At 45.7% G+C, this 67576-nt stretch overlaps 1 protein-coding gene across 1 annotated transcript; it reads left to right on the forward strand.

Moving 5' to 3' along the window:
* Positions 1–1018: 1018 nt before the first annotated feature.
* Positions 1019–34226, forward strand: CLIC4 (chloride intracellular channel 4). Its single transcript, XM_049820258.1, has 6 exons — positions 1019–1185; positions 20323–20432; positions 26127–26252; positions 27631–27737; positions 28992–29173; positions 29982–34226. Exons 1-6 carry the CDS (start codon positions 1114–1116, stop codon positions 30144–30146), a joined length of 762 nt encoding a protein of 253 aa, XP_049676215.1. The 5' UTR covers positions 1019–1113; the 3' UTR covers positions 30147–34226.
* Positions 34227–67576: the final 33350 nt, after the last annotated feature.

The raw sequence follows: 67576 nt of genomic DNA on the forward strand, positions 1-67576 counted from the left end.
TGGGAACGGCTCTGCCGAGACGTCCAGGTGCAGCTGAACTCAGACTATGAAAAACAGAGTCTGAGCTCCTGAAAAAAGGAAGGACTGGGAGCGAGGGCGGGTGCTGCCGAGGCATAAAAGCTGCTCTGTTCACAACGGCTTGGACTCCGCAGGCATGAAGTCGCATGGGGAAAATGTGATCGCAGGCTGCGTGCTGCCTTGTGCTATTTTGGTGAAAAGGCTGGAAAAAGGGCAAACTGTTTAATTTCATTCCGACGTTTCGCCTAATTCTCCTGCGCATTTTTCTGTCCAGCTCCTCAGTCCCTGACCTTAATAGCGAGGGAGAAACTGGGCTGGAAACACTCCTCCCTACTTCTCAAAATAGATTTTTTTTTTTTTTTTAATTTTCCCCCAGCCAGGAAAGAAGCTATTTCTGCTGCTCTGGCGCAGACGCCCGCCCTGTGGCTGGTCCCGCACCCCGGCGGTGCTTTGAGGGGGAAGTTCCTAGTTTTGAAGCTTTTTTCCCCCGCAGGCGAGGCAGGCTGCAGACACACACGATATACACACACACACGATATACTACACACACACGATATACTACACACACACGACCCCTTCCCTGGGCCTGGCAGCGCCCACAGGCCTGCGGCCTCCGCCAAGGCCGGGCCCAAGCAGGCCGCTCCCAGACGTTAGGTCATCGGGCACCGCACCAGCAACGGGGAGCGCCCGCCACCGGCCTCACCCCGGGGTGGGGGGTCCCCCAACGGCCCCGGGGGTATCCCCCGGCCCTGCCCGCCGCGACTCCCCCCTCCATCCCGCCTTTTCCCTCAGGCGGCACCGCACCCTGCGGCCCGCCATGGAAACCGTTGCCCACCCCCCCACCCCCGCGCCGCCTCAGCTCAGCCCCGGCCCCGCCCCTTTGACGTTGGCCCCGCCCTTTTTGACGCTGACCCCGCCCTTTTTGACGCTGGCCCCGCCCCTCCCGCCTCGCTCCCGGCCCCGGGCGGGCGGCTGGGGCCGCTGGGGCGGGGCCGGCGGCAGTCGCGCGCAGGGCGGGTGAGGCGAGCGGTGTGGCGTCGCCGTCCCGGGCTGGCAGCGGCGGGTGAGGGCGAGAGGCGGGCGGAGGTTTGAAGCATGGCGTTGTCCGTACCGGTCAACGGGTTGAAGGAGGGGGATAAAGAACCCGTCATCGAGCTCTTCGTCAAGGTAAAGGCGGAGGGGTGGTGGCCCGGCTCCGGCGCCGAGCGCGCCGCTCCCCGACCGTTGGTCGCCCCCTCCCCCAACCGCCGTTTTCCCGCCTTGAGGCGGGGGTGGAGGAGGGGGGGGGGGGGGGGCTCCAAGTTTTCCTCAGCGACTCGCTCGGGGCCGCTTCACCCCGGCGGACCGGGTCGGGGGGGGGACCGGGCACCCCCTTCCCCACCTACTGTCGGGGCTCCCTTCCTTTCTTCCCCCCCCCCCCCCGCCCCCTCCAAACTCCCTGAGGCCGGGGGCGAGGCGGGACGGCGGGTGTCTCCTCACGGCGGCTCCGGGCTCGGCTGTAGGCGACGCCTCGTCGTTCGGCTCGGTGCGGGGAGGCTGGGTACAAAAGGGCCCTTCGGTTGGGGAGGGTTTGAGGGTGGGTGTGTGTGTCCGGAGCGGGGAGGGAGTGCGGGGAACAGGGGGTGAGTCGGTGTGTACAGATGGAGGGAGTGTCGCTGCGAACCGCAAATAAGTCACTTTTGAAAAGTGTGCCCGCGTGCGTTTGCTGGAAAATTCTTTTCCCGAGAGCAAATGGTGCAGCTGGTGCATAGCAGGACTGTGGGCATGGGTAGCAGAGAGGAGTAACTTTGTGCACCGCAACGCGTTGCCCTCGCGATTCAGCGCCCTGCGTTGTGCGCCTAAGTGTGCGCATGAAGGTAGTAAAAATACGAGTTACTTTGCACTCAGTCCCTCACCTACGAAGTCTGCTTTTGTGTCAGAAAGCAAACATGTAAATGCATCACCAGTTTTTCTTCCGAACTAGAAGAATGAGCATGTGTTGTACTGCCCTTATCTGGCAGAGATAACATATGGTATCTCCACATGTTTTGCATTCATATATTGCAGTATGATGCAATATTTTGCATCCTCCGGGGCTCTAGTGATGCAGCATCTTAGTTTTACTTCATGTCAAAAATGCAGAGAGTAAATGGTGTTAATCTTTTCTTACTGTGCTTAAACTTACTTTGAAGAAAGCTTCTGTAGAAAAGTATTCTAATTCTTCAGATGAAGTTTTTTCTCTTGCAGTGAGAAAATAATGAAAAACCTTCATCTGGGATCTTGGGAATTGCTTAGTATAAAAGCCATGGTGACAAACACGAAAATTTCCAGCAGGCTAGGTAGAGCTTTGAAAATAAGTTATTAAAGATAGATTTTATTTCTTAAATGATACTCTAAAAATGTTGAATTTTTCCTGTTTCAGACTTTTTAGTGTTATCAAGAGGCAGTAATGGGACCCAGGGAAAGCATTGGAGTAGAGGATTCCAGACTTGATTTTAGTCAGAATATTTGGGCTCTTAGTGTAGAGGTTAGAACTTACTAGCACAGCAATTAAGTTACAGATTACTTTGAATTATTTGTAGCAGTACTACTTTAATATGACATGCCAATTTATCTTCATCTGACCTAACGTTTGTTGGCTGATTTTCCTTATTTTTTTATACAAATTCGAGCAAGTGATTGATGGCAGAAGGATTTGAGGGCAGGGGGAATAAGCTTTGTGGGTCTGTTCAAAAAGGATATTTTATGCACGAGGGGTAGCATGGAAGAGGGTGTAAAAACAGTTGTGAAAAGCATGTATTGATTGTGATTAAATTGCTGTTGGACCACTAAAGTTGTGAGACTATTTGAAAGGGGAAAAGCAGGGAATTTTTCTGTCCCCCTCAGCTGAAACTTCTTTATTGGCATGGATTTAAGGTTATATTTGGGTTTATCAGTGAGTAGTATCTCCCTCAAGGAAGCCTTTTCCCTGTGTTATGAATAACTGCTGCAAGCTGTGTACTGTCTCCCTTTAGGATAGAGTTCAGGTTAAAAAAGAAGTTATTGTCTGCCTTCATGATCTTCAGGTAAAGGTTATTTCCCTGTAAAATTCAGCAGAGGAAGAACACCCCCCACCGCAGCAGACAGACCAAAATAGTTGTTTCATCTGGGTGTTGCTGCCTGTCCTACACTTTATTGAAGCTGTTAAGTATTATTGGAAGGGTGTTTTTGTAAAGCTAATAAAACTCTTGTTTGTTACCTGTCTCATTAAAGTGGTCACTTCATAAAATGCAAGCAGAATATTTATGGTTATTCAAGAAAACTAATAGTGTCTGTCTAGAAGAGCACTAGATTTTGATTTAGTCATTCCCCCCCTTCCCCGCCCCCGTAAATGGGAAGGAAGCTCGGTGTCTGCTTTAGTCTCTTGCATAGTTTTCACCTGGTTATGGGTGCAATCTAGAAAAAGTCTGCAAGTTACTGAGTGAACGTTAGAGTATTTTGCAATGTAGCTAATCACTTTTCAAACGGTATATGGGGTCTTGGTTCTACCTGTGCACTGTTAGTCAGCAAAGCTCTTAAGGTAGAGGTAGTGGAGAGACTTCTTGACCAAAAAAGAAATCTCTGCCAAATGCCTGCGGCTGAAGGGCGGTAACTGTATGACCTGTGTACAAAGGATTGTAGCAGCCAGACTAAGATGAAACAAAGGTATGGATTAAAGCTTGAGAAACAAACCTGTGAAGCAGGAGAAACTGTTTGGCTTCATGCCCAAAATGTTGGGTTTGAATCTTATTAAATTGTGATCAGTAACAAAATAGGATGGGCACAGCGTGGGGAAGAGTGCACACATGGTTAGGTTTCAGTTATGAATAACTATATAGGGCTGTTTGTCACCAGCAAATTGCTTTGGTTTATTCAAGAAGACAGTGTATCAGTCTGCTGTAACTTGTATTTTCATAGTCTGCGATAAAAGTATGTGCGGAATTAGGATACTTGGGTAAGAAAATGTGTTGCAGTGCTGAAACTGAGGTGAATAATCTGTTTCTTGGTCTCAGATAATGAGTAGCTTCAGCAGCTTATTTGTTACAGTGCTGGTGGGCTGCCTGGGGTCTCTTTTAAACTAAGTGTAAATATTTTTCAAGTCTTTCCTCCGAGAGCTGATTAGGAGAATCTAGTGATGTATCTGATTTCGTTTAGTTTTCTCATATGTTCTTCACATGCTTTATTAATGAGGGAGGCCCACTTCCATTGTCCAACAGAATATTTTCATATGCCCTTGTGGCATTTCAGAGTAGTGAAGACTGTTGTAATGAACGTGCACGCAGAAACTCGAGTGTTGTGATCTGAATACAACTCGTATAAGCCACTTGTAATAGCTGCAATTTAGTTGATAGTGTGTGGATTTTTATTGTAAATAAAAAAGCGTGGTGGACTGACTTGGTCAAATAGAACCACTCATCTGTGCAAACCACAGTACAGAGCTTACAAAACTACTTGTGCAGTTTCTTTAAGACAGTGTACAAAGGAGATGGAGCTGCTCAAAGCTCAGCCCTTGAAGTTCTAGAGGGCAGTCGGTGATTGCATTCTTGTAATAGCAAGGTGAAGACACAGATGATCAACAAGTTTGGTGTTAAAGGAAAAAAAACAAACTCAACAAACAAGAAATTCATAGTTGTATATCTGCTGGCATGAGACAGGTTATAGTAGATGTAGGTAACTATTGAGGAAGGTGCTCTCTTCAACTGTGTAACATGTGTATACTTGCAGATTAATTAGACCTTGGATTTCTGGCAGCTTTCAAATAAGATGTCATTGCGAAATTTGGCACCTGTTTTGAAAATCAGGTAGTGTCTACTATCTGTTTACCTGTGAATTGTACTGTCAGTAGGAAAAAAGCTGTGATTTCACATTTAATAAATACCCTGCTCTAAAACACCCCCAATGATTGTAACAGAAGCTTGTCTACATTTTTATATATCTGAATTAAACAGAAATTTGGCAGGTGAACTGTTTGTCTTCCGGGATCTAGGTCCGTTTTGTTCAGTTAAATGTTGGAGCCCGTGGCAGGAAAGGGATATGTGCATCTGCATCTCTAGCAGCAGACTTGACATTAGCTCAGGGCTGGGTGGGAGGAGTGTGATTTGTCTGAATTGCATGCATTCAGGTCTGCCTTTGTTTTACAGTTGCTCAGTTTTACAGTTGCCTGTGCGCATCCTTACGTAAGCTCTGATGTGTCATTCTGGAGTAGTATAGCTGCTCTATATTGGTTTATAACAAACCATCCCATGATCATCATTGTCATCATTTGGGGAGGGGGGGGTGGTTGCTTTTTTTTTTTTTGACAACTACAATATAGCTGTAAAATTAAAAGGAACATTGAAACAAGGAAAATAACAAGCCTAGAGACATGCAACATTGCTTCTCAGAGATATTCTTGTCAGGGGTAGGCTTGTCACTTGATAATCTTAGTAGATAAGTCTCTTCCTTAGGTACCAGATTATCCTTTGGAGGTTTTGATGTAATAACCTCAGCACCTGAGAACTTTCTCAGTCCACCTTTGATATCTATTTGGTATAGGTAGCAAAATTTTGTGGGTGTCTTATTTCTTGTGAGCAAATACTGGAGTATTGCAAGGGATCCTTTTATAAACTGAGATGTAACCATCTTGGTATATCCAGTGTTTAGTTGTTACAAATCAGGCCTTTTCCTTCTCTAGCCACCAAACTATATTCCTTTAAATTCTGCTTGGGAAAGTTCTTATAGCCTGAAACCTCCTTGTCTTTTTGATTTGAATCTGATTGCTAATACAGAAACTGGTGTGCTTGGTACAATGTTTAAAAATACAGAGATGGTCTCAAGTGTAAGTATTTTTTTTTTTTTGCAAAACATTGGAAAGTAAGCTTCAAGACTGCTAGCAATCATTTTCAAAGGGATGATACAGATGAGTTAGCTTTTCTTCAGTTAGAAGTTGCTTCTGAGTAGACACTTAATGAGTAATGGTTTTATTTACTGGCATCTATCCTCCCCTTTCCAATGATTAACACCTAGACAGCTCAGTTAGATTGTCAAGAGAACTTGTGTTTTACTTTGCAGCTGAAAGATGGCTGACACTTGTGCACTTTTCCTCCTTGCCCCACAAAGTGGTCTGAGAACTGGCTGAGTTCCTGAATTTCAACTCATTGCCCTTTACAGCCTGCTAATCTGCCAGCTGGGATTGTACGGTCATCTGCAGTGGTGCTTCTGAGTCATTTGCTCCATGGTGCATACAAGTGCTGTATGCCATAGATGCATTCTTTGAGCATAGATAACTGCTATAAAAGACAAATCTGTCTTGAGTTTTCTCAGATAGGCAGTATCTCAGGCTGTGTGTTGAAGGCTTGAAGGGGAAAGAGGAGCCTGTGCATCAGAGCACGTATTGTGGGACAAACTTTAGGGCCTGGTACCTATCAGAAGTCATAGGTAAATGCACATCAAGGATCTGAGCAGTCCGAGTCTCGTTCCTGATGCTTTTGTATGTCAGTCTGTGGTTGTGTGTATGCGCAGTAAGGAATCCACAGAAGCAGGGAAGAGCATACCTAACACAACACCAAAGTTCTTGTGAAAATATTTGAAGAGAATCCTCTTAAGAGGTGTCTTGTCTGTGTGTAAAGGTAGTTGATTATTGAGAAATTACATGTAGATACAAGGAATATATATGTAAACTCAGTTTCAGTGTTAGGAGTGGGTGGGAGGGTCTGATAGTCTTTCAGTGGGCATCACTGTGACAGTATTGGCATCTTAAGAAGTTAGTAATCATTACCCTCACAGCCTGAAGTGACTCAATGTCACTGTCTAGTCTATCACTGGTTATCCTGACCTAATCTTGTGGAAGGAAACAGGAAAGAGAGTTCTTTATTTGAAGATTATTACTGTCTGTCTTTTAATGTGAATAGGGTAAGCAGAGAAGTAGGTGGTTCTGTAGCTGAACTTGTGGATTTTTGAAGGCTGTGTTGTCTCTTACAAAAATCTGTGTTTGGAAAAATCTAGTTGGGGAATTCATTGAACTTGTAGCTAAATAGTAATTTATGTACTTTGACAAATGACTTTTGTACTTTGAGGTTGCAAATTTGATTTTTAAAGGTGCACATTAGTTAAAAGGGACAAAAAGCCTTGGGCTGCTATTGTTTTCTCACCAGTGTAAGCATGTTCAGATTGTCTTTTAAACGAGACATTCATTGTGGTATGACTAACACAAGGCCTATACACTTTTATAACAGTGCCTACCTACATCAACTCCAAGTTCTGGCTGGGCTGAACAGAAATCTGTAAGAACTACTTTTAAGACTGGATAACTGTACTTGGCAGTAATTGGATTTGTTGTCTTTTTTTTTTTTTTTTGGTAGGTGTTCTCTTTTGCCCTGCAACTGATAATCAACTGAGCAGTGCAATTCTATAAAACCTTAACTGGACAGCATGGGAGAAAGTAAGGTGTTTTTGTCTGCCAGTGTAGATGTTTAGTTTGTCTAAGACCACAAACTTTAATTAAGATGGTCATTGGTTTTGAGTTGACTGTCCATGGAAAAATAATTTACATCTGTACTTATTATCCATCTAATTTGATTTTTATCTTCAAAGTTCTTTGTAAATAACCCATAACAAACAACTTATTGTCCTAATCAAGTTTTTTTTTTTCTTGCATATTCTTTACTTCAGAATGATAGAGTTTCACTCTTAAAATAGATGCTAGGTACTCGCTCTGTGCTCATTTGTTGTATTAAGTGCTTGTGAACATTTTAACAGTTAAAACACCCAAACCCCAAGTCGTCATGTTGCCTTGATATGAGTTTAAGTAGAGCTTTGACTTCAGGAACTTTAAATCCTTTATTTAGAATATTTTTTCCTAAAAAAGATAATAGTTAATTTTTTTTAAACTTGTTTTGAGTTATTTGTTTTTTTTTTTTTTTTTTTAATTCAGGTCAAACAGGCATTTGTGGCACAATCTGATTTTTAGGGCTCTGAAAGCTGTGTTTGTTTATGCTGAAGTGAAAAACATAAGCTAAACTGCTATTAATTACAAATGTCTTTGTGTGTGAGTTCTCTGAGAGTTCAAACTTATTCCTTGTATTGTTGGCTAGACAAAGGGCAAGGAACTTTACACGAGGAAAGGAAATGACTTAGTTCTGTACACTGAATATCCATATTAGGTATAAACTAAACATAGGAGTGTAATCCAGGAGTGAAGTCATATCTGTATATTTTCATGAGAAGAGCTAATGAGATCAGTCAGTGCTACTGGATCAGCTTCAGAGTTTTTTGGCTCTGTTAAAGCATTACTATTTTGGCTAGAGTTTGATGGTCTGTACTTTGGAAAGCTGCTTTTCTTAAATAAAGGAAATAGTTTTTATGTGGTGGTGTCTGAAAATAAAATCAAAGCAAGCATAAGTATAGTTCTGTAGTCTTTCAAAGTGATGTATTAGCTGCCCTAGTGAGACATGTTGTACTGGAGCTTAATGAGATAAAGCAGAGTGTCCCAAAGGAGGAAGTTCTACGCTGCAGCTGAAGAACTTGGATACCATCTCCCAAGGGATGTAGAATACAGTCATAGAGGTGCCTTTTAATAACTAAGTTGCACATTGCTTGCCTTGGAGCCAGAAGCAACAGAGAACAAGCCTTCCTTGAAACCTTTGTGCTCTAGCTGCTCTAAAATAAAAATTCCAACACCAGTTTCAGTCTAAGATAATGCTTTTCCTTGCTAGAGCTTTTGAATATGCTGTTAGAAGGGGGTACAGGTTCAAAACTGTAGCTCACTTTCAGTGAGTTTTGAGAATTTGAGCAATTTCTTTGTTCATTGCCACATTCTTCTGTGGACATTGCTGTTTACATTTTGATTTGGAGGCAGTGGTGGTTTTAGCTGTATTCCTTATTTTATCAGGGTGTTGAAGCTCTTATATGATTGCTTTTGGGCTAGCATTTTGGCATGAAACTTGTTTGGGCATGTGACATCAGCTGTCCTTCTCGAGTTCAATCTAAGTCAGCCTGGTGACTTGAATGACCTGGCTGTTGGTGGAGAAGGAGCAGTGCACAGGGTGAAGTTGGGGCAGCTCTTCACCATTCCTCTCTGCTGATCTCTCCAACTCATTGCTCATCTTAGCTCTGTGAATTAGGTTATAAAATACCATAAACAGAGTTTGTTTTTCTGTCCTGTAGAAGTGATGCATGTTCAGAGGTTTATTTGAAGAACTCTTAAATGCCAAAGATAAAAATTTTAGTTGGTCTTCTGATCCCCAGTGGCAAGGTTTGCAGTTCTTTCCTATGATTTTTATAGACGCTTCATTATTTGCGGGGGCGGGGGTTTGGAAGTAGGTCTCTTGGGCTGTAGCCAAAGCACACACTGTACTTTGTTAACAAATTTAGTAAGTGTGGGGGGGGAGAATCATTGTCATATGCAGTCCCTATTCCAAGTTTACATGCTAGGTACCCAAAGGCAAGTTTCAAGCACTATAAAAGAAACCCTTAGTACTGTAGAGTTAATTGCCTGCTTACAGTTTCATACTAGAATATTGCAAGAACATGTCAAGCTGTTACACAGCAAATTTTAGTCAGTTTAGCCCTGTTTATCTTACTGAGGTTTGTTACAACTGGATCACTGTGTTAAAGGTATAGCCACTGGAGTAAGAGGGACAGAAGAGAAGAGATGCCAGGCTTCTGCTGTTAATGAATAATTAAGTTTTCCTGTGTCAGGCTAGGAGGTGGTCATGTGTGTGGCTGTCCACAATAATCCCAAGTTTTTGTATTCATATCATTAAGCTAATTTCACTGAAGAAAATGGTGGTTAGTATTTAATGCAGGTTTTGATTCTGACACTTCATCTGATTCTCCCAAAGGATGAACATGGGATAATTTCTTTTCTCCAAAGAACTAGAAGTGGTAATTAATTTCTACTGAACTGTTAAGTTACTTTAATACGACATGAAGATCCCATAGCTTTTTCCAAAAGCTTTACAGTGAGAATTGGATAGTGATGAACAAGAGTTGCAGGAAAGTGTACAAGACAAGTCTGCTAATTATTTTGTTAGGAATAGCATCACAGGGCTAAAAATAGCATCATCCCAAAATGGTCACTTGCTGTTACAGTCAAATGTCTGACACAGTGGTGGCTTATCAGAAAGGTAATGACTTAAGAGGCTACTTGAATGGGCTGATAAACATTCCTTTCCCTGGTTTAATAGCCAGCTCTCAATGCAGGGAGTTCAGTTCATTTTTTTTAAGCTTTTTGAGTTTACAGGAATTTCAGATGATGTGGAAGTTGGATTGATTACAAATTGTGCAGAGGTGATATAGCTTGCCAAGAGGCAGTGGTAGCTAAGGTTGCTTTTTCCCTGGATGGGGTTGATGTCAATCAGCATATAGAAAATATAGACTAATCATCTTAGGCTCTTTGTATTTGCAGTGAATTCCAGGTATGAGCTCTGGCCTTAGGCTTTTTGTTTTCTGTTTTTCCTATGATTTTCTTAAAGGATTAGCTATTTAAGGTAGCAGTGATTACCTAAATTGTTCTATAGAACTAAAATTGGGGGCTGTGTGGTGGTTGTGATTTGAGAGTTTAATTTGATATAGTGTTACCAAAGTTTTTAAAGTTTTCTTATAAAGGTCAAATAAAGGGTTTACACTGATCAGTGTAGTTCATATGAAGATAAGACTGTGATAGAGGTGCTGTGAGTTTAATTTGGAGCTTTCTGAGGTCAGCTGTCTTCAGTTTGGAAATGAATGTACACTCTTTTCCTGAATGATATTTTCTTATTTTTAGGTGCCACATAATGAGGTATTTGCTTATCTTGTCACTTCCTTCATGAAAAAAGTTACCTTCTGAGTTAGAAGCATTTGAAAGGTATTGGGGAAACTTATGGTGGAGGTTAGTTAATAATGACATTAGAGAACAAGATTACATAGAAAAGGCATGATGCAGTGGTAGTGCCCTTTTTGCACTGCCTGTCATGCTGTAGGCTCATCTACTGACAACACAACATGAGGAACAAAGGTGAATTTGAAATAATAGCTATGTGAGGTGCCAAACTGCTGACCTTTGAGGTGATGAGAATGATGTTGGATGTTTTATTTAGAATCTTCTTAACATTGTGAAAGAATTGCAGGAGTTAGCTTGCTTGTCAGAGACATTTAATAGGGTGAATAAATATTCTTAATGGTTACTACAAGGTTATTTTGTTCTTAGACTGAATCTTTAGTGACTTTTAAACTTATGTTAACTTAAGTTAGCAGTAAATGAGTAGTATAGGCTTCAAAATACATAGACAGCTTTGTTAAAAAGCTGTGCTATGGTATCAGCTGGAATACACACGACCCGTGCCCTGACACTTAGGATACTAGCAGCCTGAAGCTGTCTTGAGACTTGCCTTTGCTCCTGTCTCTTTTTAAGAGGTTGACATGGATCTTTAAACATGCAAGTTTTTTTGTCTATTAAGAAAAACATTTAAAGGAGAGAGAGTTGGTTCATAAACATGACAAAAATAAGCTGTAATGAACACTCAGAACTGAAGTGAGGGAACTTAAACAGTGTGTTAGATATTGAACAACTTTGCCAAATGTGAATTCTAACATAAAGATGAGGTCAAGACAAATGTAATCTCTGAGCCTAGCAGTACTAGCATGGGGAAATACTTAAAATCTTCTTTATTCTATCCTCTTCATGTGTGGATTTTTTTTCCCTTTATGAGGTTGTCCAGACTCTTCAGATGGGATCCATATCACAATTCTTGGACACCTCTGCCTGTGTGGCTGTGGGCTAGTAACGTCCTGTTAGGCAAGGTGTGTGTAGCAAGTGGTTTCCAGGCCTTCTCATTCATCTTTCATGTGGATGTGGTGATAGCAGCTCTCTCACTGGCCAATTATTAAAGCAAGCAGATGATTTTGCAATGTTTATGAAGCGTTCATTGCTTGAACGTTCTCATTGGTAAGTCTGGTGGGAGAAGGGAGCAAACATGCTGGATGGAGTTGTCCAAGGTTGCCGTTGAGTTTGTGCTGGCATAGCTGTTTTGTTGATGTGTTTGAATAATGAAGAGCCTGAGATTTTGTTTACTTCCATTAGTTTGCCTATCCTTATAATAGTGTTCTTGAAATTTTCTATTTTAACTTTTTTTTCAGCATTCCTTGTTTTATACTTACCAGGATAGCTGAATATGAAAGAAAAGTATTTCATAGCAGCGTGTGTCAAATATCTGTAGACAATCTCTCAACATTAAGGTTAGACTAAGACTTACTTTCTCACTTTCAGCGCTACTAAGACAATGAAAATGAGTGTTTTAAATTCTTGAATGTCACAAGCAGTGCCTGCTGCTGTGACTAGCTGTAGGTTTCCAGTAACAGTAATAAAATTTTTGATCTGTATTGAAACATGGCATGAAGGTCCTTCTAGTATTCTGAATATTTTGCAGGATGCAATTGTCTTTCTAGCTGTGGGTGGTTGGGGGTTTTGTTTGTTTTTTTCCTAGTTCTGACCTTCCTTGTCTTTTGCTTATTGTGGCAGGGAACTCCTTTAGGCTGTCAGTGATATCAGCCTTATTTATTATAATGTGCCACTCTTGCCTGTTTAAATGTCCTGTTAAGTTTTGGTCTGCCTAGTGGCATAAGGACATCACACAGAAACAAAAGCTCTGATGTGCAATTTGGGGTACTAGTTATCCACTGTCCTAGAGAGGTGAGATAAAAGGTGAATTGACAAAATGGAAGCATCCCATTCGTCTTGTCATCCCTTGGATTAAATCTGGTTGAACCAGATTTAGTTAGCATCAGAGTTCAGGGCTTGACTCTAGCTTGCTCTCTGACCTGTTCCTCCCATAAAACCACAAAACAACTCCCTTTTCAAACTAACAAATCTGAGAGGTTGAGAATGAATTGAACACTGTGTATTGCAGACAACACTTTTTCAGTCCTGATCTCTGCAACTTGCTACCTTGTCACCTGTTTTCTTCTTTTGAATGATGCTTCATTAATATTTGAGACATTGGGACCCTTTAAGATATATTTTGGCTTGTAGAGTGAATGCTTACATGTAACAGAAGCTCATCCGTCTACTGCCTGAACGGAAACACAAAACAATCGGTATAGTGGCGCCATACAGAGGAGGCATTTGATTGGTGTTACATCAAATACTGTTGTAGTCCTTTCATGGACATAATTCTTTACATCTTATCTGAAAACACTGCTCAATAAACAGCATGGAATTCTGTTTATTCAGCTTGGCAAGATAAAGGTCCAAGCAGATGCTGCAAGGATTTAGACTGATATTACCAGACCATTTTCAGTATTCATGTGTGGAACGTTAAACCACTCTTTCCTGTATTCTTTCATCTCAGGAGTTTTGAATTGCTGTATGTTTTTCACTCGAATCACTTTGTTAGTTTACCTTAAACCATTTCCTCTCAAAAGAATAATCCATATATGGTTGTTATTAATTTACTCATTTTTTTGAATGAGCTTACTGTTCATGAAACATGTAAGAGTGATTGCTGTCTGCTGTTTTAAGGTAAGTATGCATCATGATGTTGTTCTCATGTAGTTTTTCCGGTGGATTTTTTTTTTCTTAGAACTGAAATATGTTTCAAGATTGACGAGTTCAAAATTTGAACATACCCTCTGTTTTGTTTTTTTCCCCCCAATATGTTTATTTGTTGGAACATTAATCTTCTAGACTTTGCAGATTGCAGATTTCTGATTCAGGGGAGTGAAGACTTCCTTGGTGGTATGATCAAATAGGTCCAGTAGCTGTCTTTGGCAAAGGGTATTCTGTGAGATATGTCTAAAATGCATTTTTCCTTCTTCATCTAAACTTTTTTTTTCTGCTTCTGGTATGTCAAATCTGGGAGAGATTCCCTTGATAGCTTTGGGTAAATTAGGAAATGGTCTTCTAGTGTTCTGCCCTTTTCTTTTGTTTTACTTACGTAGGCAGAAACTGAACTGTATTACATTTCTCATCAGATGCACTTTGACTTTACTATTATTTCTCCAGTCATTTGATTCAGTTTGGGAAACTTGTAGTGTGCTCCTATTAACTGGTTGCTGTTTGAAACAATTTTGCAGGGCTTTAGGACCAAAGATTTCTAGAATGCTGTTCTACTCTTGAGTCTTTCAGAACTATACTATATAAGGCCTTTGTGTCCTTTTAAGTGTTTCTTTGCTTGTTTATTTTTCTTGTTAGTCTTCCAGTAAACTTCAGCACTACCTTGGTAAAGTAAATACGTGCAGGTTCTCGTATTAGGATTCAAGTTAATTTTTATGCAGCTGTAAAGACAAACATTTCACGATTAAAATGGATTTTTTTTTTCTTAGCTTGTTTAGCTGCTTAAGGAGTTGTATGTTTACTTATACTCTTTGGGGTTATTTTGGAAAAACAGTCTCATTTGAATGAAAACACTGCTTCAGGGAAAGAGAAAGGGAGGAGGTGGCTTCCGCATTGGCTGGATCAGCTAAGCTCAATCTTCCAGACAGTGGGATAAGTAGATTTTTTCTCCGCCCCCGCCCCCCCCCAAATAGCTGGCGCACTTGCATGGGCTGAGCTACTTGGCATTGGGAGTTGCCAGTAGTTTTACTGTGGCTGTGATAAACCAGGTTGACTTTTCAGTGAGCATACTGATTTGTTTTACTGCCTTATAACTCTTTCATTCTTATTTGAACTTACTTTCTTATTTAGGTTTCTTTAAAAAGTAGCTCTGTTTGTTTTTTCATATAATACTGTAGAGTGAGCGCTATGGTGTATGTATGCCCAGCTCTTCCTCCATGTCACATCTTAAAATTAATGAGGTCTCTTTTGCCACCTTTTCAGATGTGTTTTAATTACAGTTTGTGGAGGGTAACATGATTTTGTTCAAGGCAACTGGATATCTTTAGTTTTTTCTTGCTGTGATAAATCCTCTATGGCAGCTGTTAGCTTTGCAGACTAGCATCTCTAGCATGGCAGGAGCTGGCCATAGGTCATGGTCAAGTTAAACACTGTGTTTGGCAGGGTACTTTCCCTGGTGATAAATTAAAGCCAGGCTCTTCAGAGCTAGTTCTCAATCAGTATAATCCTTAAGCAAAATACTCACAAGTGAAAAATACATGTTTCCTTGCTGTGTGTGGTGGTGTACTTTTTTTGGTCTAGTACTAATCCATGAGTGAAAACCTGGCATTCAGTGAAACATAGATGTCTGATGTTCTTGAGTACAGTGTCCTTCAGTGGATAATGGTAGCTTGATTTGGTAGTGATAACTGAAAATTAGCCCTAATTGTAGGAAGGCTGGCATTATTTAGTAATAAAGATTTTTAGACTGGTTTTAGAAAGAATTTGAAATAAAAACTCAGAGCTTCTTGGTATAGAATGAGTATAATCTTGTTGAATTAACAAATAGTCTAGGCTTATGTTAGTACGGAAGAGTCAATATTTTAGTATTTTCTTTACTCTGATGGTGATGAGGATTAGACACTGAAGATATCCTGGAATGTTATGGCCTGAATTCAAAGTCAAGGCAATGACCGGTTTCGGGCTTGTAATAGTGGGCTTAAGCAACAATTGCTATATGATTTACCCCCTGCGTGACTAGTCATGTAGAATTTCAGAATATTGTTGCAATATTTAAAGGGTTATAGTTTATTGCCAGCACAACTCTATTCCAATGGAGAAAATCAGAATCAGAACTGACTCTCGTGGAAATATCTACCAAACTTGTCTCTCTCTGAAAAAAATCCTTATGTACTTGAAGGAGAATAATGTGTTGCATCGCCAGCATGGTGTTGCTCTTGATGACTGGTTGTAACAGAACTGTGCTGTAGCTCTCAGTGCATCAAATACAAGAAGGTAGAAAACGGGCCTCTCGGGCAAACAGTTACATAGCAGAATTCCTTGGCTGAAGAGCACTGAAGCCAAAAGTTTCTTGGCATTCTGACTGCATTCCTTTTTCCAGTATGTGCTCAGAATAACTTGGGACTTTTTGGAGCATAAGTGGGACAAATGTTTGAATGTAGACATAAAAGTCTCTGCTCAGTTTAGCTGGTCAGCTGCAGCTTTGAAAATGCATTAGGTTTTGTTAAAAGCACTCCATGTTAGTGGGCTATAATCCTTTTTTCCGATTCAAATAATCCAAAAAGCCTGTCTTGCTTAAACAAAAGCAGATGCTAGTCGTCGTTTGTTCATTTTGAATATTACGCTTGTTTTGGAAGGGAAGAAAAGTTTCAATATGAGTTGCCATTACAGTGTAATGCATTTGACCTTTTTTGGTCCGTTTTGGTATTGGCTTTGGCTTAGGAAAATGGACCTAAATGAAAGCCACAGTTCAGTGCTATGCCTTAAATTTTAAAGAATTTTTTGTTCAGTTCTATGACTTGAAAGTAGCTTTGCTTCTGGTTCCGGATGGCCTAACTTTTTTTTGTAGTACAGTAAACAAAACTGCGTTCTGACTTTGGTTTATTTCAGTTCCAATTTTTAAATCTTCCCCTAGAAAGAATAAAGCTCCATGGTGGAATTATATCATATGAAAGAAGGCATGGGGTTTAATCAATACTCTTTCTTTCAAACTGTATTGTTGTTGCAGCTGATAGATTCCAAAGTCTGTCTCATATAAAAAAGTTTAGCATCTCTTGGTCATTAACATTACCTGTGCCTTTGGAACTTTGTTTTGCTGGTGGACAGTTACTGCTTTTTCCCTATCACAATGACAGGTAGCCAAACCTGGTCAGCCAAAGACTTGGTTGATATTATAAATAACTCCTGAGTTCAGGAAAAGCCCTGAATTTTTATAATTAACAAATCTTCATATTTGGGTCTGTCTGCAAAACCAGTCTATTTTGTGCATAGGGGAACCATTTTGGTTTTTCATCTGATGCTATCAGCAAGAGCACTTTAGTTCTCAGCTTCTGAGTAACTTCTTTCTACATCTGGTGATTGATCATAAATCTCTAAAGCTCTTAATCAGCCCTCTGCAATGAGTTTTTTAAAGTCATGTTTTGCAACTCACCAGTTAACAAAGTGGCTTGTAAAAACTAGTTGTCTTCTAAGTACTTGCCTGTTGTCCACTAGGACACTATTCCTGCATTTTCAAATACCGGTTTGAAATTAGGGGAGCTGACTAGTGCTTATTTAACTTAATGTTCTCCTCAGCAAATGCCTCAATTACATTTGTTGATGTTGTACTGAAGTGAAGTCTCTGGACTTTGTTTGGTGCTGAGGATCGTCTGTTCATTGATAGCACGCAGTTGCATAACAATGATTCTTCCTTTGGTTACATGCCTTTATTTTTTCTATTCAAAGGTTTCCTTAGTCCATATCAGATGAGATCTCTGGCAATGTATGTCATATTGCACCAGCTCTGGTCTCTGGTTGTGAGGTCAGAAGTGCTAAATAAAAGACGAACAGTGAGGAGTCTAGGACTAGGACTAAGTCATGTACTGGTTCCTTAAGTGTGTGAGCAAAACAGGCTGAAGACCTGCTGAATGTGGCAGCCAGTGGCAGATCCAGAGAGTCGCTTCAGAACAGCAGTGTAAACAGTTCCTGTGAGGTGCCTCAGGGTATGGCTTTATGCTGTTAACGGTGTTGCACTTTGGTAAATGCCCACATTCCTCCTTTTACTTTATAGTAAATGTGTGGTAGCTTTTCCATCAGAGGAAGTGAGGTAAAGCTTAATTGGATGGGGGCATGCATGCCTGTGCTGTTACTGCAGCATAACTCAGGTGCTTTGGTTTAAGTAGCATTGTTGAAGTTGCCATAAAACCTAAAGACTGAGATCAGTTCTGAATCAAAAATTTGTTTCTGCTTCAAAGTGTGAATTAGCCTGGGCAGTACAAAACATACATTTTCCTTAGATGTGATGAAGTATTGTCTTTTTCAGTATTGTTTTTCAAAAGTAGATGAGATCTTGCATGTGGAATAAAAAAAAAAAGTAGATGAGTATAAATCTACATTGGTGTAATTTACCTGCAGGAAATGTCTGTTCTAGTGTAAACACAGTAATGTAACAATAATGGAAAATTCTGAAATAATGCATTGCTATCTGGAGGGTTGGCATTGTGCTTAAATACTAACATCCATAAAAGCATACAGCTATTGGAAATAGGCTGCAGAGTGAAGTCTTTCTTCATGTAAGCATCTCGTGAGGTAGGAACACATTAATCCATATAGTAGGTGGAATCCTTACAGCAGTTACATGCACTATAGAAAACTGTGGATTGAGCTAGTATAAAGCAGAATGCCCAGAGTAACCAAAATGACTCTGTTTTATCCTTTTTGTAGATGCTCTTAGAATTTAGTCTCCTGAACACTGAGAAGTCAACATGCCAGCTTTTAAGATAATAATCTGGTATCATTAATCTGCTGCAAGTTTTATTTTACTTTCCAAAGATAAAGGAGGCAATTTTTAATTTATGGCAGAAAGACAACTTTTGTCTTTCATATCTTCATTAATGACACTAATAAAGGTTTGAATAAAAATGGCTCTATATTTTCTCCACAACAAAGTATTCAGAAGGATAGTCTGACAGGAGGGGTACTTACAGAAATTAGACCATAAGCCTGAGGCAACGTAAATCAGTTTATGAATGCTCATGTCATTTATCGACAACTATTAAAGGAGTCTCAGTCTTGTCTGCAAGGTACCATGAGTTTTAAAAAAATAGAATAGCTTTCTGAATTTAAGACAGTTTCACTGGAAAACTTTACATTTTCCCGATCTTTGAAAATCCTGCTGTTACTCTTCTTAACTTGAAAAGACTTTTCATTTTCCCCACTATCTCCCCCACTCAGTGCATGGCTGGGAACTGGCAGAGAATTGAAGAAAAACCAGTTCCTTTGCCTGAGTGTCTGAACCTTTCTCTAGTTCTGGTCCTAGAGCTTAGTTCTCTTGTGATGATACTTTTTGTTGGCTTCTCTTCTTTTCCCTCTTTCCCAGCCCCTCTCACCCCCTCTTTTTTAAAATGCTGGATGTCCACCAGTCAATGCTCAGGCCTTGTGTTCAACCCTTCCACTTGTGTAGCTCTGCTTCTAAATACCCTGTGCTTATGACACAATGACAGAACATAATTGTTTTCTGTCATTTCTCTGAGGGGTATAGCCAGCATATCCTACAACATGTTTTAAAATGGCTTAGAGAAAGGTAAGAGTAATGATGAAAGAATTAGCCAGGTTTTGAGAATTGTGCTGATTAAAATTATTCTTGGAAGTACTCTAATAACATTAATAATAGGCAAAATCCTTTGAAACTCCTCTAATGTAAAGTATGTGTCAAGATAAGCTGACATATATGGCTGTTTTAACTACTAAACCAGTTTTCAGAGGGTTGAATTTTATAACAAGATTCAAGGTTTCACGTGTCTAATTCTAGCCCACTAAAACCTAAAATTTTCCAACTTGGCAATGCATGCTTCATTGTCAGAGCAATCATGAGATGTGTGCCATCACTGGGTGCCCTGGAGTGGCTTACTGTTGCTATGTAATGGACCTTTGTTGTGGTAGGACAAAGACTTATTGATAAATTGCCTATAAAAAGTGGCTTTGGAATATTACTTTATTGTCAGTGAAGTCTCTATGTACTTACAGTTATGTCTCCTTACAGCACCTGCAATACAATAAAGATTCATAGTTCCTAGTTGCAGTTGGCTCTCTGTAGCACTACAAGAGTGAGATATAAGCAATGAACTGGAAGATGATTACAATTAATTATCTATGCCTTGTAGAAGAAGAAAAAAAGAATAATATAGAACAAAGAACTATATTGACATTGGAAAACTGCCATCAAAAGGTGTGGCTGCTCAGACGAATATGACTAGCTGCCTTTTCTTGACTGTTAAAAGCAGTTGGATCATCTTCAGTGTGAAAGATAACTTACTTTGTTTGAAATCTTGTTTTGGTACGTTTTGTGAGCAGCTGTTAGAGGACATGACAAGTAAATAGGTTAGTTGACTTCATAAATGTCCAAATTTCACTGTAATAAAATCCTTGTTGTGTCTGCAGCAAAATAATCATTGAAAGGTGCAAGTATTTAAAAAAAATATAAATAAACAGTGATGCAGAAGTCCATGCATACCTGCCCAGTATGTGAAGTGTATTTAAATATTTTGAGGACGCTCATCTTTGTGCATTATATGCAGATACCTTCAGGATATCTGGTCCAGGTGCATCAGCTGGACTTCTGAGAGCAAAGGAGTGTTCCTGCAAGATGATACTAGGTTTGACTGTAAGCTTGTTAGGTCTTTGGAAGAGTTAGTGATGTGAAGACTGTATAGGCAGTAAATCCCATGATTTGTTACTGAGTGTGTCTATTTAAAGTAATTGTGAGCATGTGTAGATGGCACAGTCCTACCTTCTAATTAATGATCTGTTCTCTTCTGCAGGCTGGCAGTGATGGTGAAAGCATAGGAAACTGTCCTTTTTCTCAGAGGCTGTTCATGATTCTTTGGCTAAAGGGAGTGGTGTTTAGCGTCACAACAGTTGACCTGAAGAGGTAAGAAATGGTTTATCTGACAAGCAAGAGTACAGTACACTTGGTGTAACAAAGTTTGGGGCTTCTGAATCTTGCATGGCTTATTTTCTGAAATTAAAAGGACAATCTGTCCTCATAAATACAAAGAGGCAACCTTGATGTAAATGGTGCATTCATTGATGGATGGTTATTTATAAGTATCTGTAACCAAAAGGAATGGGTCTGTGATAAATTCTCTTGAATTTGTTAAATGATGTTCTTCTCCTGTAAAACTAATAGCTGACATGAAGTCGCTTATAACTGAGTACTGAATCTTACTAACTTTTCACTTGTGTGATCTCAATGTAGACTGCTGGATGGGTATTTTACATCAACCAATCTTTGATCAAATCTCCAATAATTATTGGATAGCTGTCACACATAATGTGTGGCCTACTTCTCTTTTTAAAGATTTCAAGATAATATTGCTTATTATCCAGTAAGAATAAAACCAATGTGAAAATATTTGTCCATGAGGTAAATAGAAGTGAAACGGGTAGGAATAAAATGTAAAATGTTCTACTTTTGTGTAGCATTACCCAGATATGTCATGATGCTGTATGTCACCTAACGGCAACTTTTCTGTCTATGAAATGAATACCTTAGTGACTAAGAAGGGTGAGATGTGAACCCAGGAGTCTTAATTTCCTAAGGTTGGGTGTACTTTTATTAGAAGTGGTAATGCTAAATTCAGCGGAGGCCTTGTATTTGTTTTTGGTGTGAAGTAATGTTTTCACAGCACTAATGTAATGTAATGTTAGTCACTGAACTCTCTGGAGAGAGGAGACTGCCAGTGCTTACAAACTTCATTTTCAGAAATAAAGCCAGTAGAAATATACAGTGTTTTCCAACAAATGAAGTGTAAAATGTGTAAGAAAGAAGTCACTCTGCTAGACTTAACCTCTTCTTGTAATCTTTTTGAAGGAGGTCACTTGTTTTGATTTTTAAAAATCACTGAAGTTGCTGCTTTGGTGCTGGCAACTGGTGTTAAATATTCCCATGGGTAGTAAGGCTGAGGCAGACCACTCCAACAGAGGGGGAGGAGGCAGCTTTTGTCAACTGTGTGCGTTTGTAGCAGCTCAAAGATCTTCTCTGGCCAATGTAGGATTTTACTGCAAATATAATTGTTGCTGCCAGCACACATAAACCAAATATATTGTATCTTCCATTAGGCACTGTGTGTGGTTTGTGGGAACCTTAGGAGTAGAACTTGTGCTTGCGTTCTATTTGTAGTTTTGGCCTTCCTTTACTTTTAATGATGGTGTTATTTAACCTATTGCAGTTATGGCGGGGGGCGGGAGGATGAAAAGAAGGTTGAAGGAGATTTTTGTACTTGGAAACATTTTTACTGCTGAACCAGTCTGAGAGATATCATTAAAATGCCAAAGATGCCTGATGAATTGGCTTTATTTGTGTCTCTTTGGCAACTCTGAGTTAATTGGATGAAGGACTGGGATGTAAGACTAACTTTTAGAATATAAATTGGTTGCAGGTGTTTAAAATTGTCCTTTCTTAGACAAGGAAAGCTTTCTTTCCTTTTTTTTATATTGGGGAGGGGAGAACACATAAGAAGTGCAAAATTAAAACACTGTACAGGGAATAGGTCAAATGAACTCTACTTTTTCGTTATACACTGAATGTTATTTTCTGGTAAAGGAGAAGGGCCACTGAAGCTAATTCAGGTTTGAATAGATGTTGATACAAACTTAATTCCTTTTAGACTTTATTTAAAGCTTCATAAATAACAAATTTAACATTCTGGATTGTCTAATACCTTGTTGTAGAGTAGTGTAGCTTGCAGAATGTCAAATTCAGCTAACTGCTCAAGTGGAAATGTTATATACCAGGTGGTGTTTTTTCCCCGTTAGCATTACCAGAATGGTAATAGGTGCTAGATGTTGCCTGCCTTAGTGCTTCTAATACCGTCACAAGAAGCTGCTTTTACAAGTACATTATTCAAACCAATTACACTCTCTTCTTTTTGTAGCTGTTAAAGACACAAACTTGTTAAGGAGCTGGGTAGTAATTGTTTTAAGCATCTGAATTTATTTTGCTAGCCAAAAAAAAGAAAAAGGGTTTATTTGCAAACCATGCTTCTGCCTCGTAGAGTAATTTCTGCACAACAGTAAGGCAAGCTCTGTCTGTTTGTGAGGCTTAAAAGGTCATGGTTGGGTACAAAAGTTCACAAGTGAGTAACTTGGGACACAGGAAAAACGGAGTCTGATTTAACTGACTCTGTGACATTTATTTTTCCCTTCCATAATTGCATTGGACATCATACTGTGCTAACAAAAGAACATTTTGCAGTTCTCAGTTCTACTCTTAAGACACAAAAATATGCATATAGGCAAACGAAGTGGGATGTACTGCCCTTTCAAAGAAATAATGCATTTCTTGCTTCTGTTTAGTCAGACAGAGGCTTTATTCTTTCCCTTTTCAGAAGCAGCATTTCCAGGGCTCAGAGATTTGACTTGTTCTCGTGGCTAGAGCTGAGTTGCAGCACACAAATCATTTGTTGGGCTTGTAACAACATTCAAGGCCAGCTTGCATTCAGTTAAGTTTTGAAATCCTATTTTAAACATCTTGATTGTGTGGTTTTACAGTTATGTTGACAGACAAAGATTAAATAAAGAGGTTAGTAAATATTAAAAACTGCCCAGAGGTGAATGCAACTTCAGCAGTGTAAAATACCGCTTAGGAACTGGAGATAGGGTCTTTTTATTGCTGGCATTTTTTTTCATGTTACTCTTCAGACACTCATTGCAGTACTTGTATAATTTATAAATCACTGTAGAGCATACTACATTTGGAGGCTGGCTTTTCTCTGATCTTCAAGAACTTATTTGAATGCTAATTGCTATTCTGGTTTGTGGCAAAGCCGTGAAAGGTTTATACCTTAACTCTGGTGTTGAAGAGCCTGCCCACTTAATTAGCTAGTGATAGCCACTTAAATAAGTATGTGGCCCTATGTCCAAATACCCTGGTAAACTTTGGGGCAGGGTACTAGCTATCATGGAATTGCTTTGAGTGGTTATAGAGGTGTGTTTTGTGGTGGTTCGGGTTTTTTTTTTAAAGCTGTCCAGTTTTATCTCTGAAGTAAACTTCACTATAATATTTTTAATTGCCTTCTTATTTGACTGTTAAGGGAAGCTGTATTCTTAGCCTTTTAAGGATATTCCTGTGTACTTGTGGTGCTCTAAAGGCTGTGGCTTCTATGTGGTAAACCAGGGTTTGTTTATGATCTACTGGCAAGAGTAGCAAACTGGAAGTCAAACCCTGTATTATGTTTGGGCTTAGGCTGTGGGATGTTAATCTCTGCTTTCTTTCTCTTGAAAGATATTATACATGGTTTGACTGGAGTGGTAAGAGGAGTTAAAAAAATGCTCTGTGATCCTTGAGATACACTGTAATTCTTTGGAAAACTTTTTTGATTAGTTCATTAGACTAGTCTGTTTCTGAAATAAAATTTTTCTTTTGATAGTATTACTGCAAATCCGGTGGTCTTGTGTGTGTTTGTTTTTAAAATAATGTTCCTTTTGAGGAATTTTATCTAGCCAACATGCAGAATTGGAAGTGAGCCACAATGACTTCCTGTAATTGTTGTGGGTTACAAAGCTGTATTTAAATGAAGTGTTAAGCTACTTAAAGCATTAACCGATGACAGACGCTAAATCCTAAAAGTAAGAGGGTGATGGCAACTATTAGTGAGAAGTAACTTCTTGGAAGCTTAAAAATTGAAAATGGTTAAATTCTTTTAATGAGACTTCTGTCACCTGGCTAAAAGCAGGGTGCTTAATGTTCTCAAGTATGAAAATCAGTTTTCTCATTCAGTTACATATACTGCCAAGTGCTCATATCTGTCCTAAGTGCACTTTGGCACTACATACTGTTGGTGTTTGCCCTGCTTAAAAGGTTCAGCAGTGGGCAGGACATGAAATTCTGGCAGGGATTCTTAATTTTGTAAGAAATTGAAAGCAACATTTTTACAGGATAAACTTGTAAACTGTGCTTAGTTTACAGAGTCTGAGTGTTATCCCTGAAAACGCTGCTTTCTCATGCTACCCTGAATGACCATGTTTGGGTATATTACTAATCTAGTTTCCTTGTCCAGTACAGTCAGGACGCTTTCTTGAACTGTAGTTCCTGTATTCAGTAAATCCAGTTCCTGGATGCCTAGTGCTGGCTCAGAAATGTGGCCACTTTGTACAAAGCACAAACCCAGTTCAAGGGTTACGGTTCAGTTTGGATTTGCTCAAACAGTAACAAAGGGGCAGCTTTATCTTGGCAAACTTTCTGCTGGATCAGGTATCGTTTGTTGTTCCTCATCCAGCATAATGCTAGCAAAAGGTGCTGGTCATCTTGCAGCATGTGCTCTGGTCAACTTGACAGAAATGTAATTGTATGCTCGTGCCTCATCTGGATCGTGTATGCTGTCGGATGTTGGTACACAGCGATGGTCTAAGGAACTAGGAATTTCAGTGTCCTCTAAAACGTGGAGAGGTTCTCAGAGAAGTTAGACTGTGTCCTTCCGAGCAGTCATCCTGGACTGTAGTCAATAGTTTCATGAGAGGGAAGTTTTAAGTGGTGCTGCTGAAGAAGTGCCAAGCAGTACTGTAATTTTATTTCTGCTTGCACTGAGACAGTTGCACTAGCATGGGACTAATACCATGATGATTTACTAGGGAAAAATTGGCTGCAGCTTTTTAGATGATGCTTTGGATTTTATAGCTTGTAACGAATCCAAATCTCTGTTGACTTCAGCTTTGCATCTGAATCTGCTGACAAGGCAGATGTGTACATTAAAGAGTAAGTTAGGCATTTTGTGCTGAATGAGTAGGTAGGTGTATATGTGCAGCTGATGTATAGGCTTCTAAATAAATGCCTCCAGTGTTGTTCCTTGTCACTACAGTATCACGGCACAACTAGAGGAGAGAGAAGCCAATTGTTTATAAAACAGACTGGCTTAGCTTGATAAGGGTTAGTGTGAAAGGAGCTGGAGTGAACAGCGAGAGGTATCACCAGAACTGACTTAAGATGTAGAAATGTCTGGGTATTTTAGCTTGATGCTGTTTCTCTTGTGTCTAGTCATACTATGTCAGGGATTCTTCTCCCTTGCCCAAGTGTGCTGCTTTTATTTGTGAAGTTTTTTCACTGGAGGAAGCTTTAAGCATAATTTTTAAACATGATATTTAAGCATCTGTCAGCTTGTCTAGAACCAGATTCTGTGTGCACATAATAAATGGTTTATACATACTGCTCTGTATCAGACTAGCTTATTTCCAGAGAAGCTCTGTGTACAGGGGGAGGATTATCACTGAGGATTACGCTATATATAAACTCTGTACTGCAGATCTTGGGAAAGAGAGAGTGTGTTTGTGGGGGGGTGTGTGTATGTATATCCCCCTGCTAGTCAACATTATATTAACTTGAGAGAAAACATAGCCAGAGGTAGGAGGAAGCAGTTGGTTTTAAGTATTTGAAATTAATTGTTATCAAGTATATATTCAAAATGCTAATCAAACTGTAAACTCACTTTTTAAAAAGAAAACTGGTGATATCTTTTTGAAACTGCAAGGATGTGAAAACCTCAGGCAGTGCTTTTGTGACTGTAGCAATGAAAGCTAGGGTCATGGATGTCCCACGATTACTTTTGTATTGGTTTGTATTTCACCCTAGAAAACCAGCAGACCTTCAAAATTTGGCTCCAGGCACTCATCCGCCCTTCATAACTTACAATGGTGAAGTGAAAACAGATGTGAATAAAATTGAAGAGTTCCTGGAAGATGTTTTGGCTCCACCCAAGTAAGTGTTAAAATGATAATTTGTCACCTTAGATTAGATGGAGTGTTCTCAGAGGGGTTTTCTGCACTAATTAAGATGTTCTTCAGCATCAGTAAACTGAAGACAAGACATCGAAAACAGCTTGTGGAGTTCTTGCATGTCACACCTTTCCTCCCTCCAGTTCCCTCACCTTCATGTTAAAAACTGTTTTCTTTTAAAGATTATTTTAAAATTGTCCTTTGTGAAGTCCTGTCATCCTTCCTGCAGTTCTCAGACTAAATGATTTTTCTTGTTGATGACTGGGGCAGGCTATTCTGATAATGTGTCCAAATAATGTAAATGAAGATGAGCCTGCTATACAAAACTTAGTCCTGACTCCATAATAAACTATTGTGGGAATCTGTTTTAAGGAGATGTGTGGTGTCCTTTTGGAGACTTGTATTTGCAGTCATTCTTCTAGAAGTAAGGTGTTATTTAATTCTTTAAGAATTTGTTGTCATTTTCTTGTTCTTACCAGGAATATCAGTGAGCTATGTATTTAATGTTAATTTTTTATTCCTTCCAGCTTTCTGTGAGCAGAGGGACAGTTGATAATTGTACAGAACCAGTAATTACTAAATGCAAATTGAAAATAATTTTTTAAAATTTAATTCCTTCATACTAGGCGTAATGATGAGTCCTGGGGATTGATTATTTAGTGTTTGGAAATTATGGTGGAAAATACTGAACACTTTTAAAAATAATTAGATTACACAGTACAAGCTTGAGAAATGTCTTCAAGCTTTCTCTAAACTGCTGGCTTTCTTCTCCCTCAGCTGGCAGGCAGTGGCAAAATGCAGACTCTGCCTTTAGCAGACTGAACTGTTTTGTCTTTTTAGTGTGGCAAGACTTTATTTTGTTAAAAGATTTGGAGTCCATGATGTTCTGGGACAGCTGATACTAATTTAAAAGAAAAAAAAGATCTCCAGTGAACAGAGAATGATGAGAGTATTTAATTTGTTACCTGTTTGATCCCTAGCTATATTCTTGTTTACAGAACTGTGATCTGCCCCCTTGGCAGCACTGCTGTGCTAGAGTAAGGGAGCTTGCTCTTGTGACCCTGGGCTGTTTCACACACTCTGTGCTTGAAACAAATGCCTGATTCAGAAAGCAGAAATGTGCTTTGGTTTTCCTCTGAAAAAAAGTGATTTAAAAGTATTGGGGTTTTAAAATCTTAACTTAAATGGAAGTGTGTGATATTACACTTAAGAATCAAATCCTCTGGATAAATTGGTAAATCTACATGATGTAGAATCTTTTTTGATTTTTTTTTTTAAAAAGGGCTGTTTTGTACTAGTTAATATATGGTAAGCATCATTCTGCTAAATGTGCTGTAGATCTACTCCTTTTTACTTTTTAGGTACCTAAAACTTTCACCAAAGCATCCAGAATCAAACACGGCTGGAATGGATATATTTGCCAAATTTTCTGCATTTATCAAGAATTCTAGACCAGAAGCTAATGAAGGTAGGTTACTTGGGGGCTGATGGCTGTGCACACGTTGTTTCATTGTCTTGTGTTTTTCAGAGCAGCTTCACTGTGAAGTGTCTCACTGCCAAATTTTGCTGCATGTTGATGGACACTTGAGGGAGTCCCATGAATTAAACCTGTGGTTTAAAGTTAATGGTCACAGACAAAGATTTCAACACTTCCAAAGAGAACTTCAGTTAGTGTTCAGTCAGAATTTTAGTAGGGTATGCATGGTTTGTAAGAATCCCTGCCATTGAAACTTCTCTACGCAACAGCTACTCTAAACACTTGAACTAAGTAGAAATGATTTTAACGTCCAGAACCAAATTCCCTTGCAGAGTTTGTGTCGTGCCCTGGTGGTCGAGTTTCCATGCATTTGTTGTGAGGCCTTTCTTGCACACTTGATTGTTTGACCTTGCTAGGATTGAGGGCTCCTATTCAGAGTTCTGAGTTAAGCTTAGTTCATGTCACTTTCTGTAAAGGATTAAGACCTTTATGTGTGGAGAGAACATAGTAGATGGAAGGTGAGAGATTAATAAGAGAGAAAGAATGCACAATTAGACCTTTGAATAGTTTAGTACAAATCTTTTGTCCTCGATGTACTTGGAAGGAAAACTTAAGTCAGGGTATCAGAATGCCTTTCTGCTGCATTTCAAATGGAGAGATGCAAAATATTTGTAAACAGCCAAGAAATACTTTTAGATTTTGTGGGGTGTGCTGCCCTCTGCTGTATTCCATAAACCTCCTCTGTAGTCTGTGTGTTTAGTCGTGGCTGTTAGCTGAGCATGTGACATTAAACAGATTATGTTTAAATGAATATAAACCCTAGCATAGCTCAGTTCTAATTAGTTTAAGCCAGTTAGGAATAGTCTTAAGAAACTTGACATAAGCCACTTCTTAAACCAAAAATAAACACTTGTGGGCAATCTTAGAGTATTTTAAATTAGTGCAAACTCATGCATAAACCAGCTTTTAAATGACCTGCATCTGTGTGATACTTAAAGGGATTCTAGTTCAGTTTCAGCGTTGCTAGCAACCACGAAGGCAGCTCCAGCAGTAGTGTTGCCACAAAAATTGTACAAGGGTTAAAAAAATCTTTCAGTGTATGGTCTGCTCTGGGTAGTACAGTGATGTGGGTTTTGGTTTTCAGATCTGCCACTAATACCAATATTCTAAATTATAATTTGCTTTGAAATTTGTGTGCTGTGGTTTGGCTTTCTTTTTTGTTCTTAAAACTTGCTTCCTTTGCAGCCTTAGAACGTGGCCTCTTGAAAACCCTCCAGAAGCTGGACGAGTATCTGAACTCTCCTCTTCCTGATGAGATAGATGAAAATAGCATGGAGGATATTACAATTTCTACCCGCAAGTTTTTGGATGGCAATGAGATGACACTAGCAGACTGCAACCTGCTACCCAAACTACACATTGTCAAGGTAAATGCCTTGTATGTTGTTTTGTGATAACGAAGGACAAGATGCTTATGGTTTATGACATTCTGGAGTCCAACTAATTTCAACTGTTTGTAAGCTCCCATGTAAGTTTAACTACAGTATTAACAGTACATGAAATTGTGGAAGGTTTGGGTAATTCGCAAGGGCTTTAGGAATAGAGCAGTTGAATTCAGTGAAGGTGTGAACCAGTAGACAAGTTGGGTGGCAGATGATAGAATGGCACAAGCCAAACCCCATTTTACGGTACTGACCAATGTGGTCACAGGAAGTTGCAACCCTTAAAAGAATGAGGTAGAAGAAGGAAGGTGAGCATCACGTGACCAGTTAATGTTTGAAGTGGATGTCTTCTCACATATGTGGAGAATACGGCTTGCTCTATTAGTAACAAAGTAAATGACTCAATGTGAAATAACAGGGATGTATTAAAAAAAAGTCTGAAGTTTAGAAAGGGGTAGCCTAGGATAGCTACAGGAAGGAAGATGTGCCTGTATAATTGTGGTTTGATTTCTTTTCACTGTCTCCAATGATATTTGTCAGTTTTGTACTGCAGATGGAGCCACAGATTTAAGTTTCTGCCTGGGTGCAGAAGTATTTACTTTGAGGACAGCAATACAAACTGAGGCAGTATGCTGCCAGGTCCAGGCATATCCCAGAGGGGCAGGTTCTGCTGACTTTAGAAGTGACTTTGAGTGTATGTGGTGGAAGAATAGCTTAACGAGAGTGTGACAAGGCATGGAAAAGTGGTTTAAGTTGAAGGATGTAAATTCATAATGTAATTCTTTTGTTCTAGGTGGTGGCCAAAAAATACCGCAACTTTGAGATTCCCAAGGAAATGACAGGGATTTGGAGATACCTGACGAATGCTTATAGCAGGGATGAATTCACCAATACCTGTCCTGGAGACAAAGAAATTGAAATAGCTTACAGTGATGTAGCCAAGAGACTCACTAAGTAAACAGCACTTGCAAAAGAGATGACTTCTTGCATATTCCATAACAATGCTTCTAACAGACTGCTCTTTTCATATAAGATAGCAATTTTTTTTTGCATGAACTTGCAGTTATTCAAAGTTATGGTGGATAGACCAGGTACAGTAATTACCTAAAGTTTGCAGACTTAATTATAGGCTTGTTTTTCCTTACCTCTTTTCACAGCAAGTTTGAATATCATTAATGCAGTTATGTTAATATTGCACTGGGGTAACTCTAGATTCTTCACTATGAAGGGTTATCTTGCCCCTGCTAGCTTTCTTTGCAAACATTTGGTCCCTGTCTACGAATTGGTTTAGGATACTGTCTTGCTATATGGTACAAGGAATATTTATGTATTTTGGAATTTATTGCTTTTCCAGAAGATCTATACACAATTGTCATATCTGTGACACATTGAACTGTACCTGCTTGTCTATCCTATTTACATACAGAAGGGAACTTAGTATCCAAAAGAGCCATTTGCAGAATATTTGGCAATGTTTTTTAAAAGAATTTCTCTTGGATTTGAAATCATAGTAATGGTTGAGAATGGACTCAAATGTGAAACTTGGATTTGAATGACCCCAGATAATCAGGGAAGTTTGAATCTAGGCTTGAGTGCTATAGCAGGAAGCTCACAGTTCAGAGTTAGTATTTAGTTGTGTCTTCAAGAGCTTGATGAGATAAAAAAAAAATATTTTTTTTTTTAAATTGGCAACCTATGTTTGTCCCTAATTCTGAGTTGCAGCAAACAAATAATTGTCAGGATGCCCTTTACCATCATGAAACCAGAAGAATTGGATGCTTGCCATCTGTTCACCTTAAAAATTGCAAGTGGCTTTCTTTTTGGTAGTTAAGAGCCTTTATTTTGTATAGGTCTTTCTGGTGATATTTACTTAAAAAAATCTGTGCTGTCATAAACAAAGTACATGTAAACATTAGTGTCCTAGTTGATAAATAGCTACTGTATATGGTGAATAGCAGTGCAATGATTAGTGATGCAAGACTGAACACTGATAGCCATTAAAGTGGGAGTCTTTCTGGGAACTTTTTTAAGCTATTTCTTTCCTGAAGAAAGCTAAAGTGACCTTTAAAGAAAACATTTGCCTTACATTGTAGTATGCATTTTTTCCTGAAAGGAAATTTATTAATTACTCTTGTAAAGAAATGGTGTGTGAAATCCAGTCCTTTATATTGAATTTATCCTAATTGTTTATCTGTGCACCTCGACTGCAATTTTGCATAATCATAATCATTGCACTACTATACATAATCTTTTTACAGCAACACTGAGGAATAGCACTACAATTTTTTTAAAAGCAATTTTCAAATATTTCTAAACCAGGGAATGGTTTTCTTGTTTAAAATTACTGATTTTGATGCATGAAATAAACGGCTAGGTTATTTTTAAAAGACCATCATAAACAACTCCAAAGAATGCTAGACTTATATGCCTATTTTTTTGTAAAGATACTTTTATATTTAACTGATTTTAGAAGCTGGAAAGTGCTATTCCTGGTAGGTTGTTCTTGGAATATTTAACATTCTGCAATAACATGGAAATGCTCGCATAAACACTTTTATACACTAATTTTTTTTGGTAAGCACTGGCTTTGTGAAAACCAGCCTGACTTTTCTAAGCATCCTGCTTTTGCTACTTTATATACCCATGAAGTTAGTTTGACATAGAAGAGGTAGAGTACAGGATCCATATTTGTATAGTATACGTGGCTTGTGGTGCCTTGTCTTGCCTGCCTAGAGCTAGAATTCCAATATAAAGGCAGTTAGCAAGCCTGTTACATGTTTTTCAAAGACAACCATAGATACACTTAGACCCTGTTATGATTTATTACGGGGGTGTTTAGGCACAGAAAGAAAATTCTGCAGAATGAGTGACCTGGTTAGGAAAAACTTACTGTAGCCTTTTAATAATTACTGTATTCTAATGTCACGTTCTCATCCTGAATAAAGTTTCTCAGCCATAATAATCCTCTGTAGGGGTTCAGTCTTTGCTACAACGTGACCTCTAGAAAAAGGAATGAGTTTTTTGTTAGATAACATTTTTAATGACACATAGGGTAAAAGAAGACCCCAACCCTCATTGGTTTGGTGCTCTTTTCCTTCATATAGTTAACCTCAAAAAACAAAAATGTAGGAAGCAATGTGATTGTGGGCAGATCTTTAAGTTTTTAACTCTACTTTAAAACCTAGATCAGGATGGCCCTTGGCAGTTGTCTGATGTTGTAGTAATTGGGCCTCCCTCCTTTTAAAAGCAAATTAGCCATTTTGTGCACACTTTAGTACACCAGGCAGTTATGTGCATATGAGCATGAAAACAATTTCATGCAGTTTTCTAGTGTGTGCACGGCCTGCATATCAATGCATACAAATATTTAACTTGTTAAAATACTAGGCTTCTTGTCTTTTATAGATAATATATTCTCTCTACTTTTTAGGCAATCTTCAGACAATTGTAATTCATTATATTCGGCATTAAGTATTTTAATGATTGTGTCTGAAAGCTTGTAAACAAAGTTAAAGCTCTTGCTGTAACTAATGTATTTCTTATCTCAGTACAATGGAGTATTGAGCGTCGGAGCCTTTCCCTTATAGGTGTAATTCAAATGAGGACCAGGTTAGCAGTTTCTAAGGCGGTTACCATATGATAGCTGTTAACTGTCCTGTGTGAAAGGAGTTGGTATCTTTCAGGCTTCCTATTGCACAGTTTTGTTGTGTTGTGGCAGAAGCTGGCCAGCCTCTTACTGGCTTCGGCAGAGGCCAGGAATCTAATGGAGACCGAGCAGCATTCACTTCTGTAGGTGATCCCTTCAGAACAGCAGAGTATAGCTAGGGTGGTGTGTAAAAAGGCTTAGCGTCTGGTGTGGGTAGAGCACTTTCATCTGGCCCCAATCACCAGCGCTACATTAATTAAAAAAGCCCTTTCATAACTATGTAAATTCTTGACTTCTGTCAACTTGTTTACAATCTGATCTTTAAATGCATTTTTAATTTCATCAAACAGCAATTAATCTACCCCCTGTTTAAATTTAAAATGATGCTTCTAGCCCCTTCTACAATTTAAAAACAGCAGTTACCCTTTCAAGTAGGCATTCCAGTTTGCAAGTTGGTTGCATGTATTAGCATGCTGAATAACTTACTTTATTCTCAAGCTGAAATATGCTTAAATTCCCATTAAAACAGGTGACTTGTGTATTTCCTGAACATAAAGGGAAAATCCATCATCTTCACCCTGTTTTTGTGTGGGAGAACAGATTACAGTGTATGCATGATTTTTTTTTAACAAGCTTTCCTTCTTGAAGAGATTCCGTATGTGTAAGAGCTGCCTGTTGAACAAGAGGCATGTGAACTTCTGAAACAATTTCATGCATTCCAAAGCTTTCCTGTCCATCTACTGTTCACTGCTGGTCTATGTAAATGTCCCACACGGACAGTCACAGCCATGTAGCTTGTACGTTCGCATTTTCCCATAAAATTGGTGGTTTTTCCGCAATGGGCATGTCTAAACTGATTGAGAGTTGCGTGCAGTTCCATGATAAGAAGAGAGATGTAATCAAGTTTTTATGCTAAAGTAGCAAATTAGCATTTCGTATCAAAGGAACACAGACATGAATAAATTGAAGATGCTTGAGCCAAACCCACTGATGCCTATCTCAATGTAGAACAAAAAGTGGCTAAGTACAGTCAACTTTTTTTTACTCTTTGCCACTCAGAGTACTATCTGAACGCATCCAATTAATATTTTCAGAAGAAGGCTTCATCCCAAGTGAAAAATATTTAATCTGCCTCAGAACCTGTGCCACCAATATTACATTTTGTTTCTGGAGGGGGTGGGAGGGATGGGACAATAGTGGAGCAGAATAGGATTTTGAGACTCCCAAGACAGGACATGAAGAATTGGAGCATTGTTTGCAGAAATACTTGAAGAGTTGATACAATTTATTGTAGTTTGCTTATGTCTTTCACTCTCTGGAACATCTTTTACAGATATACCAGTATACTGCTGGCAGCTATTGTTAAAAATAAAATTATATTTTCACTACCAAGCAGATCTTTCTCTTATTTCTGAAGACTACAGTTCTCATGTGTAAGCTTTGATTTGAATGTGGTGTGCTAAACTACAGAACAAAACTTTGTAGTAATTACTTTCTCAATTTTTGGCCTTCTGTTTTTTTTCAGTGGTAGTGTGATTTAAGGCAGAATACATGTTGTTTCTAACATTATAACTAGCTGTTGTGCCCCTTAACAAAGTTAAGAACTTTCTTAAAATTAAGAACGAGTTGAGAAATAATGATTTCCCCTACAGAAATGATGAAAAGTGGTGGTAGGTTGGGGGTTTTTTTCCCCCAGATTTTAAGTGGAAACATAAACCCATAAATTTTGGTAGCATGTTTTTCTGTGGAATATTAGGTTTTCAGAGTTAAACTGAAAATTTATTAGAAAGACAAAAAAATTCTCAAGTTTGGTTTAGCTTGTTTCCATCCAGATAATCCACTAAACAGCCATTTCAAGAGTTGAGACTGAATTGATCCCATCTGTGGAATTAATGGATTTCAGACTCAGTGCTCTGATTCTGAGTTTCAGCTGTGTTTCCTCACTGTCTTTTGCTTTCAGATATGTCTCACCTAGCCATGGTAAACACCATACACCCTTGCTTTTAATATGAATATGTTAACTAGGTACTACGTCTTCAGAGCAAAGACCACCAGCTGCTAGTGGAAGTTTTCTTCAAAACTTCCTAAGCATTATCATGTCAATCTCTTGTCTGTCTTATGAGTGTTTGAGGTGTCTCTGGGGTCTGATTTTTGTTTTTGAAAGGAAATTTGTGGAATCCAGAAGACATTCCTGGAGCCTGTAATCTGGGATGCCATCATCCATTTGCCTGTAATAGTAGCAAATCCAGCAATTAAACCCTTGGTAGGTTTACATACCTGTATCACTGTATTATTTTGCTGACTGCAACGTTTGTGATCGGAGGTGGGTTTTGCTTTAAGATTTGTGATCACCTTGTTTGTGTTTGGTCACATACTTCCATGAAATGCAACAGGGTGGACCAGAAGGTAATGTAATACCCTCTTCATGTGAAGAGCACACTGAAAGGGAATAGTGTTGAGCTGGGAAGGTGACGCTTGTCCTGCATGGCAAAGGCAATAGTCTTAGGATATGTGATAAATATTTTGTATAATTACGATTTTCTGCAAGAGCTGCTTTTGACTAGCTAATAACTTTTATGGTTTTTGGTAGATATTGTTTTTAACGCACCTCAGGTGACTGCCCTGTCTGGTGTGAAACGTTCCTCCTGGATGTGCTAGCAAGAAGCAGCTGGATTTTGGCTTCAATGAAAGCTGTGGAGCCCACTCCCAAACAGTTCTGTGTAGCTGCTGACTGGGAGCAATGGAAAGAATTTAAGAGCTTGAGGGGAGCTAGGTGAGGCTGAATGTTTCACGTTTCTGACCACTGTGTTTTCTCCCTGTTCTCAGGGACAGCTCTGATGCAAATAATTTTGGACTTGGCTTGAATCCAGGTTTCATAGCTCTGGCTTACCTCCCCAGAAATGGTGCCATGTTCCCAAGGAAAACTGGTCTAGAGATTCGTAATGAACTCCAGTGGTTTAGAATCTGGACCGCCTAAACTGTGATAAGTAGTAATTGTGAAAGCAGTTGATATGTGTTCGCCTCAGTTGTAAGGCCTGAGAGCAGTGCAGTCTGAGAATTGCAGTGACTATAGTGAAGTGTGTCACCCTTCTCCTGTGTCCTGTCCACCCCTGCAACATCAACATGCTTTAGCTAGACCCCAGTTATATTGAAGTGATCATTTTCTTTCTCTTTGTACTCTCCCCTATTCTAAGTGAGCCTAACAATGTACTGGAAGTTGCTGTCGCTCTCTGGTACCAAGCCAGGGGGAGATCTGGTGATCTTGGGCACTGGTTCACCTTGAGATGTGTTGTTAATGGCACTAGCTTTGAAATATTGGCACCTTGTTTGGAAATACTATTTTAGATACTAATCAACTTATTTTTGTGACGTTTCACTAAGAAGTCCCTAGAAATAAACTAGCATTTTGTTAGCATAGTATCATATTTTACATAGGGTATTGCACACATTTCAGAAGATTGATCCGATTTGTCTTGGTTCATTCCTTTAGCAATTAGCATGCTTTATCAGAGCTCCAGTTTTCTTATTGCAAAGGGGCTAAAACATACTATTTGCCAAAAGTATTAATTGTGCTGTGGAAATTCCAGAAACAATTTTCTAATTACTTCCTCAACTTGGTTTTCTTATAAACGGCAGCAAAATACAGTAGCTTAAAGGCTGAGGAGACCCTGCAAGTATCTCTGTTGAGTTCTTGCTGGTGTAGGAATAAACCAATTTGTCAGAGACTAGTCGAGATTTTTATGGAAGGAAAAAGAAACCTGGACAAACCTTTGTATTCAGTGGGATGGAAAAGGAACTCATTTGACGTGGTTGCCTGAGGGCTTTTGCACACTCATTACAATGAAAGCTAAGTATGAGCTGAATGTCTAAACATTTTTGCTGTCTCTGAAAGTCTCCAGGAGAAAGAGTGGATGTAGTGACTCATTAATCAAGAATGTGTTTAACTGTAGTGGTTCCCAAACTCTTCTCAGTGGATCACAGGTGGTCCAGGAGGCCAAGGAGAGCAGTTGATGGGCTTACATGAAGCAGGGGGTAGTGTTAACAGGGTGAACGTGAATGGTCATGAGAAGTTGACTGACCTTTTAATCACAAATGTTAGGAACTGCTGCTTGAGGGCTTTACTTTCTTCATTGAATTCATTCTGCAAAAGCAAGATTCACCTTGAACTGGTGAATAGTTCACACCCAAATGCTTGGTTTTGTGGTGGTCTCCTGAAGTCAGTAGGCATAGTGGTGAGACTTAAAGCAGTTTAATCTCTCATGAAAAAAATGCAGCAACACTGGCAATAACAAAGCTCTTTAGTCTGGGTTAGTACTTTTCCAAGACTGCCAAAAGTGTGTGGTGGCTGAGCAACTTTGGGTCGTGATCGCAGTGTTCAAAAGTAACCAGAGACTGGGGGAGGTAAATTAGTCAAGTGTCATGAGATAATTTCTGAAAAGTATTAACTTAGGGCGAAGTACAGAGCCTAGCTTTTAACTGTGTGCGAGAAATGAAAAGTCCGGAAGTAAGCAACCCTTCTCCCTGCAGATCCTATTACACTTGGTCTTGCTAAATTTCTGATGAGCTCTCAAAGCTGATGCTGGATGGTTTCCAGAGCTGGAAAAAGAGAACTCATGATTCTTTGACTCAAGAGAAGAACTGCTGTGTTCTTACCACTGGACAGAGAGATGAAAACGGTTGCTAAACAAAGATCAAACATGTGAACTTTATAAATAAACAAACAAAATTGATGCTAAGGGACGTCTCAACTCCTTTGCCTACGGCAAAGGGCTTGGCAGGACCTAGGAGAATGACTTTGTCAGTTTGCACATGGAATTCTTATTTTAAAGAGTCTGATTGAAGTGATACTGTTCCTCTTAATGAGTTTGAAGGTTATGCTGGTTAAAATGGCCTTCTCGGTCCATGCCTTGGTTGAATGCAGGGTAGAGGAGAAAGCATTTACGGTGCTGAGCTCTGGATGCAGAACATGGCAAAAATTTAAACAATGTGTGATTTAAAAAGCTGATTGTGAGAAGCTAGTGTTAATGGTAAAACACTTAAAGGTAGCAGGTTTGTATAATGTGCCGAAGAGGGAGCTTAGTCAACTGCGAGAGGTGCCTGCAACGCAGAGCTTGGCAGTGGAGGGGCTTCTCTGATCTGATGTGCGTTTCAAGCCTCCAGTTCCAGTCCTTCCTGTTAGGAAGGTGGGACTGTGGTTCGCAGAAATGGGTTTGCTCGGTATCTTATATGAAGTTGGTGGTTGGAGTGAGAGCAGAACCCAGGAGCAGATAGCTGTTATTTTACCTTTTTTCCTCCTTCTATCAAGTTTGATGAGTGATACGAACTGGGAACAGCAAACTTGTTGGTCAGACTCTTGCCCAACGTACCGACCTTGACTCCCCCTTGCTGTTTCCAGCATTAAGTAACTTCCATCCTTGACAGCTTCTGCTCCTGTTTCTCCTTTGGTTCAATACCCCTGCTGCAGCCCTTGCTGTGTATGATGCTTTAGTCTGGATGTGGAGCACAGCTGTAGCTGGCTCCTGTTTTTAATACAGAGCAGCCCACTCCAGCCTCCTGGCGAGGCAGCCAGCTGCAGTCAGCCCATTGCCCGGTAGCTGCAAACACAGCCTTCTCCCAGAGGCCCAGCTGCTCTGTACATGTCATGTTGTGTGCACACAGCTTTCCGAGGAGAACTTAAACTTCTGGATACTCCTGCAGTTGTTGTGGGATGCCAGGCAAAAGAGGAAGACCCTGGTCGTCTTCCTGAATAATTTACTGCCTGAGGCTTGAGTGTCTTTAGAGACTTAACTGCCGTTAAGCATAAAGCAGTAGCTGACAAGTCGAGTTATTTGTAGCTGCACAATTGTTGGATGTTATTTCTGGGGTGAAGTTCTTGTTGGGAAGAGTCTAACAAGGAAGAAGGGTGGTCTAGACAATAGTTCCCCGGACTTGACTCTAGGGGCTGTGAGTTCATTTCTTGTCTGTATTGGGCAAGCTGTTTCCATTTGTAGTGTCTCAGTTTTGCTTTCTTAAAAGGGCAATAATTGCCTTTAAAAGATTTTAGTAGTGTTTCCCATCCGTAGCTACCAACAAGGAAACTTAAAGAAGAAAGTATCATGGACAATGATCTCCCTTTGAAATCTAAATGAAGACCATTCAGAGAGCAGAGCTCAGCTGATGTACTTGCCGTCTGGCAGCAGAGCTGGCCTAAACACACGCGTAGCTCCAGATAAGTCACGGCACCTTGCCTTGTGTCAGGAGGCTCACGGGGTGAAGAGGGGAGCTGAGGTTGCTGCAGTAGAGGGGGGTGCTTGAGGACAAGGGCATGTGCCCTAAGGAAATTGGCTTTTATTAACTTTGCTGGTCACCATGACTTCTGTTTATCTGCTTTGCTGGCTCACTGGGAATGAAGTTATATCAGTGTAACAAAGCTGCGTTAGCGTTCGTACCGATTCTGTGGCTTGTAGCTGAATTTTTTTTATTTGATCTGGATGGGTTGATCTGTATCCGTGGGCTCCTGCTGTGGATATGTTTGAAACAAAACTGAATGATGAAGCTCGTGCTTTTCTTCTTGTCATTCGGGGCACTTGGACAATGTAAACTGCTGTTTGTGTGCCGGGTGGCATTATCTGTGACAAACGAGCATGTGAAGCCAGGATGCACTGTCCAAGGACATAGGGTAGGAAAATGCTGAGAGTTTTTACAGCTCCTGCTTGTGTATGTGGGTTTAAGGTGTAGGCAGGCATATGCTGCTTCAGCTACTTCTTAGTTTTAATTTCCTCAGGCAATATTTCTTATAGGGACTGGGAGTTCCTGTAGTTTGTGGGTTTTTTTTGGTTTTTTTTTGTTTTTTTTTTTTAAAGGTAGTGGTTGCCTCTTCGTCTTGCTGCACCCACTCGGCTAAGAATCAGACATGCAATAGCACATGCGCATTTACTGCGGGCATCGTGCAAGGGGTTGCCGGATTTGAAGTGTTTAGTGTGAGCTTTCTTCAAAGGAGTCTAACTAATTTCAGAGCGTTTTGTGGACTCTGAGCCAGAATCAGCTACACAGTAAAACCTGCCATGGGAAGGAGTGTGAAATAATGCTGCTTTGACCATTGGGTGAATTCTTTTCTGCTAGATGCCTTGAGGAGAGAAATCTGGCACACTTGCAGCCAACAGGATGGAGATTGTCCCTGGGTCCCAGCTACCTGCCCTCCAGGCATAGTGTGTGACAGACCAGTTCAGTTAGTCTAAGATCCTTTTGTACTAGTGGGCAGTGAAAGATGCACATGAGCAAACTTTCTCACAGTGTGACTAGCCCACAGGGCAATGGAATCTGTAGATACTAGTGTGCAAAATCCCTTCTCAGGCTCGCTCTGTCCTTCCCCTCCAGACGAGACTTTCCTTATGGCTAGTTACTCATTACAGCAGAACTTGCTCAGCTTTCCCGTGAAACTTCCTGCTGCAGACTGGATTTTGCAGTGGCTACTGCATTGGTCTGAGCCAGCTGGCATTTCGTAGCGTCTCTGGGAGTGAAGGATTTGGGGGAGACTGGGGTAAGGAGAAAGGTACTGCTCTGTAATGTGCTGTAGGCAATGAGAAACTTGCTGGGAGCACCTGAACAGGGGCTCCTCAGGGCAGAATCCTGCCTGTGAGCCTCGAGAGCTGAGACGCAGGTGCTTGACTGTGGGTCCAAATGGTTAAGCCTGTGCTTAAGCAGGGAGAGGCTCCTGAAAGCGTTGGATGGTTGTAAGAGAAGGATCCCGAGTATCATAACGCGACTCAATGTATTGGAAGTCTTTGAAGTCTTCTCCTGACATCCATCCCGTACCAGCATCTTTCATCCTTCGCCAGCGCTTCCCCAGCTGAAGCTATTAAAGGGAAACTACAGAAGCCATAAATCCTGGCTGTTAACATCTCCAGTGGTAAGATTTCACAATGAGCCCAAGTTGCTGCAAAAGATAAGAGAAGGCCTTGAAACCAAGGCAAGTTGTGACTGGTTCTCAAGAATAGCTGAGCTTCACAGCTTCGTTGGGGGTCCCTCCAGGTTAATCGCTTTTGGGCACAGTAGCTGGCTCTGCTGCTGACTCTCTGGGTGCCCTTGTGTGAGTCACCCAGTGTGTGTCTACATCGTGCAGTGCAGCCTGGAGGAGAGATCCCCAGCTCTGACCTGACCCAAAGGGGTAAAGCTCTATCTGGGGTGCTGTATATAGGTTAAACAATCCAGCTGCGGTGCTCTCCTGCTGTGGTTACACTGCTTCCAAGGATTGATCTTATCACATCCGCGGGGAGCTGAGCTTATAAATGCACCCGTTTCAGTGGAGCGCAGGCACATGTAAGGGCCCCCCCCTTGGCATGCAGAGGGTGGAGTGCCTCTCCTGGAGTTTGCAGAAGGGCCAGGAAGAAATCTGGAAGTCCTGATTCCCCAGGATCCCTGTTTTGGTCTCACCATCTGGTTGGAACAGACAATGAAAGGCGAGGTCTGCTTGTGCCTTTACATTGAGATAGTAGCCGGAAGGCTCCCTGCTTTATCAGGAGTGTTGGTTCAACAGAGGAGAAAAAACCAGCCTGAATTGCCAGGCAGCAAATAGGAGCGATTCCTGGGAATGTTTCCTTCAGTGAATGGGAACGTTGTTAGTGGGCGAACTGGAATCAATGTTACACTCATAATTTTATTTACACCCTTGCTGTGATCCTGATCTCTGCCCAGCCTAGAGTGCGTATCTGTACAGAGTTCACTTCGGTATAAACACTTGGCTCTGCAGAATGTGTCGGTACATCAAATTGTCTGCCAGGCGCCTTCCTGAATGATTTCTTTTCATGGGAGACTTTTTTTCTCATGTCTTCTTCACGGCACTAGTCTAGCAAGTCTCCTCTTTCTAGCAGCAGGCCAGGAAGAAGTGATGGGTCTGCGGGGCAAAAAGTCCAGTTACCCGCATGAGAGGGCCGGTGGCATTGTGGCTGAATGATCAGAAGGTCTTTGCCCTCTCCATGTCAGAGGTTCTCTTTTCCTATCGGCATTGCTTATTCCCACAGTTCCCACCCGTAGTGGGAGAGAGAGAGAAAACCTGCCTCTTGGTGGGCTGAATGTTGTGCTGTGGATGCAGCTGCTCCTAAGCTTTCTGAAGGAAAGTTGTTACCGTCTCGATGAAACAAACTTTGGGTAGTTGTGAGGGAACCTGTCACAGCATCAGTGTTGGAACACAGGGCCCAGCAAGACCCCAAGGGCTTGGTCAGGGCACGGGCTGGGCTCGGAGGGAAAGCAATGGTGTGGGGTGGAGGTACACGGAGCAGCTCATGTCACATCTGACCAACGTCCTCATATAAACGTCTCAGCCCTGCAAACCACTCGCTCAGTCCTGCCAGTTTTGTTGGCTTTGCTCTGTTCCCTCTCCTCCTCCAGGCATTTAAAATGAGTCTCTGAATAAGTCTCCTTTTGATTTTCTTGCTCTGAAGTCCTCCCCAGCATCACCAACTTAAAACTGCCCTTCTGTGGGGAAACTGCCCACTGCTCCGGCCACGCACCGCTCCTTGGGGCCACGCTTTTCCGTTCCCGTCACATGCTGTGCCATGGGGAAGCTGGTGGCTGCTGGTGCGTGCGGAGGGCAAAGCGGATCCGCTTAGATGCCGGAGAGCTCTTGGATTTGGCGCTAACACCCAGACAAACCCAAGGCTTTGAGGAGGCAAATGCTGCGTCTAGGAATTCAGATCAGCAGCTCTCGGTGAAAACCTCAGTAAGGCGAGAGGCTTCAGAGCTGCTGTTGCCCTCCAGGGATAACTTCGCTTTTTGTCAGGGCGTACGCATTGCTCGCTCAGACCTTCTTGGAAAAGGAAGCCTCGATATCGGCTACGCCGATGAGATCTTCTTTTCTTTTTGAGCTGAAAACCAAATCCTCAGTGTTTGCTGCCCTACTGATTAACTGGGGACAGGAGAAGCCCTTCTGGGCGCTGTGTTAGTGCAAAGGTGCAAACGGTCCTTGCCTATCATCGTCTGTTCTGAGCAGATGATGTGGATCTTGGGGAATCAGGGCTCCTGGGTCTGCCTCTGGCCCCGAAGTCCTGCTTTATCTTCTGCACGCAAAAGGGGTCCTCAGGGCCCTGGAAAGCCCTGTTAGACCAACAGCTTAATGAATTGCTGTGAACCTTCTGTTTCTGTAGCAAGCATGTCTCTTATAACCTCTTAATTTCTGGAAGAAGGGAAGGCAGCGGTAGGGGAGATGCACTGGAAGAAGCCCTGGATGTATTGGGAAGATGGGAGAGGAAAAACAAGCCTGGGAGCTCCCGTGTCCTGAGCTGGCAGCTCCCTTACAGAGCCATCCCTGCTGGGACATGAGGCAGGCGGTCCCAGATCCCATAGATGCCCGCTGCTTTGGTAACACCGCGTTGGTTTTGGGGGGGGAAAGGGCCCTATTTCTCTTTGCACCGTTTGGCAATAGTTTCCCGGTATTCCTGGTTCCCAGGAGGAGCGCAGGGCTGTTATGATCCAGCTGGCCTGTGGAGGTCAGCCTCGGCTCAGGGAATCTCCCCAGCAGCTCCCAGGGAGCAGCAGGGTGGCCCAGCTCCTGCTCCTCTGCACCTTCCCCAAATCGGGGGCCATCTCTGACCCTACATCTTTCCCCCCCTCCCAGGGTTTGGTGGCTTTTGCCGCCCTCCTGTAACATCCCGCTGCTTTTCCTTAGTGGTCCAGAGGGGAGAATACAGAGACACCGGGGAATGTTTGACTTCTGGAAAGGTAGAGAACAAAGGAAAAGGAACTGCCGTAACGCTCTGTTCTGACCCCGTTTTAACAGTCAAGTGTGTTTGGGCTTGACTTAGCGAACCGTTTGTCCCCATATTCTAGGATCTCTGCCACATCTCCGGTGTGCTGACCTGCGTCTCGCACTTCTGAGGATGCAGGTCAGAAACGACCGCAGGTGGACATCAGGACTCTTCTCGGTGTTTTTTTTCTGTGCTTTTGGTGTGTTTTTCAGATCCCTCCTCACCCAACAAGTGAAGAACACGGGAAACGGATGAGTGTTTGTTTGCTATTGTAGGAGTCCCCATTTTCAAAATGCCACAAACCACTAAGCCAGCTCCGTAGCCTGGACAAAACACAGCTCTAGGTGCAGGACAGTTTTTGAAGGACCCTGGGGAGCTGAAGGCTGTGTGATGCCTTTCTCCAAAGCCTACCAAGCAGGCCAGTGGGACAAGTGCCTCTTACTATGGTATTTTAAGACCATCTCTTTCCCACAAGGCATTTCCTTGGCCCATACCTAATGGATCCCCACTAAGGATCCCGAAGCATGGTTGGATACTTGGGTGGTTCCTCTTGCTGTGTGCTGTCTGTGCAGTGCCCAGTGCTAATTAGCAGAGCTGAGTTTAGGCTCCTGAAATGACCTCTGCTGCTGGGCTCCTGTCCTGCCCAGGGGATGTGGCTTTTATGCCATTTTAGTCACTAATGACTATGATTGTGGTTGTTATGGGAAATTGGGTTGCTGGAGCTCTGAAGCAAAGAAGGTCCCCGTTGCAGGTGTGCAGTGTGGCTTTAGGGTCAATGGAGAAGAAAAGTAACTCACACTCCTTGATGTCTCCCATAGCACTTGTCAACCCCTTCTAGGAAGACTATAACAGTGAGATCTGAAGGTTTCATGTCCCTGCTTTCCTGGCAATAGATGGGACAGGTATTAAACCCACCTTGCTTGGGTTGGTACCTGGTACTGCATGACAAGCCCTTGCTGCCTCCTCCACCTGACAAGGGCCATGTGGGAGCCCCTTCCATGCAGAAATAAATTTTTCTTTTCTTTTTTAATGCTGAATTAGCCCTGTCTATGGCAATACATGAATTATCTGACATGGCGAGTTCGGCAAAACCAAGGATGAGGAGTCTATCAGGCCCTTGAATCTGTTCAACGCTGGACATTGATGGTGCCCTCTAGTGTCACGTCATGGGGGATAAGGGCTCAGTTTAGGACAGCGTTGAAGGTCCTTGCCTTGCTAGCCCATGCGGCAGTGGTTGCTGCTGATGCCCTTTGCTCTGACCCCAGTGATGATTTGGGATACCAGGTTTTCCTCTCGGGTGTGTAGGAAATTCCCGTGGTGAAGGTCCGGGAGTTTCCCAGGAGCTGGGCACCTCGGGTGTTATCAAAGCAATAATTCTTCCCATTTCCCACCTAATAAAGCAAGGCGACCTTAAACGATGTGGACGCTGTTGGTAACCACAGCAGATGCTCGAAGACTCTGCTGCTCTCCGGGCTTCATCACAGCCATTAATATGCGGAGAAGTTGGATTCACGTTTTAGACGAGCTCATATTCTTTGCTATTAGCAGGTTTCTATAGATGCCACAGAAAGCATGTTATTAAGGCAGATGAAAGGCCAAGGAACGAGTTTGCTGTGCTTGTGCATGCCCATGGGGTAAGCTTTCTGCCCCTCCCCCATTTTTTTATTCTATCCATCCTGCATCAAAGTTGCTTCGAGAAGCAAGCGAGCTCCCCAGAAAGGCCCTGCGATGGTGGTAATGGAGCAAAACCACAAAGCGTTTCGCTGCTTGTGAAGTACCAGACTGATCGCTGGGCTGAGCCAAGCTGACAGGTTGATCTTTTGCTTCCTGCAGCCTGTTGTTCTACCAAAAAAAAAAAAAAAAGGGCAAAAAAGCAGCTCCCCCCCTTCCCGGTTACTCCTCCACCTGCCCCACTCACTTGCTGACTTGTGCATTCCTCCTTCCACATGTTATAAAGATTAATCGCTCCAGTTGGAGCTTGGTGCGACTGGGCAAGGCGAGACATTCCTCTGTTGACATTGCTGCTTTTGACTAAGGGAGGCCAGAGGTTTTGGGCTCGCCCTGGCCAGTCGATGCGTGGGCAAGCTCTTCGTGGAGTTTGGCCGCTCCTTGTCTTGGGCGCAAAGGGAAATGAGCCCCCCCCCAGCATACACGAAGCCCCTGGCAGGAGGGATTTCTCTTTACAAGATGCACAGTTGCCTGTTGCTGTTGCAGATTCCGTGGTTTTGCTCTGGAGAACGAAGGGGCAGTCGGGTCCTGAGCTGGGTGGCAGTGGTCTGGGCAGGTTTGGACATAAACATGACTTTACTTTGTGCCCCAGGAATGGGAAAGGGTTACTGTGCCGTGGGGCAGGAGTAGCCGTATTTGGGTAGCGGATAAAGCAAGGTCTCTGTAGGACAGTTGGGAGCCTTGGTGGAACCATGGCCAAGAGCCTCGGGTCTGCTGCTGCGGCGGTGGCCTGTCCTCCGTGCTGGTTTCTGCTGGCTTTGCGAGCGCTGGAGACAGCTCTCTCTTTGTGTGTGCGTAGCATCGCTGCTGGAGCTCTCGAGCACCTTAGGTCTCGGAGAGCTTTTGGCTGAACGCGGTTGTACCCTCTCTCCAGACCCAAATCCATCTCAAACCCACAACTGGATCTTCCTTCAGATCCATCCATTAGGATTTGCAGCCCTAAAGAGAGGAACGTGGCTCCTGCCTTGCCCAGCTCAAACCGAGCATTGGAAGAGACGGCAGAGGCTGTGCCAGAGCTTCGGGAGAGCGGAGGCTTTCCCCAGGGTTTTCTCTGCCTCGTGCTGTCCTGTCCCCTGCGTGTCTGCCCCAAGCTGGGAAGACGGGACCGGAGGCTGCAAGGTCAAACCTCAGAGGTAAGTGGCTATTTCTGGAATTTTATAGAAGAGAGGAGAGATCGGCAGCCTAGAGCAGGATGCACGAAGGGAATGGGTGCATCATCTAGAAAAACGAGGACCGCACAGAGGCACAAATCATCTCTGCACAGATCGGGGCTGTGGAGGGGAACTGCTGTCCGGAGGAGAGGAAACAAAAGGGGGAGATTCAGGTTTAGATGTTAGGAAAAATCTCCCATCGCCTCGGCAGGCTGGGGAACCGCCACCACTGGGGGTGAAGGACGTGTTAAAGCACCCCAGACAGATGTTTGTCTATGTAAACACCAGCGTGCCTTGGGCGAGGGAACAGGTTTGGCGGCTCCTTGGGCTCCAGCCCTGTTTCTCCGTGATTTGTATGCACATACTCGCTTGTGAGCGCGTTCGCTCACCTATGCGCTTGTCCCACCATAAACACGCGTTTTGGATCTGGAACAGAAGTTCACGTACATATTGCTTTTGTTGCGTTTTTGTCATCTGCTCCGAGTCTTGTTGAGTGCTGCAAAACAGCTTCTGGGTATGAGAAGGATTATACAAATGAAGCTGTTGTAGGACTGTAATTTCAGAGGGTTTTTTTCTTACCATTAGATTTTTTCTGTTCTTTCCTTTTTCCTTTACTAAAAAACCTTCTTTTGTGCACTTTGGACCAAGCTTGTCATATTTCTTAGAGTCTCCAGTGACTCCTTCATACTACAGACTTTCTGGAGTCCTCCTTGTTAGACCAAGAACTGCATGATTCATTGTGTGCTGGAGATTTAATACTGCACGTAAAACATTCCCGGTTCAAATTTGTTTTCTTTTTTTCCCCCCTCCCCTCTTTTTTTTTTTTTCTTTCTTGGCTTCTCACTTACATCCTGGAATTTTTTCATGAGATATAAAATAAATACATTCCCAAATATGTCCAGTAGGAAACGAACCACTTGGATTTTTCAGCTGCTGTTTTAGAGGCCTTAAAACAATCTGGTGCCGTTTAGCTTTCTCTAGGTATGGCTGTGTGTCGGGAAGACGGTCTCCTGTCTGTCATGGCCCTCTGAAGATGCACATCACTTTGTGAACAGCTCAGCCTCTGCGTGCCGCTGGAGTCCTGCTTTTGGAGGTGCGTATTGCTTACTGAAGACTTTTGGGGTTGCTTGTCCAACAGTGAGATGTAGATTTTTAGTGCCAAAAGGGGGACTGTTTTGGTTATTCAACCTGGCTGAATCCCATCTTTTAAGGTCACCAGCCTGCCTGGTGGTGGCATGTCCCATCCTGGCGTTAATCAGCAGGTGGTTCGCTGGGTCTGATGTCACCTGTGTGCTCAACAGCCATTCCAAGAGCAGTGGCTGGGGCCAGCTTCTTCTGAGGACAAAGTCCTCTGACGGGCAGTTAAATGATGACCTGAACCTGAGAAGGATTAGTTGAACCCTTTAATTACAGGTTGCCTTAAGCCTCCCTGTAGCAAGGTGTATCTGTCCTGCCCAGACTCCTCTTCATCTGCATTTTTTAAATATATGGTAATGAATTCAAGTCCCTCTTAGCCATGGCCTGAGAATCAATTTTTCAAAGAAGCCCAAGGCTGAGTTTCCTGGGACTTGGTCCTGGCAATCAATGGGCTCTTGGAGAGTCTCTCAGGCCTTCCCGAAGCACTTGAGGAGTCTGATTTCCAAAGGGACCTCAGCAATTTCCATCAGCCTTGTTGTCCAAGGAGCCCGTCCCCAGGGTGCAGCGTGCTTGAAGCAAGGTGGTCCTGCTCCCTTCGCTGCCGAGGACGTGCCGCCTGAAGCAGCACTCACGGCAGCGATGCAATCGGATCACCTACAGCTAGGGTGGGTTAGCTTGGGTGTAGCAGCACATGAAGACACTCTTGCAGGCCAGGAGCACCTCCTGGTTCTGCACCGTGCCCCGGGGACGCGTTAGCCCGCTGGGTGCTAACGATCTTCTGCTGTTTCCCCAGTAGGCGCTTGCCTCCATCCCGCTCGCTTCCCAATGGAGCGTTAGTTTGCATCGAAGTTTGACGTCAGGATGCAAATCCCAGGACTCTTCTCGTTAACGTGGCAATTTGGACCCATGGCAGAACTGTTATTTCTGTGCTTGAGTGACTTGAGCAGCTCCTGTATGTGTGTGAGGACATTTATATGGCCAGGCAGCATTCCTGCTTCCGTGCCTTGTGTAAACACCTTGGGGGTCTAATGCAATTCCTGGCTGCCACCATTTCTCTGCTCCGCTCAGGTAACTGCCTGGAAAGGTGGTGATAATTGTATGTGTTTTGTTTGTCCGATATGTGCCGGGACAGGCTCAGCTTGGAAACAAGGGCTGTCCGAGCCAGCCCGCAGCAGGATCGCGGGAGATGCTGCCATCGGCCCTGCATCAGGCACCGTCCCAGCAGACTCAGCCAGCTGGCACCCAAAACCGCCTTTGCAGAGCGGATGTTTTTCGGGAGCTCTGCTCCTGGCTCTCCTTCTCCAGGTGACCCCAAACGAGACCTTAGCAGCAGCTCAACCTTGGAGAAGCAGGTTTGCCATCCCTCTCTGAAGGACTTTGAGCCATCCTGTGCGAGCCCTGCTATCCCCGTGTTGGGAAGCCCCAGGTCCTGGTCCCACACCAGGCTACAGACACCCAGGGAAGGGGGGTCCTGCCCCACGGTGCCATCCAAACCTTCAAAAACTGGGGAAAGGAAGGGAAGGTGATGAGCGGGGATGTGGTTTGTACCAGCTCAGTGATGGACCAGAGGCCGTAGGTTCAGTTCCACTTCTTTTTCCTTTAGCTTTGTATAAGCTAAAGGAAAGCTCAGCTTCTTGGTGGCCAAGGAAAAAGTCATCTCAAGGCTGCGACCACCTTTTGTATATTCAAGAGGTCGTTTCCAAGAGTGGTCCTTCTGCAGGCGCATCAGCTGCATCCCCGCCGTCCTCGCTGCCTCCTCCCGCGCCGGCGGTACCCGGGGGCTGCAAAACCCGCCGGCGCGCAATCAGCCAGCCATTGCGCCGTGGAGCCTGTGGATCCGGCGGTTCGCGGGCTGGCTCGGCGGAGGAACCCAGCGCCGCTTTCATTCACCAGCCCCGTAAACACGGCGGTTCAGGCGTTGCTTCAAGTGTGGTTCAACCATCGCTGCTGTGGGGGCTGCAGCTTCCCGGCCGGGGTGGGGCAGGCAGCTGGGGGCTGTAATTGCTTCAGCCACCCGACTTTAATCCACCTCTGTTCGTGAGTCAGTGCCCTGAGGGGCTTAAGTTAAGAGCTTGGGCTCACTATATATAGTCAGTGGGGCTGCTAGAAGGCAGTTCGGGAACCTGCCCCTCCCCATCGGCTCTCCCGGTAGCAGAGGTAGGGAGAAATACCCTGAGATGGGGGAGTTAAGGAAACCTGTTTTACTTAATGCTGGGCCCAGACAAGGAGCCCGTCTGTGGTCAGTTGTTGCAGTTCATCCACGGCTGAGGCAACTTCTCAAACCACTTGAATTTGCTCGTAAGGCGGCGTCTGCCGGCGCTGTCTCGTGGTGCGTGGCTGGCGGGTGGATCGGCCCTGGGAGCCAGGGTTCATCCTCCCACCCCAAAGGTTCACGCTCTGCTTTTAATCTGGGGGGGGGGGGGCTGCCTGCATCTCCCCTGCGCCCGCAGCCCACGCGGGCTGTTCCCGTGGCCCTGCAGCGATGCTGGCGTGGGGGACCGAGTGTCCCCATCGCCCCACGGCATCTCCCCTGGCATCACAGCTGCTTTTCGTTGACTTTTGTTTCCACTTGCAGAGGGTAAATAGTTGAGTTCGTCTGCCAGCCGGGGTCTCCTGCAGAGCCGTCGCTGCACCAGATGCAGCTGCCCTTTAGAGCTGAAGCTCCTGAGAACCAGGAGAGAGGACCCAAATCTCCACCCCGCCAAGGTGATGGAGAAGGTGGCTTTAAACTGGGGTTTCCTTTGTGCCCAGCTTTGCTGTGTTGGCTAGAACACTTGGCTGATCGCAGTGATGTAGCAACTCCCCAGCACACATGTTAGTGGTTTCGAGGGCTAAATTGGACCTTGAGAATTAGCAGCCTTGTAAGTCAATAACAACATGTCCTAATGAATGCAAGATGTCCCTAGGAAATGAAGGCTTCTTCGCTCGACTGGGATCCTGTGACTGGGAGAGGACCAGTAAACAAGAAGGAATGCTTCAACTGGAGATGAGCAGGAGATACAAAGTCGACATCTAGATATTTCAAACACACCCCAAATGTGGGTGGTGGCGGGGGGGGGGAGCGCGAGCCATTTGCAGTTGTGAAACACGACAGTGTCTGCTACCCGGCCATCCCCTGCATCTCCCTTGGCGGGGGGGTGTGTGTGTGTGCTCTGAAACCCGGCTGTTAAATACCAGATTGTCCCTCCCATCCCTTGCCGTCACCGTGCGGGGTGGGATGACACCCGCGGCCGTCCCGCCGAGCCCCAGCAGCCCCCTGCCCTCTTGTTCGAGGGCTGTGTTTCCCCCTGCCCTCCGATTCTGGAGCCTGCCTTCAGAAATGTCCGTAGTTTCTGTGCCCATCCGTGGGTGAGCGGGCAGCCCTGGATGTGGGCTGTGCGTTGCACGGCTGTGACATACGGGAAGGTTGCGAGCAGCCACCGTTGCAAAGGGGAGGTTTGTTTTTGGGGATGGAGTTGTGGGGAGGGTCTGGGTGTGCTGGGAGGAGGTGGAAGGGGCTGGTTTGCAGATGCTGTCATCTCCCCTCGGCTGCCCTGATGGAGGAAGGGGGCAAGAAGCTGCCAGCCATTGCCTGCAGCCCAGTCGCTGCCAGTGTCCCCGTGAGCTTGCCTTGGCCGCAATCTGAACCTTCCCACGCTCAGCCCTGATGCTGGTTTCACTGTGAAACTGCTCCACGTGGAAAAGCTCCCACTCCATGGGTCTGCAGCCTTGCTGCCGGAGCCTCTCGAGCGTTAGCGCTGCTCCGGATTAGGAGTTTAATCCTCCCGCTGCCTCGACGTAACGTTTAATTGTTCCCCTAATTGCACATGACGTGTACACGGGGCTCTGCTGTGTCAAGGAATGTCTGTCCACGGCTCTGGGCCTTGAAGTGTTTGCTGCCTGCCGCTGATACCCCCCGTTGTAATGCATCCCAAACGTCTCCTGCATGAGGGCCGGCGTGTGATGATGTCCTCACGGTGGGACGATTGCTCGTAGGCACGCCAGCGAGCTTGGATTTAAGCCTTGCTTGCAAGCATGGGTGATGCTCAGGGGTTACCCTGTGCCTCGAAGGAATGGGAGTCCTCATCCCCCCTCCAGGGCAGTGGGATTTTGGGGTGTGGGTGGCCCCGAGCTGCTCAGCATTGCTGGGAGCGCTGGGGTTCGTGCTCTGCACGTGCGAGCAGGTTGTGACGTTCCGGGCTGTGCTGTCTCTCCGCGTGTCGTCCCAGGTTGACCGCCCCATCCTGCCCGTCCAGTTGTCGAAGTGGCGGCGTGGGGCTCTGCCGGTAAAACCGCTCCGGGAGAAGATCTAGGAAAAGGCCAGCCCGGTTTCACCGCCGTCTCCTTCTCCTTGCTCTGAAGTCACCGTAGTTTCAGGTAAGTTTAACAGATGATTTATATTCACCACCCATTAAAAGCAGCACTCGCCACTCTGTCCCGCAGGCTGGCTGCCTCGCAAACCCGCGTGGATGACAACATACCGCAGGGAATTGCTTATTGACCCTAAGCTTTCCTTTGCCAAATTATCCCGATTAGCTTGCAGGCAGCCTCCCGAGCAGAGCACGGAGGGGCTCATCCTTCTCTCCCACCCGCCCTCGTGCTGGGAGCAGGGTGCTGGGGCTGGGTCGGCTCCTGGCTGGTATCGGCTCACGGCAGCCCCGGAGCTGGTCGGGAAGAAAAAGGTTCCGATCTCCTAACGCCCCTCCAGCGCTCGCTTCGGTGTACGGCAAACACCAACTGGGTCTGGTGCTGACCCAGAGCACCCAGTGCAGAGCAATCCCCGGTCTGGGTCATGGAGCATCATCACCAGTGACGTGTCCTCGTCCCAGCAAATGACTCTTTCCTATGGCGATTGGCGCGAGCGCCTTGTGGTATGTGTGCCAACCGGCCGGCCGGAGCAAATGGCTGGACCTCAGCGTTCCCTCTGGGAGATGGGAGTTCTTGGGTCTTTTCCCTCAAACAAGTTATTTTCCCCAAACCTGCAGGAGCCTGACACCTCAAGACCTCACCCAGCTCTACCAACCCTGGAAATGGGCTGAAATTGTCCCATCGGTCTGTGTTTCCCATCCAGATGCCCAGAGATGGACGTGGGGGTGAAAAATGGGAGACCCAAGAGCCGATGGCAGGTCAGGGTGATGCCGCCACGCAGCCCGTGAACACATGTGCTCCTTGGTGGGAGCAGGGAAAGGAACATGGGAACAGCAGCGTTGCCCAATCCACGCGCATGGAAATGAACTGCTTTGCGCGCAAAAAAAGTCGTCGTTTTGCAGAGGCGCTGGGTGTGTGCATGTGTGGGTGTTCAGACTCTGCAGAAGCAACCTTGGATGCCTGGAAAAATCTTCTTTGTGCATTTAATTAGTGGTAAATCTGATTTACATGCGAGATGCCTCTTGGTCTGAATCTGCTCGTTGATTAGCAATTGCAGCCAATTTATATTGTGTACTTTGTTTGCCTTAGACCACAACAGCACTACCTGAACGTAACAGATCTTTTTGCCTTTGCATTTCAAAGCCCGGCTGGTACCGGGGTGTTATTGCACAATCTGCTCGCGCTGCCCCGGGATGGGACGGGGAGTTTGGGCCACGTTCCCTGCCGCCGGCTGCAGCTATCGCCTCCCATTTTCCCTTTTTTTTTTTTTTTTTTTTTTTTTTTTTTTTTGCGAGTTGGGGACGGTATGGCTGCTCAGTGACTCAAGTGGGTGGTGGGTCCGGTCCAGGGAGACCAGATGGCGGAGCTGAGCCGTGCTGCACGACCGATGGCAGTGAGAGGGGACGGCCGGGGACCACGCTGCTCCCCGGTCACCGGCTGATGTGTCTGCCCAAGCCAGACGTGATGCTACGCCGCGGCTCTCAAACCACGCTGGGAGTGGGTAGTGGATTTTCCACGTAGAAAAAGCCTTGCCGAATTTTGTTGCGCGTGGAGGGGACGCCAAAGCACCTCGGCGGCTCTGGTGCCGTGCTGTCGGTGAGAGGAGGGGAACGGGGATGCTCCACGGCCGGGTGTACGTGGGCACCGCTGAAGCGGTGGCACTGGGATCGGCGCATCCCTCCTGCCTTCCCGCTGGGCTTTTCCTCCATGGTGCCGACCGTGCCGCGTCCTCGGCCGCAGGCTGGGCTGTGACCCCAGCGGCTCCTGCCCGTCTCGCCTGCCCGCGCCGTGCTCGTGGCCCTGCCGAGGCTGGCAGGGGAGGGCTGCCTGGACGTGTGTGTTATTTCCTGTGGTCAATGCAAACGGCAGCGTGTGGTTTTTGGTTCGGGTTCCTTTTTTCCTCCTCTCTCCCCTCCAGTGCCTGTGCTAATAAGCCGGGTCCCCTCCCCAGGCTGTGGAGGAGCACTGGGACGAGACAGGCTGCTCTTATCCTGGCAAACCCCAGCGGGGCGTTGGGAATAGCCGGCTCCATTCTGGCCGCTCTTCACCCACCCCATCCACGTCTGGGTGGTGGGATGGGTCCCTGCGCCGGGAGATGGGCGAAGCACAGCTGGCGTGGAACAGGGTGCAAACGTTTGGGTCCAAAGGGAACCGATCCCAGCTCCTTGTCCTGCTCCCTGACGCAGCTGGAGGGGCTCTGCAACTTCTCCATTCCTTGGAGGTGGAGTGAGGAGGGGGCTGATGGTCAGCAAAGGAGAAAAGGAGCTCCCCTTTGATGCCCAGATTTCCCCTCCCTGCTGAAAAGCTGGGGTCAGAATCAATTCTGTATTTCTAGCATCTTTTAGAGGAAATGGGGATTTTTTTGGGGTGTTCTCAGAGCTGGGCAGTGAGTGGATGTGGTGTGTTGGGATGCCTGAGCCCAGTGGCTACCGGGTCAAACGGGACCTGGAGCGGCTCAGCCTTGGCAGCGGCCCTACGAGGACCTGGGTGACAGCCCGTGCTCCAGCCCACTCACCATCTAAACAAACAAGGAGGAAAGAGGGGAGCGTTTAACCCAGTTTTGCAGAGACGGAGCGAGATGAAAGCAGTTGCCCGAGGTCATTCCATAAATCTGGGGCAGAGCTCAGATCCGAGCGTGTACCTTCCCCATCCTCACCCCAGCACGGCCAATCTGGGGCAAGTTTGTGTCTGCTCATCCTCTCCCTTTGTCTTGTCCATTGCTTCGAAACACTCTCGGGCACTTTCATCTACACCATGCCAGCTCTCGCCGCTTGAGGCCAGCATCTCCTCCGCTCCCAGGAGCCGGGCTGGCGGGCACGAGCTCTGCGCATCCCGGGGAAGGTTCCACTAGCTTTTTCCAACCATGGGAGGGGTCAGCCTTCACCTGAGCCAAATCCTGCGATGCTCTTTTGGAGTGGGTGGGAAAGCTGAGTCCTTGTCACCTCAGTTTAAAGAGGTGCCCGAGGTGGGTGGGAGGCAACCGAGGTCTTTTTGCTGAGTTGCAGAGCAACGGGGCTTTCTCTGGGGAACTAGAGGCGAGTCAGGAGCCTCGTTTGGCTCCCGTTAATTGCTCCTGCTAGGCTGGAGCGGGGCGAGGGGTCGCTGACAGCGTGTGCCCCCTCTCTGCCCTTCTCCCTTGCAGGGAGGGGATGACGGGAGATATCGGGCTCTCTGCAGCACCCTGAGGGTGGTGATGCTCAGGGTGGGCACCATGTCCCCAACTTCGGTGCAGTGCCTGCACCCGAGCGGCTTGTCCAGACTCCCATCACCATCATAATTCTTGCTAGATGTGGATATTCCTGTCAGCATGGAAGCCGCTGTCTGCCTAGTTTAGTGAACCCGGCACTACCTTGCCGGGAAAGACCCAGCGTGGGCTCGTGCACGTCGCAAACCCTTGCCCATCTTGGCTAAAGCTTTGTTTGACAGCGATGCTCTGCCTGCTCCTTCCATGCCAAAGCCATGGGAACCGGCGGCATCCCGCCTGCCTGACTCAGCGAGGTCCCAGCTGGTCTCTGCAAGGCAAAAATCCATCCCTGGTGGGAGGGAAGGCTGGGGCAGGGGAAGGAAAAAAAGCCTTCCTCCCCTGGGAGCCACAAACCCCGCGGAGATGAGTAATCCCCTCCCTTACCAGCTGTCCCGGGTCTCTGCGTGCCGGGAAATGGCTTCTCTGCGAAGCTGGTGGCCCTGGAGTCAAGGGGACCAGCAAAGCCACTGTGGTCCAGAGAGGTTCCCTGCTCTCGACTCTGCATCCCCACCAGCTGCGCTCCTGCTCCTGTGCGAGGTTTGGATGCTCCTGCTCCTCTTGAAAGGTTGTTTGGACCTTCACGGCACATGTCCGTCCCTCCGCAATGTCCTGGCTGTCAGATGCAGATGTCCAGGTCCCCTCAGTGTTTCTGTCCATGTGTTCAAGTGAAGCCAAGGCTGCTGTCTGGGTTCGCAGGGAAATAAAAAGACAAAAAGTCCAGACTCAGCCCCACCATCCCGGCGTGGATGTGTCCTTCTCGGTCAGCCGAGCCTCCGCACAGCACACTTCTTACCAACATCTTCCTGGGCACCTTCGGCATCTTCCTGCAGTGGCAACTAGCACGGAGGAGCTGGAATTTTCTCCTCCTGCTTGGTCCAGACCCAAAGTTGGTTCCTGGTACAGGGATGATGCTGGCTCAGATTTGGCCCCCACTGAAGGAACAGTGCTGTGACTTTTTTTTTCTTGTCCCCCCCCTGCCTTTTCTTTTTCTTTTTTTTTTAACCAGCTGTTTATTTCCCTTGTGGTTTTGGCAACCCGAGCGTTATTGTACCGAGCTCGCCAAAGCCCAGGCGACCCGGGAGGGAGAGGCAGAGCCAAGCGAGCCAGTATCTCATGGGCAGCAAATGGTGGCTTTTTGGGGCAGGGGCTGAGCCAGTGTCTTGGTCCAGCACCCGCACGCTGAGGACTCGTGGTCCCCGAGCACGGCTTGTAGCCGAATAAATCCCAACGTGTAACGTGGAAAGCACACACAACTCTCGAGGAGAGACCTCGAATTGAGCGGAAAGACTCTGATTTCGGGCTAACAGCAGCGGGGTAGGAGCAGAGACGCTTGCAAAGCTCCTTGTGCCAACTCGAGGTTAAAAAAGACCTTTACGTGCGCCGGAGCCAGGCTCTTGTGCAGCAAAAAAAAAAAGCTCGTCCTAAAAACCTGCAGCCTAAGCAGATAGGAAGGAGAGGGCTGCGCGTTGCCTTCGCACACCCCGGGAGGGAGAGCCGTGTCCAAGCCCTGCGGGGAGGTGGTTGCAGAGCCAGAGCTGCCTTCTGCCTTTGCTGAGGAGCCAAGGAGCGCGTCCATCCCCTGCCTGCCCTGCCTGTGCTGTGGGAAGCGGGCAGCCACGTGCCCGAATCGCGGGGACGTGGCGTGGAAGAAAACCAGAGACCCATCGTCTTTGCAGCTCCCAGGGTCCCCTTTAAGTAAAAGGCCTGGCTGGCATTTTTAATTTGGTGGGTTTTTTTTTTTTGTTGTTTTTGTTTTTTTTTTAATTATTATTATTTTATTTGCATTTATTTTGCTTTCTAGACAAGGTTTGGCCAGCGGGGTCACTGGCATGTGTAGGCTGCTCTGGTGGAAATTAAACTGGACTTTTCAGTGCCTGGTTTTTCCTCAGCAAAGCGCCGGCTCTGGGCAGCACAGATTCCCCCTGACACCTCACCTGGGGCTTCAGGCTGCATTTCCTTCCAGCCTCTCATTTTTCATCTGCAGAGCTGAACCTCTTAATACTTTTGTTGGCAAATGCAAAAAAAAAAAAAAAAAAAAAAAAAATTAATCCTGTAAAAACAGCTGATTCAGATCCGTAGTATCTTGATGTGGCAGAAAGAAATTAGTTCTTGCATGTGGGCTGAGAAAGGCTGTTTGTCCAGGAGAACGGGGGCGGGGAACGGCTTCCTTGATTCCTTTCTTTTTTTTATTTAAATGATTGAAATCTCCCTGCTCGCCGTACGGGCAGGGGTTGTTTCCTTTAGCAGCGAGACAGTGCTGGGGAAACGTGCCGGGACAACCGTGCCGCTGGTGCCTGCTTCCCCAAAGCATCGCTCGCCCTGACCGCCCCCCGCATCCCTGGGCACCCTTGGGCGGGCTGGGGACCCCCCGAGCCCCTTCGGTCCAAGAGCCGAGAGGAGCCAACGCCACCAGCCCTGGTGGTTTGGAAGAGCCCTGGCAGCATCCGAGTGGTAGATGGAGAGGAAATACCTAGGAAATAATAGGATTATTTATAATATAATATAATAGGTCCAAGCCTGACTCTTCCCTGAGGATGCTGATGCCGGCAGAAGGGGAGGAGGTTCCCGGCCAGGCTGGCACCTCACTGGGCACAATCCTGCCAGACCACTTGTTACAGCCAAAGGGTGGGGGGCAAGCACCTCGAACGCGAGCATCTCGCTGAGAGCAAAGCTCTACCCCACGGAGAAACACGTCAGATGGTTCCCAGGGCGGTTAATCCTTGTCCAAAAGTTGGACCTGGTTTGGTGCAGCTCCGTGGGCAGGCTGGATCTCTGCCCTTGGAGGACCACCGGCACTGGCGGATGCCTCCCCATCCCTGGGCTTGGGAGATGTTCAAGCCTGGCATCCCATAAATTATCATTATTACCCCTTTTTTTTTTTTTTTTTAAACCAAGAATAAAAATTCCTTTGCAATTGTGGAGAGAGAGCCTCGCAGGGCTTCTGCAAATGTCTGTTAAACTGACTCCGGCTGCCGGCAGCAGTGAGAGGCCATTTCATGGACAGGCAAACCAAGTCACTTGGGAAGTCTCTGTCCTCTCCATCCTGCTTGTCCTCAGGTATTCTGCAGCGTAGGCAGCAAGAAGCTAGGGTTGAGCCTGATTTCCAGCCTTTTCCTTTAGGCCCAATTCCTATTTTTCTCTAAGTCCATCCTGAGCATCTCCCCATGCTGCCGGAGCAGAGATTTGGTCCCCAGCTGGGAACGTCGGTCCTTTCTGGAGCAGCCGTGAAATTTGCATTAGACCAGCAGCTTTCTGACTCGGAGGGTGAGGTTGGGGAGCAAAGAGTTAAAATTTATTCCATCCACCTGTATATTTTCACAAGCCTTCAGATAGCAATCAAGAATGCAGGAAACGGTGTATTTAAGGGGTCTGAATTTGCCAAAACTGTGCCACAAGTTAAACTTTTAAAGCAAAGTTTATTTGTAAAGTTACAGAAGGCTGAAGTATCTCCTGTGAAGGGGTAAGTCTCTTTAAAGCTATCCTAATTTTTTTTTTCCACCTCTGCCTTTTAAAATGATTGGGCTCGAGAAGAGGGAGAGGATTCATGAAGAGGGGCTTGGTTTTAATCTAATAAGCATTTTTTTTTCCCCCGTAGGCAAGTGCTAGAGCTCATCAAGGCACATATCAACCCTACGCCGGGTTATAGAGGGGCCTTTGACGTTTGCCTTGAATAATTTCAGCTTGTTTGGAGCCAGGCGAGGGATCCGATGGGGGTCAGAGACGCCCCAGCTGCAGCTCCCCACCGCCGGGGGGGGCCTCAATGCCGCCCAAATTGGCATTTGCCTCCGCCGGCCGGTGGGATGCTGTGATGGTGCGCAGCCAGCGCACGTGCGAGGTCTTTGGCGATTAACCCTGCCCACCCCTGCGTGCTAATTAACGGGGATCCTTGGATCCGTAAAGACTCCGCGAAGGTGTTTTATAACCTCTTTACGCGCGGCGTTGAAGTGACAGCCGCAGAGGCGGTAACCGTACTCCTAGCACAAGGGTAACACATTAAAAGTTCATTATATATAAAAAAATTAATTATGTTTGTATTTCTTGTGATAGGTAGGAGCTGGGTAGCTTTTATTTGGCTGCTTGTTGCTCGTGGGCTCTCAGGGGGCAGGGAGGGGGCTGTCGGCATTCGCGTCTTAAAACGAGGACCAGCCGCTTCTCCTTTTGACGACGCCTTTGGCTCCCTCCCGGTCGCTTCCCATCGTGCGAGGGGAACGTATCCCATCCTCTCCCGTGTCGGAGAGGAGGCAGCCGAGGTCGGCGGCACCTCCTGCCTACGTGAGCTCTGGCAGGCAGGCAGGAACGCCTGAGCCCGGCTCTTCCCCACCTCCCGCAGCCTCAGCACCCAGGACGGGCTACTGGGATGGGCAGGGGCCATCAGCACCTTGAGTGGGGACCCCAGGGATACCCTGGGGAGGAGGGAGGCGAAAGGCAAAACCTTAACTCCATGATGCTTCCCACCTTTTTGGTACACTGCAGCCCGGCAGCTGCCTGCAGGCAGAGCGGGGCTTGTCCCTGCCTGCAAGAAAAGGAGCCCACGCGTGGAGCCCACGTCGCCAGCCCCCCCCCCACACCCTGGGCTGCTGCCGCTCGGCCGGACCCCCCCGCCTTGAAGGGATGCCGATTCTGGAAACAGCTACAAAAACAGCCGGCGGCCGCTTTTTCCGAAGGCGTCGGGTCAGCGCGGCAAGGCGGGAGCGACGGCATCCTCGGGGTTCGGCATCCATCGCCTCCGTGGCGGCGTGTGTACGGCTGCCTTGGGTTTATTCAAATCCCTCGGCTGCCTCTAATCCCTCTGGAAGGAATCACTGATAAATAGGGGCTGGGAGCGCTGCAGCTGATCCCTCGGCGCGGGGCAGCGCGGCCGGGCACCGGTGGTGGCACCCTGCCACCGCAGACTGGGTGGCCCTTTCTTGGGTGGTGACTAATGACTCTTGTAATTGAGATGAGGCTTTAATATACACCAGCAGGTGAGCTGACATAAGGGAAGGGGGGTGGTGGAAAGAAGCAGAGATAGGGGCGAACGCGGCGTGTCTGGGTGCAACGGGGCGCTGCTCAGCCAGCCCAACCGGTTGAACCAGCCTGTGCCGGGGTGCCGCATTTCGGCACAAGCCGCCCAGGGCTGGGCTCGCACCTCCTCCCCACCGCCGCGTGCCCTAACGCGGCACCAAGATGCCAAGGTGCATGAAAGGTTGGTTTGGTGTATTTTTTTTTTTTTTCTTTCCCTGCAAGAGAAAGCACGACGCCACTTGAAATGCCAGCTCGGTTGGGTTTTGCATGGGGAAGGCGAGCACCGGCTCCCGGCGAGGTCTGGAGAGCGACGCTGGGGTTGCAACACGGCCTGGCTTGGCCGCAGCCAACGCCGCGCCGTGGCCCGCGAGGAGCCGGCTGTCTGCGTGGTTGGAAAAAAGCTCTTTGCAGGGAAAAATAGGACCGTGCTCGATGGGGATGAGCCCTGGCTCCGGAGGGGACACGTGGCCGTCCCAGCCCAGCACCGGAGCAGAAGTGCAGCATCACGGGGTTCCTCGGGCATCGCTGGCACCGGGTGGAGGTGGGTGTGATGGGAAGGGGCATTTTCCCCCAGCTCTCTCCATGTCCAGCTTTTTAAACCTCACCTTCAAAAATGTAAAGGCCAGAAACCTACTTTAGAGTCACTAAAAAAATTAAAGTAAAATAAAATAATAGGCTGATGCCATGTAAAGGGGCATTTAGAAAAGCCACCAGCTAGTGCATCCAGGAGCAGTGATGTAACACAGCACTATAATAATCTCTTTAGGCAAAGACAATGATCTCCACAAAGCCAGCGATGACTTAGAGGGCTGGAAATGCCTCTCTGCTCCCTGATGATGGTGCTCAGGGAGGTACATGGGTGCCTTCAAGTGCTGAGCAACCCAGCTTTCTCTCAATGAAAAAAAGAACAAAAAATAAAAATCCCCCTTAAAAAAAATTCCTGCAGCATTTTCCACACATTTCTTTTCCCCGCCACGTGGATTATCTCCTCTGGTTCCAAAGCCACAAGAAAATATCATCATATTTTTAAAACGAAACCTCAAGGTAAATAGAGGCAAGGGTTTGCATCTGCATTCAGCACTCACCACTTCTATCACCCGGGCCGGGGGGGAAAAAACGCCAGCGCAGTTTTCTGCCGATATAAGATAGAAAGGTGGAGAACATTTTTTAAATGTTCTGAAAACATTCCATCATCTATAGGAATCAAAGCCCCATTGAAAGCTACAGAACCCCTCACATTCGAGGTTTTTAATGAAAACCAAATTTTTTTCATGCCCTGTGTTTTTCTTTGCGAGGATTTCCAGGGGAATACAACTGAAGCGGGGGGCGGACTTGGGGAACTTGGCTGGAGTTTCTCCTGGCCCAATAGGGCTTTCACTGTGGGTTTTCTTTTTTTTTTAATGGTTTAAAGATAATATGGCCCTCGTATTTTTGGACTTGTCAGAGTTCTCTCTCTTGCCCTGGATCAGCACTGGGTTATTTTTCACTGGAAAATAAATGATGGAGCAGGGGCAGGAGGGGAGATGAGGGTCTCAGTATCTTGCTGGGAGAGGAGGGCTCCCAAGGTTGGGCTGCCAGGCTGCGGGCAGGAAAGCAAAGACCAAATTTCGGGCTAAATATTTAACAGCATCGAGCTGGGTGAATCCTGCTACGGTGAGAGCGGCCGGGTGCCCGGGGCCCAACCAGCGCCTGGCTTCCCTACCTGGGGAAAACATCCTTCATGCTGCAAACTGCCCAGCCCTGGGAGTGACAAATCTCTGCGCACCCTCCCTGGAAAGCAGCGGAATTTTATGTCCTCCCCCCAGAAAAATTCTGGGTAGAAAACCAGTTGCTTTGGATCAGCTAAAAGGCTACTGTTAAGAAACATCTTCTTTTTGGTTTCCCTTTTTTTTTTTTTTTTTTTTTTCCATTTGCCTTTAGTCTAACTCCACGTGGAAGCGAGCCGTCGTCGTGATGAAGATGCTGACAAAGAGGGGCCGGCAGAGCTGCCGCCACGGCCCCGTCCCACTGCCAGCGCCTTCTTTTGGGTCTCTCCCTTGGCCGCCAGCACCCCAAAACCCCTCCAGAGCTGCTCTGTGCTCGGTAGGGTCCCCAGCGGGGTACGGGGAAGGCGAGGGGGCGAAGGGCGGCTGCCCACCCAGGCGGGGATGGCGGTGGTTTGGCCGGGGGCCGGGGGCACTGGACCACACAGCTCCGAGGTGGCGCGAGGGAGGGGTGCGGGGAGCCCTAAAAGCACCCGGCGGCAGGCAGGGGCAGCTTGGGGACCCCCAGGTTTAGCAGGAACATTTAATCCCCTCGTTAACGTCCCCCATTAGAACAATTCATTCTTTCACTCTGGCTTAAACACCCAACTTTACTTTACAGCTCATTTCATTTATGACTGAGAAATGAAATTACTGTATCGATTTCATGGCAGACAGCGAAAAAACCTGGGTGTTCCCGGTCGTAATAAGCCCGCCGGCTGCAAAGACAAACAGCAAAACCTGCCAAGGGGGGGGACCAGGCTGCAGCCACCCCGGGGACGGCAGCGGGAACAGCACCTCTGGGTCCTCACTCTGCAGCCAAACCCAGCCCTGCTATGGTTATTTTTCTCCCCATCTTAAAAAATTAGCTGTACATGTTTGCAGGGACCCCGGGGGGGGGGCTTTGCAAGTTGCTGGAATGGAGAGGAAGTACGCTGCCTGGTAGCACCGGTGTGAAATATCCCTCCTGGAGCTCAGCCAGAGCCCAGGCGGGGGCTGGAGAAGGGGTTTCCCGGATCACCGGAGGGGGACGATGGAGAGCCCGACCTGGTCCTTGGCTGCCCACCCAGTGGGCACCATCACGGCGCGGACAGAGCCAGGATTTGGGTAATCCAGCCCAAAAAGGTCGCTGGTGTTTTCCTGTCTCTCCTGTTTTACTGCATGGTGGGGCTGGCGGGCAGCACTGTGCCACCGACAGGCGTTTAGGGCAGCACCCCAGCGCCGTCACCCTCCACCTGACCGCTTTGCTGTCCCCAGTGCCGTCCCCGGGGCGGTTTGGTTGCCCACCCAAGACACCAGTGGGATTTCCAGCCCCGTGGTCCCTGGAGCGCAGCGGTGAGCTGGAGGCACACGGTACGCTGCCCGCCAGGGAGCCGTGGGTACATCACGCGTGTTTAAAAGCAGCACCCGTTTAAGCACCCTGCCTGACCGGCGGCAGGAGCGGGACTGACCCCTCGGCGGCTGGAGCAGTTGCGGGGATTTATGACAATCCCGACCTGCTCCCGAGGCCAGATCCTGCCCGGCAGGAGCCGAGCATCCCCAGGGCAGCAGCACATCCCCGCAGGGATCCGACCGGCTGGACGTGCCCGAGTGGGGCTGGCGGGAGGTGGTGGGTGCCGCCGGGCGTGCGTGTCCCGTTTCCCCCACCACCACCACGCGGACATGCCCCGTCACGCGTGTGCGTTCTGCCCACGCAGGCAGGTGCATGCCCGGGGGTGTTCACCTGGGGGTTGCGCCGAAATGGCACCGCACACACACACGCACCCGCCGGGATGCAGCCTCGTCTCCCCTGCCCGCTTCGGCTGGCCTAATTAAAGCCCGCTATCATCCCATCTAACGCGATTCCAAGGTTAATGAGTCCTCGCTCTCCATCCTCCCCTGCCCCGGCTCTTTGAAGTCGAGCTGCTTTCATTGCCCGGTGTCTGACGGCAGCGGGAGGTGCTCGGTGGAGCGATGTGGGATCCCAGCACCGTGTCGCTAACATCGTTTTTAGCCTCTGTGGGTTAAGCCAAGAATAAAGACTCACAGGGCATGAGCCTATTTTAATTTAAACTCTTCTGATCTCCCGGCCCAGCCCAGCCTCTGCGCAAGAAAACACCTTTCCTGCATCTCAGCCTGCTGCTGTCAGGGAATTAACAGTTATACAGGTGACTGTTTGCATGGCTTAAATAAAAAATAGCATATGTTATTAAATTACAGCCCTCGTGCAGAATGGCACAGAAGGTGCTTTGGGGAGGGATTTCGAGATGTGACTGCTGTTCTTGGTGCAGCCAGCACCGGTGTGCACGTTCGGGTGCCATCCAGATGCGTGTCCCGGTGACACGGCCCTGCTTGGTGACATCCCTGCGGGGTGGGATGGATTCAAGGAGGCTGATCCAGGGAACTGCGTTTAAATCTGGCACTGGCAAAGACTCCGGAGCTGTGCAAAAGTATTTGGGTGCTTAATTCCCACTGGCTTTTTTGCCTGGGATGGCTTTGCAGAAGTGCCTCAGACCCACTAAAAATGAACCCAAACTGTTCCAACTGGACCATTTTCCACCCAGGACAGCCACGGTGCACCCCAGAGCGGGGGATTAGCCCTTGGAGCCCTGGTTTCCCCGGCAGCCCTGGCCTTGGCTGTCCTCTCCTCTCCTCCCTACGATCCGGTGTCCAAAGCGCCGACGTGCCGTGGGGACGGCTCTTCCATACAGCCGTTCCTCGTGGCTGCACGTGGGCTGGGCTGTCCCGGCCAGGAGCAAGCAGGCGCCGGGGAAAAAAGGCATCCTGGCACAAACCGAGCAGTGAGGATTTGTTGTTGGAGTCCTATTTATGGGAAAACACAGCCTGCCCTTTTTTTTTTTTTTTTTTTTTTTTTTTTTTTTGAATCGGAGAGTCTCCTCTGCAATACATGGAAAGATTTGGGGTTGATTTTTAGCTGAACAAGCTGTGGTTCAGGGCTGGATGGTGGCTTTGGGACTGGCCGAAGCTGGGGAGAAATTGCTCAGCAAAGAAGCTATGGCGGACCTGAAAAACGAAACATCCTGGCTTGCAGCTGAACAAAACAGCTCTTTTGACCCCGGAACGATGTTTTTATTGGGTTGTTTTTGTATTGCACCAAACTTGAGAAATTCTGAGTGATCAGGAATGAAGGATTGTTTTTTTCGGGTTTTATAGTTTGGGCACTGAACCAGCCCTCCACCCCCTCTGCTCTTCTCCCAGCTCCCATCCTCGCCAAGCTTCTTGCCAGCCAGCACCGAAGAAACAGCCAGCCGGGGCTCGCTGCCAGCAGGTCCTGGCGTGGCTGCGTATTTGCCCTTTATGGGCCTTGGTTTAACAATTCCTGCCTTTTCCAAGCGGGTGGGAATGGCACCGGTCACCTCGCAGAGATGCTGAGCACCTGGGCTGGCCCCGGAGGGGTAGAAGGGGGCAAAGCCCCAGCCAGGCTGGGCAATGGGATGGCAGCTCCGCTTCTGGGGGAGAGTTTTGAAGAGCCTGTAAGAAACGAAAGGGCTCGCTTTTGTGCCTGTCTGGAAACTGAATGCAGAGAAAAAAAACGCCAACAACTCCTATATATAAAATATATATATATAAATATATATCTCCCCCAAGGCGCGAGGTCCCGCTGAGTAAGTAGATGTGAATGACGTGTAACCTAACACTTTCCCAGACACCCTAATGAATTTTCCATGTTTTCCACCATTTAGCTTCTAAATAGGCAGTATTCAAAAAAAAAAAAAAAAAAAAACCAACCTCAACAAACCACCCATCCTTTCCAGCAGGACGGCCCTGCAGCAGGATTAACACCCCGTGAATGCCCAGGAAGATGATGCTGAAGTGGGAGCCGGTGACTCCGTTCATGCTGGTCCAGGCGATGGGTGCCCGTGGGGGGGTTGATGTTTGCAGGTTCAGGGGGTGCCTGGGGGTGCAGGAAGGGTGCTAGGCACCTTGCAGAGTCATTTGGCCCCACTATTTCAGAAGGACAGGATTGTGCCTTAATGATGCTGATCGCTCATTTGTGCACGGTTTATTAAGGGCTTGACGAGGGAGAGGGACCGTGTGGGCAAGGCGAGACCCCACGGCAACGAGGCAGGATCCTTCCCCCATGTCCTGCGTAGCCTAGAAACTTTTTGCAAGTTAAAAGTTTATTTACTAAGACAGGCAGTTTGGACACAACAAAGTCATTAAAATAGAGGCTAGGGTTTAGAGTTTGGTCTGGAAAGAGAATATAATAAGATTTTTGCTAAGACTTTTGTTAGCTCTGTTCTCAAAGGAAATATTCTTCATTTTTCCTAGGAGATTTTTTAGCCCAAACTCCACTCAATTTAGTATTTGAATGCTCAGAAAAGTCATCCAAGCCCCAGTGATTTTCTTTTTTTTTTCCCTTTCAGTTTGCATTTGCAGAAGAAAACCCAAATATTTCTGCCCTGATTGCCCCACACTATCACTTTCGGCCCTGTTTTTCAGCATTCCCCTGGAACAGCGGGAACCCTCGGGTACTCAGCTCCCCTTTTTGGCACCCAGGACCAGCATCTGCGGCTGCTCTCAGCTCTTGAAGCGCCTTTGGGAGAGGCTGATGCACCCCACATCCCACGCTGCCACACTGGGATCCAGCTTTCCCGTTTAAATTCATTAAATTGTGCAAACCTTGCGTATAAGCAAGATGCAGCCCCAGCATCCGCAGCACGCTGGGTCCTGTGCTTGGTAGGTGGCCCAAATAAAAATAACGCCCATATAAAAATAACACCCATCTGGCCCTCAGGTGTTGGGTACGTTTAACACCATCGGCTCGCTGAGCTACCTGGGCCTCCCAGCTATAATTTAGCTGCTGCCATGTCCTCCCTGCACCGGTTTGGTCCATACTGCGCCTGATCCAGCCCCAGGCTCATTCCCTCGACGGGCATCATCCCATCGGCACCGGCACCAAAACCACTTTGCAGAGGGGCTGCCCCCCTCGAAAGCCCCTTTCCCATGGATGACCCAGCGCACGTCGGTACAACAAAGCCCTTTTTATTTGTCCACTTTTTCTTTTCCCTTTCGTTCTTCTTCTCTATTTTCATTGCAGCTTTAAACGAGGCTGCAAGTAAAGCGCGGATCAATTTGGAATGGAAAGTTCCTGTAAATAATAGCTACACCTCGGGGCGTTTCCTCTCCCAGTAGCTGTGAAGAAAAGGCGGGTATGTCTAGGGTTTGACTTGAAACATATTTCCGCTGGCCAGGGCTGCGGAGTTGGGTTCTCACCCATATTAGCATTTATTGTGGTTTCGTTCGCGCTTTTCCTTTTTGTTTTTTCTCTTTTCTTTTTTTCTCTTTCCGTGCGAATGCCGCTATGGGCTACGCTTACGGAGATGCTGCAAAGAAGAGGCAGAGCATCGGCTCCGGCACATCCGCCCTGCTCGATGGGCAAGGCGCCGGCATCGCCCCGGCACGCCGCTGCTGCTGCCTTCGCCGGGCTCATGAATAACGCTTGCGTTGAGTGGCTTGGCTCCTCGGGAGCCCCCAGCCTACAGCGCGTTGGCATCGGATGCTATTGTAGGCTGGGATTTTTTTTATTTTTGCTTTTCAGCTGTCATTTGGGTTCTGGAGGCGAGTGGTGAGTGCTAAAGGGTTTGGGCTTGGACCGCCTGGGAATTTGGGTCCTGTTTAGGATTTGTGCTGGAGCTTTTGTGTCTCGGGAAGCGGCGCGGCGATG

This window comes from Accipiter gentilis, chromosome 17 (assembly GCF_929443795.1).
Source record: "Accipiter gentilis chromosome 17, bAccGen1.1, whole genome shotgun sequence".
NCBI lineage: Eukaryota > Metazoa > Chordata > Aves > Accipitriformes > Accipitridae > Astur > Astur gentilis.

Excerpts from the sequence above, each read along its gene's own strand:
- CLIC4 (XM_049820258.1), top strand. The coding sequence starts at position 1,114 with ATGGCGTTGTCCGTACCGGTCAACGGGTTGAAGGAGGGGGATAAAGAA. Across the intron at positions 26,253-27,630 it reads GATGTTTTGGCTCCACCCAA|GTACCTAAAACTTTCACCAA; the intron begins GTAAGTGTTAAA and ends TTTACTTTTTAG. Across the intron at positions 27,738-28,991 it reads TAGACCAGAAGCTAATGAAG|CCTTAGAACGTGGCCTCTTG; the intron begins GTAGGTTACTTG and ends CTTCCTTTGCAG.